The sequence below is a fragment of the Mesocricetus auratus genome, unplaced genomic scaffold (genome assembly GCF_017639785.1).
Source record: "Mesocricetus auratus isolate SY011 unplaced genomic scaffold, BCM_Maur_2.0 Super-Scaffold_4256, whole genome shotgun sequence".
NCBI classification, from domain to species: domain Eukaryota; kingdom Metazoa; phylum Chordata; class Mammalia; order Rodentia; family Cricetidae; genus Mesocricetus; species Mesocricetus auratus.
In genome coordinates, this window is record NW_024429182.1 from 127308587 (window position 1) to 127380675 (window position 72089).

Genomic DNA, 72089 nt, shown 5'->3' on the forward strand with positions numbered 1-72089 from the left:
TAGTCTGTTTCACTATATTTCATAGAAATGTTTCACGGCATGTGATCATTTGTAAAAATTTATAGCATGTTCTGTGAATGCAGCTGTTTTTGTAATAAAGCATTTGGTCCTGTCACACTTGGGGTACCAAAGAGCAATGAGTGACTCCTTGTAAGTACAAGCATTCCATCCCTCCCACATTCCATGGGATGCTCTGCAGAATCCATTGATCCTAGGGAACCCCAGGCCACAATGTCATCATGGCTTACTACAAGTACATTTCATAGTGATTTCCAACAATCTGAAGAGTGACATTATCATAACAACATCTGTACATCTTACTGTAAATACCAACCTTGTACTGAAGGTGGTCAAGACAGAGCTTAAAGCAGTGTGTTAGCTACTATGACTAAAAACTAAGGGAGGCACATGCTTAGAACTCCAAATCCCAAATATATTACTCAGACAATAGAAAAAGTTAGGTAAATATTTTGCTATTCTCTCTCTCTCTCTCTCCCTCTCTCTCTCTCTCTCTCTCTCTCTCTCTCTCTCTCTGTGTGTGTGTGTGTGTGTGTGTGTGTGTGTGTGTGTGTGTGTGTGTTGGGCTTAAAAAGGTTTGGATGCAAGGCCCTGTGTAACCTCCTGAACCTGACTTGAGCTTAAGGCTCAGAAATGAGGCCCAGTGTAACCTCTTGAGCCTGGTTAGAGTTTGGCGACCTGTCTCTTGCCTGTAACCTCCACATAGGTGTGACTCAACAAGGCCAGATATAAGACTGCCCCAGGCAACTAGTAGGGGGGAGAGTCTGAGTTGGGGACACTCACATCCAGCTCAGTCCTGGGAAGAGACTGGCTAGACTGGCCCTTCCCCCTCACTCTATCTGTCAGAGGATCCCATCTGATGTGTGTGTGTGTGTGTGTGTGTGTGTGTGTGTGTGTGAGAGAGAGAGAGACAGAGAGAGAGAGAGAGTTTCTATATGTTCATGTCACTGCTACAACATTGAAAGACATAAAATTAGACATTTTATAATTATCTTATCTTCAAGTAAATAAAGAATGAGAATTGAAAGAAAAATACAAAGAAGGCATATACATATATAGATGATAGATAGATAGATAGATAGATAGATAGATAGATAGATAGATAGATAGATAGATACGTGAAGAGGTATGAGGACTTAGTACTTTCCCGGGATGCTTTAACCAAACACCACAAACTGGATAACATAAGTCTGTTATCTCAGAGATGGAGTCTTGAAACCAATATGTTAGAAAAACGTTCTCTTTGCTTTATTTGGCATTTTTGTGGCAGAAGCTTATTTTATGATGTCCAAACTGTAAGCCCTGTCTCAAGCAAGCTGTATCAGATTTTTGACTTGTAGATCCAAAGCTCAGAACAATCTTTTCTCTGCATGTCTTCATGTCTCATCTCCCCTTCCATTTCATGCAGAAAACATTTTGTTCAAATTTTTGCTTTATATGGTTTAAAAGTCATACAAGATTAATTTATCTCTTTAAGACTCTATTTACACTGCTTATATATGAAATTCTAGGACAATAAAATAAGTCTATGTCTCCAAATAACATCAAGACCTGAGGATAGTAGGAATCAGGACTTCAACATTTTCCTTTTTTAGGACATGATTCTACCAATCACAAATGTTAAATAGATACATAGTATAAAGAGAGTTAATAGATAATATATTGCTAGATGATGGAGATGGAAGACTTAGGACACATTTCATTGCCTATTCACATGATATATTTATAGTTATTTAAAGGACACATTTTGTTGCCTATTCGCATGATACATTTATAATTATTTAAAGTAGTTCTCCCTAGTTGTATATCTAATGTATGTGCATATACTCATGTATCCAGAAAAATTGCAACAAATTAGCTTTAAAAATCCTGTGCTGTTTTCTGGGAGTTGAAATTAAGGATTTGAGTATTCTTTGCAGGTGTACAGTCATTGAGCTTATAAACACCCCTGTTCTGCCACTTACAGCTCAAATAACCAGTAGGCTACATTTCCTCTCTTAGAAGTTTGCAACTGGGGGATGAGCATTCCCCAAGTTGAATGGATCCACCTTGAAGCTGGTTTCAAATACATACAAGCATTCTGATTTATAGTCCAGAACCTGTCAGCCACTCTATATCTCAAATTCCGTTCTCACCTACCTATAGGCTCATTTGCTGTTCTTACTATTTTTTAGTTTATTTCATGTTTAAGATACTTTTCTATCATCCCGCTAAAGGACCATAGCAATAAAATGACTCTTAAGGACCTTCTGCTGTACTCATAGATCAAGTGTCTTGCTCAGCCATCATGAGAGAAGCTTCTTCCTACAGAATATGAGAACAATTACAGAAGCCCACAGCTAGACAGTATGCAGAGAGTGAGAGACCTGGGAGCACACATCCCCAAAGAGGATGTCTCCATCAAATCCTACCCTGAGAGCTCAGAGAAACCTGCAGAAGTGGAGGTGGAAACAGAGTAAGAGGCAGAAGGGATCAAAGCCTTCTAGACACAGCCAGGATGATACACATATGAACTTACAGAGACTAGCAGCAGGCAGTGGGCCTTGCATAGGTCTGTAACATATGGGGTCTTAGAGCTCAGAAGAGAAATGGACATCCCCATCCCTAACCCATAAGCTGGCTCCAATTGATAAAAGAAACATTATTTTCCCCAAGGCTGTCTCACTGGTGAAACAAAACACTCTAAAGGGTAGGCCCCATGCCCAGAAGTAGATAGCTAACACAAACCAAACTCAATGACATTTTTGGGAGTTCTTTGGGTCATAATGTTATGTCAGGGCTTTTTTTGTTAGTTTATGTTTAGTGTTTTGGTGGGACTCCTGTGTGTGTGTGTGTGTGTGTGTGTGTGTGTGTGTGTGTGTCTATATATGGTTCTTATGTTTTTCTTTGGTTCTTTTTTTCTCTCTTTTTTGTACTATTCTGAATTGTTTGTTCTTACTTTATTTCATTTTATTGTCATTCCTTAAATGTCTATTCGTTCTCAAATGAGAGGCAGAAAGGATATAGGTCTGGATTGGAGAGGAGGTAGGAGTAATTGGGAGGAGTTGGGAGGATTTGGGGAAGGGGAAAACACCCTCAGAATATATTGTATGAAAAATGTCTATTTTCAGTAAAAGAAAAAATATAACTTCATTAGATTTAATATATATTAATGAAGTTATATTTTGTATGTTATATTAGTATATGTTAATATGGTCATATATTTAAACAAAAGCAAAGTTACATCATTCCTCCCTTTCCTTTCCTCCCTCCAAACTATCCCATATATATCCTCCATTCTTGCTCTCAAATTCATGGCCTCTTTTTATTTAATTGTTACATAGCTATGGAAAACTTAATTTATCTGTAGGTTACAAAAATTAAATGTGCTAATGGACTTGGGAACATATATAAATGTGGGAAACCCTCATAGATCTTAATTATAATTAGTTTATATTTCATATTTTATTTTGAAACAATTCTTAGAATCATAATGAAGCTGCAAATTTAGCTCATGTGTTTTTCACCAGCCTTAACCTTTCCTACAGCAGCAATTGTGTAACCATCAGACACAGAAGTTGAATATTTTATTGAATTTTTTCACTTTTAGTATAGTTTTCATCTAGTTTTCTGAACTAGATGAAATCTAGTTCAGAATATCATCACATTCATAGATTCGTGTAACAATTGGTAAATCAAAATGAAAGACAATTTTAACCCTGAGAGCTTCCCTCAGATGATAAAATTTTGTCATATTCTCCACACAACACTTAACAGCTAATATGTTCTTCTAACACTGTAGTTCCACATTCTATAGACAGTTACAGAGTCATTCTACCAGGCAAGATGTGCCCACTGATACAATAGTGGCAAGACTGGTCCACAGTAGGGAATTCATACCTGGTATTGAAAATATGGTCTAAATCCATGCCTAGGGTAGTCACAGTCACAAAAGGAGAACTTTATGATGTTATTTTGCTAAATGGCCATGGTGTCAAACTGCCCTCTAAATCTTTATGGCTATATCCATAGATTTTTGCTGCTAACAGCATTGGTCATAGAAGTTTTTTATTGCTATGGAGAGTAGTCAATGCCATGATTCATACTATTAGCAGGATTGAGAATAATAAGTATGAGTGCCAATCCACAGATGTTCTATCTACATCAGCGTCTGCATCTCAAAACCAGGGAACATCATAGAATAAGGGGTAGGATGAATGTAAGAGTCCATTAGTCAGAAAGATTGTACTAAAAAGCTATTATCTGAACATGACATGACTGTTACACCCATAAACTCACAGCAGCTGTAGGTACCTGCCCAAAGCTTGCAAAATACCAAACCAGTTGTCAGTTCTGGCATGGAATGAGGAGAGGGTCTTGAGCACCCAGACAAGCTATTGGTAGTAGATAGCTACTCGGGTACGGAGAGTCATTTTACTTTGCCTGGGATGTCAACTAGCTTGTTGCCCATGCCTAAGTAGATGACTCTACACATTTGTACATGTAAGAAGTTATAATGTGACTCAGTGAAGTATTTCTAAAGAAATATATGATTTTAGGAGGGGATGTGAAAAATAGAAGCCTGGGGAGAGCCGAACTAATTGCTTTGGGGGAAGATACAATTAGGATACATTTTATACAACCATGATATTTTCAAAGGATATTGTTTTAAAATGAAGATAAAATGGAATATGCAGCAGCATACAACCTTAATAGACTAATTTTATTTATTTAACACAATGCCTTTTTGTTCAATTCAATTTATTGGGAGGTTGTTTTTTCTTTTTTTCCATTTTCTGTGTTAAAATATATTTCATTGAATGTCTAGACTGTGGTTTATTGTTTTACTGAGTGGCTAGTATACAAAAGAAAAAAATAGCATGCACTTGGTGACTTTAGACAACCAAAATTTGTTCTTTCACAGTTGCAGATGCCACAAACTCAAAATCAGTACCATTAGGTTTTAAGTTGTAAGCTATGATTCATAGTTGTGCTGCCTTGGACAACACTGTAGGAAATCTGATCCTTGTCTCCTCTACCTCCTGCTGGCTGCCAGGATTTGTTGTCTGGTATCTGCCTTCTCCCCTTCCCCACCTTTGTCTTTAGTTCTTTTTTTTTCCCTATGGATTTTTTCTCAATATATGCTTTTATTTATTTAAATTAGAAACATGAATGCTTCACATGACAGTCCCAGCTCCCTCTCACACCCCTCCTCCCTTGTCCCTCCACCAGCCCCCCAGCCCCCCAGCCCCCCACCCAATCCCCACATCATTCTCCAGGGAGGGTGAGGCCCTCCTTAGGGGGGATCTCCAAAGTCTGTCATTTCATCCAGGGCAGGACCTAGGCACTTCCCCATGTGTCCAGGCTGAGAGAGCATCCTTCTATTTGGAATGGGCTCCCAAAGATCATTCATAAATAATGGTAAATACTGATCTACTACCCAAGGCCCCAGTAATTTCTGTGACCTCCTCCCTGGCACTATATTCATGGAGTCTGGATCAGTCCCCTTTTGGCCTCTCAGGCATCAGTCTGGGATTCAAGAGCTCCCCCTTATCCGTTCAGCTGTCTTTGTGGGTCATCATCATGGTCTTGACCCCTTTGCTCATCACTCCTCCATCTCTGTCACTATGTTCCAGGAGTTCAGTTCAGTGTTTAGCTGTGGGTATCTGTCTCTGCTTTCATCAGTCCCTGGATGAAGGTTCTAGGATGGCATATAGGGTAGTCATCAACCCTATCATCAAGGAGGGGCTATTAGTGTAGTCTCTCCACTATTGCTTGTTTTGCCAGTTGGTGTTATCCCTGTAGATCTCTGGAGATCTCACTAGTGTCAGCTCTCTCCTCAAGCCTATAATGATTCGATCTATTATGGTATTTCTCATCCTGCTCTCCTCTATTCTTACCTCGACTCAACCTTCCTGGTCCTCCATGCCTTCTTCTCCCCTCCTCTTATCCTGCACTCTTTTTCTTGGTTCTCTCTCCCCTCCCCCGATGTTTCCAATCTGCTCAGGAGATCTTGCCTCATTCCACTTCTGTGGTGTATCATGCATCTCTCTTGGGAACCTCCTTGTTTCCCAGACTCACTGGCACTGTGATTGTAGGCTGACACTCCCCTGATCCATATATAAAATCCATATATGAGTGAGTACATACCATGTTTGTCTTTTTGTGTCTGGGTTACCTCACTCAGGATGCTTTCCTCTAGTGTCATCCACTTGCCTGCAAATTTCAAGATTCCAATGATTTTCTCCACTGAGTAGTACTCCATTGTGTAAGTGTACCACATTTTCTCTATCCACTCTTCAGTTGTGGGGCATCTAGGTTGCTTCCAGAATCTAACTATTACATATAATGCTGCTATCAACATAGTAGAATAGACATCCTTGTTGTGTGAATGCCCAAGAGTGGAATTGCTGGGTCTTGTGGTAGACTCAGACCCGTTTTCCTGAGGAATTCCATACTGATTTCCATAGTGGCTATAGGAGTTGGCACTCCCACCAGCAGTGGAGGAGTGTTCCCCTTTCTCCACATCTTCTCCAGGACAAACTGTCATTGGTGTTTTTGATTTTCGCCATTCTGACAGGAGTAAGATGACATCTCGGAGTTGTTTTGATTTGCATTTCCCTAATGGCCAGTGATGTTGAGCACTTTTTCAAGTGTCTCTCAGCCATTTTAGACTCCTCTATTGAGAATTCTTTATTTAGTTCAGTCTCCCACTTTTTAATTGGATCCTTTGGTGTTGTGGAGACTTGCTTCTTGAGTTCATTGTAAATTTTGGCGATCAGTCCTCTGTCAGATGTGGGGGTTTAGTGAATAACTTTTCCCAATCTGTGGGGTGCCTTTTTGTCTTGCTGACTGTGTCCTTTGCCTTACAGAAGCTTCTCAGTTTCAGGAGGTCCCATTTATTAATTGTCGATCTCAGTGTTTGTGCTACTGGTATTATGTTCAGGAAGCAGTCTCCTGTACCAATTCATTCAAGGGTACCTTCCACTTGCTCTTCAAACAGGTTCAGTGTGGCTGGATTTATGTTGAGGTCTTTGATCCATTTAGACTTAAGTTTTGTGCATGGTGATCGACATGGATCTATCTGCAGTCTTCCACCTGCCAATATTCAGTTATACCAGCACCATTTGTTGAAGATGCTATCTTTTTTCCATTGTATAATTTTAGCTTCTTTGTCAAAAATCAGGTTTTAATAGGTTTGTGGATTAATCTCAGAGTTTTCAATTCAATTCCATTGGTCTACCTGCCTATTTTTGTGCCAATACCAAGCTGTTCTCAGGACTATAGCTCTATAATAGAGCTTGAAGTCAGGGATGGTGATGACTCCAGACATTGCTTTGTTGAGCAGGGTTGTCTTGGCTATCCTGAGTTTTTTGTTTTTCCATATAAAGTTGAGAATTGTTCTTTCAAGGTCTGTGAAGAATTGTGCTGGGATTTTGATGGGGATTGCATTCAGTCTGTAGATTGTTTTTGGCAGGATTGCCATTTTTACTACATTGATCCTACCTATCCAAGAACATGGGAAATCTTTCCATTTCCTGGTGTCTTCTTTAAATTCTTTATTTAAAGACTCAAAGTTCTTGCGATACAGGTCTTTCACTTGTTTGGTTAGCATTACCCTCAGGTATTTTATGTTTTTTTGTCAGTTGTAAAGTGTGATGTTTCTGATTTCTTTCTCAGCGCCTTTATTGTCTGAATATAGTAGGGCTACTGATTTTCTTGAATTGATCTTGTATCCTGCCACTTTGCTGAAGGTGTTTATCAGCTGCAAGAGTTCCCTGGTAGAGTTTTTTGGGTCACTTATGTAAACTATCATATCATCTGCAGATAGTGAAAGTTTTACCTCCTCCTTTCCGATTTGTATCCCCTTGATCTCCTTTTGTTGTCTTATTGTTCTAGATAGAACTTCCAGTACAATATTGAAGAGATATGGGGAGAGGGGACATCCTTGCCTTGTTCCTAATCTTAGAGGAATTGTCTTGAGTTTCTCTCCACTCAGTTTGATGTTGGCTGTTGGTTTGCTATATATAGCTTTTATGATGTTTAGGTATCTACCTGTTATCCTGTATATCTCCAAGTCCTTTATCATGAAGGGGTGTTGGATATTATCAAAGGCTTTTTCAGCATCTAGTGAAATGATCATGTGATTTTGTTTATCTGTGTGTTTATATGGTGGATTACATTGATGGATTTTTGTATGTTGTATGTTGGACTTGAAATTTTCTTTGGTCAATGAATCTAATTCTCCTAGTGTATCTTCAACACCTGAGGTTCTTTCTTCCATTTCTTATATTCTGTTGGTTATGCTTGCATCTGTAGTACCTGACCATTTTCCCAGCTTTTCTATTTCCAGCATTCCTTCAGACTGTGTTTTTTTTATTCTTTCTATTTCTTGCACTGTTTGAATTGTTCCTAGCAATTTTTGTTTTGTCTTTTGCTCCATTTCTTGCATTTTTGGACTGTTTTTCTTCTATCTCTTTAAGGGATTTTCTCATATCCTCTTTGAAGGCATCTATAATTTCCATGGAGTTGTTTTTCATGTCATTCTCTTCTAGTTCAATTGTGTTGGGGTATTCCAGTCTTATTGGTGTAGGGTCTCTGGACTCTGGCTTTGTCATATTGGTTTTTCTGTTGCTCCATGTGTTTTTATATAGTCTCTTTCCCATCTATTCTTTAAGTGGGCTCCAGAGGGTGCCTCTTCATCTAATTATGGGTGTGGGACCAGGGTTCCCTTCTGTTGGGTGTCAGCAAGTCCACTGTTCTGGTAGCTCTCCACTTCCTGGTCTCGTGGGTAGAAAAAATGGATTAGGATTCTGGGGTGTTTTGGATCCCACTGGGATGGATGGGAGCCCCAGTAGTATACCCCAGGCACAGGAGTGTGACTTGGAGACAGGCCCTGATAGTCTTTGTCAGGTGAGTGGAGCAGGAGACTAGGATGCTAGGGTGAGTTTGCTCCTGCCTCTGGGATAGAAGCTGCTGGGGCACCAGCAGCTGGTCTAGTCCTAGTTCCCTGGGTGGATCAGGAAACTATGGTACCTTGGCTCGTGCCGCCTTTGTTAGCATGGAAGCCTCAGTGGCATTGCCCAGGCCCAGGCAGGTGGTCCAGAAATGAGCCCTGGTTTACCTGGAGCCATGGGTGGGGCAGGAGACTAGGGAACATTGGCTCCTGCCGCTGGGATGGAAGATGCAGCAGTAGATCCCAAGCACAGGCAACCAGTCTAGTTTCAGTTCTTTTTTTGTTATGCCTGTGTATCAAATCCAACCCTAGCTCACTATCATGATGGACCTGACTATCCCTTGATACTTCAGGATAATATCATATCCCCAACCCCCAATTTAATTATATATGCTCAGATGTTTTTGTAAGTAAGTTAAAATTTAGCGTTTCTAGAGAATGCTTTGATGATTTTCTGTTAGATGAGTTATGATTCTGAACAGATAATCCAAAGGAAAAAATAAATATAGCCAATGAATATGTGAAAAGAAGTATAATGTCATTCAAAAAATACAATGGTAATAAAGTTAGCAACATATAATATTTTACAATATTCCCCACACTAATTACACACTACATTGGGTAGAGTATGGGGTAATTGATATTTACTCTCACCTATGGTTTGGGGTCAATTTAGTGTAATTCAATTTCAAGACGATAAATTTAAAAATGTGTGTCCCTTTCCATGCCTAAGAATTAATCTTAATTTAAAAATATATTACAAAACTATATTTTACATGTTTATAATGGAAGAATACTTGGAAGTTATCCAAAAGAATCATCAATAAGAGCTATGATAAATTAAATTGCATTTATATAATAAACTATTAGCTAAAGGGTCCAAAAGTGAGACTTTTGTTTGTAATACATCAGAATGCATCTCAGGTACATTTTTGTCCACAGAGAAAACAAACATGATACTACGGAATTTGTGGGCTAATTATTTTGAAAGAAAATATATTCAGCTCAGAAATACATTTCAAATGTTTAATGAAAAAAACATTAATAATTACCTTTTCTATAATGGATCTATTCAACCTATTCATCTCCTCTGGGAAACACATTTCAGGACAGGGTATTATTTAGAATGGTTTCTGCAGCTGTGAAGGCTGAGCTTTGCTTGTCTCACATTAAAGACCAAGCATAACTCCAGCTATTGCACAAACTGTAACTCACTAGCATTTATGTCTTCTTCAAAGTTAGTGCAGCCCTGTAATGAACAACCCTGAATGTTCACACCTATCTGTTTCACTTTGCAAACGAAAGAGGGCCTTCTGATTTCATACATTCTACCCAAACCCACCCACCTACCAATGCGAGTTCAATGTTCATCATTGCCAAAGTCATCTAGAACAGTTATTTACATGGTTTTGTATTGAAGAGAATTCTTCCATTAAAAACATTACTAACCAAGAAAAGAAGAATAATAAAATAAAGGTATTTATTCTCTGAGCAACTAGCTATTCATAGTCAATGGAACTACACAAATCGACTAGCAAATCACAGAATAAGAGCAAAACCTGCCAGCTGCAAGGGAGTCAATCAAAGACATGGCCACTCACATGCTCAAACAAATAGATAGAGAGACCCTGCATAGGAAATATCAAACAACCCCTGTATTCATTTGTCCTTAAACAGTTAGAATGCAGCCTTCCACCCTCCAGTCTAAAGTGTACATAGTAACATATCCAAGGAGTAAATTTTGTGAACAAAGGGAAATGTGGTGCAAGAGTTGCTTTATCTCTTTTAGTTAGGGTTACAATTGCTTTAATGGAGCACCATGACAAAAGCAACCTAGGGAGGAGAAGGCCTATTTGCCTTATGGTTCCACACTATAGTAATTACTGAGGAAGTCAGGAAAGGAACTCAAGCAGGGCAGGAACTGGGAAACAGGAATCAATGCAGAGGTCACAGAGGAGAGCTGCTTATTGGCTTGCTCCTCCTGCTTTCCTATAAGACCCAGAACTACCAGATCAGAGATGGCATCATACCCCATAGGCTCTCACCCATTAATCTCTAATTAAGAAAATGTCCCACTGGCTTGCATGCATCCCGGACTTACGGAAGCATTTTCTTAATTGAGGTTCTCTGTCCTCAGATGACTCTAGCTTGTGTCAAGTTGACACAAAACTATCCAGCATACCTCTATATTCATTAAAAAATAATTCATGAGAGTCCTGCTATTGAATCCTTGGAAAGTGCTGCTCAAACTTGTTACTTTCACCATAACTAAAAAAAATGACTAAGAAATACACAGCCCAGGAAAAACTGATTCTCAGTCTCTCTCTCTCCCTCCCTCTCTCTCTCTCTCTCTCTCTCTCTCTCTCTCTCTCTCTCTCTCTCTCTCTCTCTCTCTCTCTCTCTCTCTCTCTCTCTGTCCTTTTTTGTCTGTTGTCTGGAGTTTCCTGTCTAGGTTTGGAGCAACCATGAGTTCTCTCCTTCCATTTCAGCACATGCTTTTTTTGTCTTTGTTTATGTACTTTTAAGCAGTCATACCACTGAAGGATCATGAGTGAAGCTTCCCTGTTATTTCTAGGAGAAACAGTCTCACACAAGATTTCCTGCCTCTCTGACTCTTACAACCTGTATGCTGCCTCTTCTGCGATATTTCTGAGTGTCAGGTTCAGGAACTCTGCTGTGCATGTGTGCACTGGGGCTGTGTGCAACATGGTCATATAGTCTCTACAATTGGACCAGCTGTGGTTCTCTGTATGGGTCTCCATGTGGTACAAAGTGGAGTTTTTTTGATGCTCTGTGAGAGCTACAATTATCTGTGGCTACAAGGATAACTATTTAGGATACAGATAGGGATGATGGTGGTTTAGTGTAGTGGCAGTAGTAGGTTCTACTTTAAGATTCATAACTGCACTGGCCCTGAAGAGAGATGGCTAGGTTTCCAGAACTGGAAATGATTTCCCTCCTGTTGAGAAAGAAAATCTTTTCAAATTATTGTGAGCTGCTTTGGGGGTAACTGAACAGTGCAGGCAATCCAATTATAGTAAAGGAAACATTTGCTAGAGATTTTAAAAAGCAGATTAAAGACTTTGATATGGGTAAACTAGATGATAATAATGATAATATCCACTGAGCAATATGGTGTTCTTCATCTAATTTAATCTTCATAGCACTCCACTTAAGAGATAAAGAAACCAGACCCCTGAGCACCAGAGAGTGGCCTGGGGCTACCCACTAAAGAACATTGTCAGAATGAGAACCATTTATGCCTCGAATCTGAAGCCTTGCCATTCAGTGTCTGTCTTTGGTGATACTGTCTCAAGAAATACCTAAGATGAAAGGTAGACTGGAGAAGAAAGAATTAGATGGAAAGAGAAAAATAGTCAAGTATATCTTGGAAAGCTTGAGAAGAAACTAGTAACTTACACTGGGAGATTTATAATTGGCTCCAATCTATGGTTAAAACAGAAGAAAAGCAAAATATTTAATTTTAAAGAATTTATTTTCTCATATGATAAGAAATTAGTGGCTGATGGAGGCAGAGGCAGACTCCCATGACTAAGCACTGAGATGAACTCAAGAAATCCAGTGACAGAGAAGGAGGACTGATGACCAAAGGGGTTAAGACGGGGCTGGTTTAAACCCCAGAAACAGCTAACCTGACAATGGTTAGCTCTTGAATCCCAGACTGACGGCTAGGAATCCAGCATGGGACTGATCAAGACCCCCTGAATGTGAATGCCAATGAGGAGGCCTAGGTAGTCTATTGAGCCTTGGGTAGTAGATCAGTATTTATCCCGGGTATACAAATGGACTTTGGGCTCCCATCCAACAATGAGAGATGCACTCTCACCCTGGACTCTTGGGGGAGGGTCTAGGCCCTGCCCTGGATGAAATGACAGACTATGTACACCCACCATGGAGGGCCTCACCTCCATGGAGAAATAAGGGGATATTGGGGGAGGGTTAGTGGGAGGGTGAAGGAGGAGGGGAAGGAAAAGGAGAGGGACTGGAATTGACATGTGAAGCAACCTTGTTTCTAGTTTAAATTTAAATTTAAAAATAAAAAATAAAACATATATTTATATAAAAGAAATTAGTGGTTGGTAAAGATTTGACATTTGACAAAGTAGAACAATAAAACATTGACATTTATTCTATTGCACCATAGTACGGACACAGTCAAGTGTCTTTATGAAATATTAGGTGATACTCTGGTGAATTCATCAGGCCAAAACAAGGCTCACATTGGAGACACTGTTTTCTCTTCTGTGAAGAAGGATATATTGCATTAAACTGATTCTGCATTAAGAATGAATATAATAGAATTCATGTGAGTTTACAATGTATGTGTTTAGCTGTTTAAGAAAATATCCTGACATTAGATAATCCCACTTTATCAAACCAAAAGAAAAGAAAGGGGGGGATACACTCAATACCAGCACCAACAACAAATCCAAACAAACAACAATTAACAATCAATGGTCATTAATATCTGTCAATATTGATGGTCTTAACTTGCCTATAAAAAGACACAGGCTAACAGAATGCATACAAAGACAGAATCCATCCTTCTGCTGCATACAAGAAACACAGCTCATTTTCAAAGACAGACATTACCTCTGAGTTAAGGGTTGGGAAAATATTTTCCAAACAAATGGACACAAGAAACAAGTGGGTGTAGCAATTCTAATATCTAAAAGTTAGATTTCAAACTAAAATCAATCAAAAGAAGGTCATTTCATGTTTATCACAAGAAAAATCCATCAAGATGAAGCCTCAATACTGAACATCTATGGCCCAAATACAAAGGCATCCACATTCATTAAAAAAAAATTACTAAAACTCAAATCACACGTAACACTTCACATAGAGTGGGAGACTTCAACACCCCACTCTTACCACTAGACAGGACCACCAGACAGAAACTTAAATATAAACAAAGGAACTAACAGAAGTTATGATCCGATTGGGTTTAACAAACATCTTCAGAACATTTAATCCAGTCACAAAAGAATATACATTCTTATGTCACCTTGTAATGTTAACAAAATGTTTTAGTTTCTAAGAGAAGTAAAAATTATTAGAACTTTAGACTAAAGATAAGAAAAAAAAAGAATATACATTCTTCTTAGAGCCACGTGGAATCTTCTCTAAAATTGACGACATACTTGGCAACATAGCAAATCTCAACAGAAAAAATGGAGTAACCCCCTGTATCTTCTCAGACCACTAAGCTTTAAAGTTAGAATTGCAGAAACTCTAAAACTCATGGAAGCTGAACAATGCTCAGTTGCACCATTCCTGGGTCAAGGAAGAAATAAAAAAAAAAAAAAAAGAAGTTAAAGACTTCCTAGAGTTCAATGAGAAGGAAGACACAGTATACCAAAACTTATAAGAAACATTGAAAGCAGTATTATGAAGAAAGTTCATAGCACTAAGTGATCACATGAAGAAACTGGGGAATAGTCACACTAGAGAATTAGCAGCTCTGGAACAAAAAGAAGCAAACTCACCAGAAAGAATAGACATCGGGAAGTTATCAAATTGAGACCCAAAATCAATGAAGTAGAAACTAGGAAAACAATACAAAGAATCAATGTAACGAAGACTAGATTTTTCAAGAAAATCAATATGATAGACAAACCTTTATACAAAATAACCAAAAGGCAGAGAGCGAACTTGCAAATTAACAAAATCAGAAATGAAAAGGGGGGCATAAAAACTGACACTTAGGAAATCCCAAGAGTCTTCAGGTCATACTTTGAAAACCTGTACTCCACAAAATTCGAAAATTTAAAGGAAATGAACAATTTTCTGAATAGATATCACTTACCAAAATTAAATTAAAAACATAAACAACTTAAATAGAAATACAACCCCTAATGAATTAGAAGTAGTCATCCAATGTCTCTCCCCCCTCCAAAAACCCCAGGGCCAGATGGTTTCAGTGCATAATTCTACCAAAAATTCAAAGAAGAGCTTATATCAATTCTCCTCAAACTGTTCCACAACAGAAGCAGATGGGTCATTGCCAAATCCTTTTAACAATGCTACAATTATCTTGGTACCAAGACACACAAAGACACAACTAAGAAAGAGAACTACAGACCAATATCCCAAATGAACATAGATGCAAAAATTATTCAATAAAATGCTGGCAAATTGAATAAAAAAACACAATCGAAAAATCATACACCATGATTAAGTAGGCTTCATCCCAGGGATGCAGGGTGCACCAATGCAATCAACCATATAAGAAAACTGCAAAAGAAAAACCACATGATCATCTCACTAGATGCTGAAAAAGCCTTTGACAAAATCCAACACCCCTTCATTTTAAAGGTCTTAGAGAGATCAGGGATAGCAGGAACATACCGAAACATAATAAAAGCAATATATAGCAAACCAACTGCCAATATCAAACTAAATGGAGAGAAACTCAATGCAATTCCTCTAAAATCAGGAACAAGACAAGCTGTCCACTCTCTTCAATATTATACTTGAAGTCCTTTCTAGAGCAATAAGACAACAAAAGGAGATCAAGGAGATACAAATTGGAAAAGAAGAAATCAAACTTGCACTATTTGCAGGTGATATGATAGTTTACGTAAGTGACCTGATAAACTCTACCAGGGAAATCCTACAACTGATAAGCACCTTCCACAATGTGGCAGGATAAAAGATTAACTCAAAAAATTCAGTATCCCTATTATACACAGATGATAAATGACCTGAGAAAGAAATCAGCAAAACATCACCCTTTACAACAGCCACAAACAACATAAAATATCTTGGGGTAACTCTAACCAAATAAGTTAGTTAAAGACCAGTATAACAAGAACTTTGAGTCTTTAAAGAAAGAAATTAAAGAAGATAACAGAAAATGAAAAGATCACCCATGCTCTTGGATTGGTAGAACCAAAACAGTAAAACTGGCAATCTTGCCAAAAGAAATCCACAGATTCAATGCAATCCTCATTAAAATAACTGCACAATTCTTCACAGACCTTGAAAGAACAATACTCAAATTTAAATGGAAAAAACAAAAATCCAGGATATTCAAAACTCCTGTACAATAAATGAACTTCTGGAGGCATCACCATCCCTGACTTCAAGCTCCATTATAGAGCTATAGTCCTGAAAGAAAACAACTTGATATTGGCACAAAGATAGACAGGTGAACAAATGGAATTGAATATAAAACCCTGATGTTAACTCACACACCTATGAACTCCTGATTTTCGACAAAGAAGCTAAAACTATACAATGGAAAAAAGAATCTTCAACAAATAGTACTGGCATAACTGCATGCTTGTGTAGAAGACTGCAGATAAATCCATAGCTATCACCATGCACAAAACTTGAATCCAAATGGATCAAAGATCTCAACATAAATCCAGCCATACTGAACCTCTTAGAAGAGAATGTAGGTGGTATCCTTGAACAAATTGGTACATGATACTGCTTTGCTTCCTGAACATAACACCAATAGCATCGATAATCAGTAAATGGGACCACCTGAAACTGAGAAACTTCTGTAAGGCAAAGGATAGAATGGGAAATGAGATTCACCAACCCCACATCTGACAGAGCCCTTATTTCCAAAATATACAAAGAACACAAGAAGCTAGTCACCAAAACACCAATTGAGCCTTGGGCAGCAGATCAGTACCCATCCCAAGTATACACACGGACTTTGGACTCCCATAGAAAAATGTGAGGTGCACTCTGACCCTGAACTCTTGGGGAAGGGTCTAGGCCCTGCCCTATATGAAATGACAGACTATGGACACCCCCATGGAGGACCTCACCCTCCCTGGGGGAATGAGGGGATAGCGGGGGTGGGGTGGGGGAGGGCATGGGAGGAGGGGAGGGAAAGGGAGAGGGACCTGGAACTGACTTGTGAAGCAACCTTGTTTCTTATCTAAATTTAAACTGGAAAATAAAATAAAAAAATGTAGAGTACAAAACTAAATAGAGAATTCTCAAAAGAGGAACCCAAAATGGCTAAATGTCACTTAAGAAAGTACACAACATCCTTAGCTACCAGGGAAATGTGAATCAAAACAACTCTGAGATACCATCTTGTACCTGTAAGAATAGCTAAAATCAAAACCACAATGCTGGAGAGGATATGGAGAAAGGGGAACACTCCTCTACTGCTGGTGGATGTGTAAACTTGCACAGGCACTTCTGAAATTTGTATGGCAGTTCCTCAAGAAATTTGGATTCAGTCTACCTCAATACCCAATAATTCTACTCTTAGGCATACACTCAAAAGATACACATTCATATAACATGGACATCTCTTTAACTATGTTCATAGGAGTATTATTTTTAATAGTCAGAACCTGGAAGCAACCAAGATGTCCCTCAACTGAAGAATGGATAAAGAAAATGTGGTACATCTACACAATGGAGTATTACTCTGCAGAACAAAAACAATGGAATTTTGACATTCACAGGCAAATGGATGGAACTAGAAGAAACCGCTCTGAGTGAGGTAACCCTGTCACAAAATACAAACATGGTATGTACTCATTTGTGTATGGGTTTTAGACATAGAGCAAAGGACAACCAGCCTACAATCCACACCTCCAGAGAAGCTAGGATACAAAAAGGACCCTAAGGATACATGGTCCCCCGGAGAAGGGGAAAGGGACAAGATCTCCTGAGAAAATTAGGAGCATGAGAAAAGGGGAGACAGAGTTAGGAGAAAGAGAAGGGGAGAAGAGGAGGGGTAAGGAAGACATGATGGACCAGGAAGTTTGAGTCAGCGGAAGAATAGAGGCCAGCAAGCAAAAAGATACCTTAATAGAGGGAGCCACTATAGATTGAATGAGAAACCTGGCAGTAGGGAAATGTCCAGAGACATACTCGGTTGACCCAAACTGAGAATCTAAGCAAAAGGGGAGAGGCCTATAATGAGATTGAATGCTGCCTGTGTTATGTGCCTTCCGGTAGCAGAAGCAGAGACCCACAGCTAAGCAGTGAGCCATATTCCTGGAATCTAGTTGTAGAGAGGGATGAGTGTCGAACAAAGGGGTCAAGACTATGTTGGGGAATCCCACAGAAACAGCTGATCTGAACAAGAGGGAACTCATGAAACCCAGTTTGGAAACAAGCATAGAATGGAACCAGGGTCCATATCTGTGAGTATCAGTTAGGAGGCCTAGGGAGTCTATGTGGCCCCTGGTAATAGAGCAGCATTTATACCTAGTGTGCGAATGGATATTGGAAGCCCATTCCCCATAAAGGGATGCCCTCTCAGTCTAGACATATGGAGGAAGGCTTACACCTTGCCCCAAATGATGTGACAGACTTTAATGATCTCCCATAGAAGGCCTCACCTTTCTATGGAGCAGAAGAGATGGGATTGGGATCGGTGGTAGACATTGGAGGGAGACAACTGGGATTGATATATAAAATAGGATTATTTCTAATTTAAATTTTAAAAAAAGGGAAAAAAAGAAAATGTCCTGACATCCATGTTCCTGCACATTTTTTATTATTTCTCCCACTTTATTCTTCTTACAGAATTAACAGTAAGCAGAGTGAGTGAGACAGTTGGAATCCCCAGCAACTCTGAATTAAGAAGGTAAGGATTTTCATTTATAAAGGGTCCATTCTATTCAGTGTCTTGGGTCAGTTCTGGGATAGTGTGCAGTATTGATCTCCCTAGTGTGGAATGCATCCTAGTTGAAGGTTAGCCAGACTGGCTCACAATAGTGTTGCTTCGGTAAGTCGACTTCCTCTTCCATAAGGAAACTGTTTAATTTGTAAAGCTTTGATGGTTGAACTGGTTCTGACCTTTGGTGAACACTTCAAAGGGAAAATTTAGCTGCCTGGAAAAGGACGCTGGCTAAATCCACTGATTTGGGACACACATGTTAGAGTCTGTTGAACTCATATTGACTGTTTGCACTGTGTGGCTTTTGGGAACCAATTGCCTTTAAGCCCTCTAATTGGAGGAATGTACTAATATGAAGAGTTTGGGGAGTATCATTCTTATTAGACTTTGAATTCAGAAGGAGATGTGAGAAGTTGAGCCTAAAGATTATGACTGTATTTTGCCCTTATTTGTGTTTTTCCCACTTTTCACTTTATTGAAAAGAGATTCTTCTCTAACACAATATATCCTGATTATAGTTTAGTTTCCCCTCCTTCTACACCTCCCAGTTCCTTTTTATCTCCCCTGCTCTCTGAATCCATTTCCCATCTGTCTCCCTTAGAAAAGAACAGGCTTCTAAGAGATAACCAGCAAACATGATGAAGCAAAAACTATCATATCAAAGTTGGGTAAGGAAACCCAGTATGAGAAAAAGAGTCCCAAGAGCAGGCCAAGGAGACAGAGACCTTCTCACTGTTAGGAGTCTCATGAAAACACTAAGCTAAAAGCTATAATATATACAAGGAGGACCTGGTACAGACTCTTTAGGTCTTGTGCTTGGTGCTTCAGTCTCTGTGAGATCATTTGTGTCTTGGTGGGTTGATGCAGTGGGCCCAGTTCTCCTGGTATCCTCCATCCCTTCTGGCTCTTACAATCTTTCTTCCTTCTCTTTCATGCATTCCCTAAGCTCTGATGGAGACATCCCATTTAAACTCTCTATGTAATATCTGGCTGTGTGTCTCTGTGTTCTGATCTGTCCCTGGAGGAAGTTTCTCTGATGATGACTCGATAAGGCATTGTCTTATCTAGATAAGGATAGCAGAATATCATTAGGAGTCAATTTATTCTGTTTTATTTTATTTTTTTACCTTTGGTGTTTGATTTTACCCTAGGTCTCTAGGCTATCAAATATTTGGTTCTTGGTGTTGAGCACGGGTTCCATCTCATGGAGTAGGCTTAAGCCAAATCAGATACCGGTTGGCTACTGCCACAAGGTCTTTGCCACCATTGCCCTGTCATATTTTGCATTCAGGACAGATTATAGGTTGAAGATTTTGTGGATAGATTAGTGTCCACCTTTGTCTTTTGGGAGCCTACAGAGTACTAACACACATAAAACAGTTCCAATGATCTCTTGTCATTTACTAACTTGATTTTAGAGGGGTTTAGGCCCACAATAAAAGTGAGCAGAATGTATATTGTGCTCCAGTATGCCACATGCCCAACACTTTCTAACTTCTGTCAGTATTGACATCACATCTTGCACCACAGTGGCACATTTATTACAATTGAACTACTGCTGACATACCACTATCACCCCTGCCTGAAGTATGTAACAGGTTTTGTAGTTAGTAGTGTACTTCCTATGGGTTTGGACAAATCTACAATGAATATAATCACAACAGTACATGAATAACTATTTTATTGTCTCAGGCATGTTCTGTACTCTAGCTGATCATCCTGTGCTCCTCCTGCCAGGAGACATTGATCATTTCTCAACCTGGAATACCACTGTTTGTGCATTTATCAGATTAGATTTTTATTATCAAAGAATTTGAGATTCCTCCACATCTGTTCATGGTTTGATAACTCATTTATTTTTACTATCGAACAGTTCATGTGTGCCACCATTTGCCTCCACAAGAGCACCTTGGCTATAATCAACTCATAATAATTATGAATAAAGTTGTTATAAACATTCAGATAAAACTCTTTGCGTGAACATATGTTTTCCTTTCATTTGAGTTTATTTCAATAAGCATGACTCCCAGATTATAAGGTAAGATTATGATTAATTATATAAGAAACCGCTAAAAAAATCTTGAATTGTGACCATACAATGTTTCATTTCTGCTAAAAAAAACGAAAGAGGGTGACTGTTGCTTTCTAATCTCCTCAGCATTTAGAGATGGCTTGGTTTGGATATAAATCCTTCTCATAGGTGAAAAGAGAAATGACATCTCTTTTAATTTGTATTTGAAATTGTGTAGTGTTCTATGCTGTGGAGCATATATCAGCTATCACCTGTGTATCTTCGTTGGTGCAACAACTCAGCATATCTATTCCATGTTTCAATTGGTGTTTTGGATTACTGCAAAAATTTAAGAGCTCTTTGTGTATTTCAAGCAATTGTCCTTTATCAAATAGCTTTCCTAATAGTTATGTCCAGTCTATGATTTGTCTTCTTATTTCATTGAAATACCCAAATTATCAAATATTTCTTTCTTGTATCCTTGCTGACATATTATTTCTAGAATAGTCACCTCCATGCCCAGCTCAAGTAAAGTTTTTTTCTCACATTTCTGTAGCTTATATTTGTGCTCTGTTTTTAGGTGATTCTTATGAGAGGTATAAGGTCTGGGTCTGGATTTATTTTATTTTCATACTCTTTTGGTGTTTAAGTGTCCAGTCGTTCTAGCACTGGTCATTGAAAAGACTCCCTCTGTCACATTGTCTGTTCCTTTTTCAAAGACCACTTATCTATTTGTAGGACTATTTCTGGACTCTCTCTACTATTCCACCCACTCATTTTTCCCCAGTAGGACACTAGCTTTAATACTGGTGTTTTATAATATGTCGTGAAGTTAGACAGTGTCAATCATCCAGTATTGCTTTTACATTCCTATTGAGTCATTTATTTTGGTTACTTGCTATCTCCATATGAACTTTGGAATAAGCAAATTTTAGAAAGAAATATATTTTTTAATTATTTGTTTTTTAACAATTTCATACAGTATTTAATATCTTTTGATCATGTGACTTCCTGCTTTCTTGTCTCCTCAATGAACACCTTCTTCTTCTCAAATATTCCTCCTTATACATTCAAATATTTCATTAGTTTCATTATGGTTGCTAATGTAAGTATGTGGGGCTGAATATTCACCACAACACATAAATTTTCCTGTGGCTAGAACACTGAAAAGAGAAATGTCCCTCTTTTCCAGAAACTATGAACTGACAATAATCACCTCAGGGATGCCTTGAGTCTTGTAAGTTTCTTCAATATTCAGGATAGAATGTTGGGGGCCCCAATGTAGTGTGGGGTTCTTGGAGGTAATTATTGTTTAAATGGTTCAAATGTTTAATGGACTTTCCATCGTCTGAAGACAGCATTTCCCAGCACAAAATCCCTGACTATGATTCTTAAACTCCTTCCACCCCCTCTTCGGGGATTTTTACTTACCCAGGAGGCAATGATAGAGATGCTTCATTTAGGGTTGAGCAGTGAATAGTCATTTGTTCTGAACATTCTGAACAATAGTGAACCCAGAAACCTGCCAAATGTTGATGGGGGTTGTATAGTATATACAGATCTAAGTGGGCAGAACCTACATCTTTGACAAAAATGACTCTAAATATCCCTGAACGTAGGTTCTCTCTCACCATTAAAAGAGAGAGAGGAGTGAAGAGAAAATTGGCAAAGAATGGGCTGGCAAAACCAGCAGAGACAGCTGATCCGAACAGGGGAGAGCTCTTGGACCCCAGACCAACAGCTGGGAGGCCAGCATGGGACCGATCCAGACCCCCTGAATGTGAGAGGAGGCCTGGGCTACCTATGGGGTCCTGAGCAGTGGATCGGTGTTTATCCCTCGAATACTAACAGACATCGTGTGTCCATAACACAAAGAGGATTGCTCTCTCTGCCTGGACTCTTAGGGAAGTGCCTGGACCCTACCCTGAATGAAATGATAAACTCTAGATATCCCCTATGCGGAAGGAATTAGCAATAGGGTAGGAGGATGGGGGGATGGTATGAGGGGGTGCGGGAGGAGGGGAGGGAGAGGGAACTGGGATTGACATGTAAATCAAGCTATTTAAAATTTAAAAAATGTTAAAAATGTTCTTACTTGAATCTTAGTAATGAAAATGCAAGCTGAAAGTGAGCTTAATATGTATAGCCTATCTATCTAAGAACACCACATTGTAGGAACACTGTAGAGTAGATAGTTTAGCTGACTGAAGCTGCAGCTTCCTGCCATGATTCACTACTGTCAGAGAATCTCATGACATACATTATTAGCCCAGTAACAAAACCCAATTCAGTGTTTGAAGCAAGATTTCCATAGAAAGCATATCCTTTTATGTATAATGGTAAGGTTACAAAAAAACAAGAGCTATATTTATTCTTTGATAGCTTTCATCAAAGTTTTGAATTTTCAATCAGAAAAAAATGTTGTACATATGGGTGATGGAAAAAAAGTTTCAGGGGTTTAAGAACATTGGTTTCTCTCTCAGAGAACCAAATTTTAATTGTTTGAACTCACATAGCAACTCCAAACATCTGTAAGTTTAGTTTCAGAGGAGTTGACATTCTCTGGTGGCCTCCACAGGCACCAGGCACATGTTTGGGGATCACATACATTTGTAGACAAAACACTAAGACAGATAAACTTTTAAAAGTATTGACATATCTTGATAGATTTATAGCAATTTTATTATATTGTTCAAACCAAAATGAAACTATGTTTGAAATTCTATTTTTATTTCTTCACTGTTGATACACAGAAAAAATTTAAATTTTTGGTATATAAATATTGCCTTCTGCAATGTTGCTAAATCTTATAGATTCTAGGTGTGTGTGTGTGTGTATGTGTGTGTGTGTGTGTGTGTGTGTGTGTGTGTACATGCTCAGTTTCAGATTTTCTACATTTATGATAATACTAGCTATGGACAAAGACAGGTGTTTTCCTTCCTTCTCACTGGTTTTGTGTATCTAGTGATTAGATTTTTGACCGTTTTTAATTCTCTGGTTTGTTGATAATTGGTTGCATAATTGACTTTCAAATGTTTAATCAGCCTACATACTTGGGAGAAATAATTATAATGAACAGCTCTAAACAATTATGCATTATTAGATTAAACTTGCTTATATTTTGTTGACAAACTTATGTTCATTGCCACAAAATATGAAAACTTGCAATATTCTTTGTTCATATATTCTTTGGGTGCTTTCTGATAAGAAGTTTATATTTTAATTTAGTTACTTAACAAATATAGTTTTCGAGTAATTTGGTTCATATCAACCAATTCTAAATTTTTAACCTAAGTTCACTCAATATTTTTATTATTTTTAATGTCTTTAGAATCTTTAGTGGCATATCCTTTTATTTTTGGTATCAATAATTTGTCTGTATGTCTATCATTATCATCCAGCTCAAAGCTTATTGATTTTACTAATCTTTCCAAAGAGGAAGCTTGTAGCTTACTGGATTTTCTGTTTTTCTCAAAATATTTCATTGGTTTCTTCATTTTCTTCTGATTATCATAGATTTGCTTAGGGATATTACTGCAACATAAGAAATACAAAGATTACCTACTTACTTTTAGGTAATCATGTAATAATTCAATACATGGAAATAATATGCATTTGAGTAACGTTAAATACATTTATCTTATCATACATTTATCAGTTCTTTCTGGTAAAAACTCAAAAACTATTCATGTAGAAACTTAATTCATACAGTATAGCATTGCTGTCTGTAGTCACCTTGTGGTGTCAGACAGAACACCATAAATCTTGTTCCTTTATCACAACAACTAAGGAGATACTGATCAACCGGTTCTTAGGCCTCACATCTGCATCTCTCTCCTCAGTCTCTGATAATCACTGTTTCTGTTTCTACAGATATGATCATTCATTTATATTTTGGACTCCAAATACGAGTAAAATCATGTGATTCTTCATTTATCTTTCCTGCTTATTTTACTTAACATAATATCCATGTGGCTTCAAAGGACAAGGTTTTGTTCACTTCTGACTGAATAGTAAGCTACACTATCTGATTCCCTCAACTGCTGGAATACTCTTCATTGTTCCTGTTTCTTGAACATTTAGAGTAGGTCTGCATGCACAGGAGAATTTCTTATTGTCACAGTGAGGTTATTCTTTTTGATATTTTCCTAACAGTGAGATTTCTACATCATATGGAAACTGTGTTTTTATTCTTTTGAGGTCTGCCTTCAGTGTTCTACCCAATGGAGCCAGTAATTTATAATGCAAAAATGGTGGGCAAGTAGTAATTTTCCTATGCATCATTGCTAGCAATTGATTTCTTTGTTCTTTTGATAATGGCTGGTTAGCTCATTAGGGCTTTGATATGCATGTATTTGATTGTTACTAAGCATTGTCTCCTTTTCATACATTTGCCTATTTAACTGTAGTGCCACTTTTTTGTATATGTAGATTTTTGAGTTTCTTACATAAAAAGTTCCTGTCAGGTATATGGTTTGCATATCTCTTATTACATTCAGTAAGTTGTATCTGCATGTCATTTTCAGTTTTTTTCCCTGTGGTTTCTTTGTCTACTTACCTACATTGGAACTTAAGCTATTGTTCCTCATTCTTACAATAAGCACTGAGTGTTATTTCTCCACAAATCATGAATTCATTGCCTCCAACAATTTTGATTGTTGTATTTTTATTTACCCTGCTTTGAACTATATTAAAATGTTTTCCAGATTTATTGGTATATAACTTTAAACTAGTGCATGTATTCATGTTGTAAACAATAATGTTTTGGTGTGTGTATGTTGTGAAATGATTACCTCTATAAAGCTAATTGCATGCTTACTACTACCCATAGTTTTATTTTGTGTTTGAGTGTAGCTGGATACTGAAGATCTTCTTTCTTCATGAAGTTTAAGATGCATACTTCATTGTCTTTAACCACAGAAACAATTTGTAAGTAAATTGTCTATTATTTCTTTTATAACTGGAAGTGCACTCCCTTTGAATTTCTCTCCTTTTCTTCCATGGTACAGACACCTCTACCAACTACAGACAACCTTTTATCTACTCTGTTTCTTTGAGTATGATTTTGTATGGAGTACTTAGAAAACCTGCTTCTTATGACCTGAGACTTTTTCTTTTGCCCATATGATAAATAGAAACACATGCACTTCCCTCTTCCTTTTTAATGCTGCCTTCTGTGTGTAGTAAGAGCAGAAACTGTTCAATTTCTAGTTTTAAGCTGTTTAGGACAATTTTTATGACTCATCTTGGTGACTATATTGAGACAAATATGTACTTAGTGGTATTATATGAAATAAAATATAATGCTGATTATGTAAGCTGATTTCTCTGATACATTTAATAAATTTTGGTCTCTGGAGAGTGATTAATTTATGTAAAAATTTAAAATTCTCCATATTTAATAATGGATTTACTCATCTTTCCTTGTGTCTCAATTGCTTTTTTGCTTTAGGTATTGTAATGTCCTAAAATTTTTAGGCAAATACAATCTGAGGACTATTATCTTCCTATCATACCAGACCTTTTCCCTCTATCCCCAAATTTCTCTTAAATTTGTTTTGTCTTAAATTTGTATAAACACTGGCTTCCTGTTCTAATTAGTTTTAGCTACTGTATCTTCCTCCATCCTTTAACTTCAGCCTGTTTTATTATTATGGATCTTGTAAGTCACATATAAATCAATGTTGCTTTTACCATTCTGAAAATATATAACTTTTAATTGGTATACTTAGACCATTGGCATTAGCTTTATAATTTATACTTCAGGATCAGTGAACCTGACACAAATTGTGACAGTCTTGTGTTGGTAGAATTATTTCTCTACCTTTGCTGTCAATTTTGCATGTGAACCAAATTTCTGAAGCGAGTCATAGCATTCTCCTCCTTCAAGTCTTGAATGTTTTCCATAGCTATTATCATATTAAACTGTACTTGAGAAGGTGTCATGAAATGTGTTTCACACCATGGTCCAAAGCATCATGCACCTTCTTCATCTCCACAGTCCTGAGAAGACTGAAGTGCAAGCATCCTCTTGAAAACTCATTCACAGGCTGTCGAGATGGTGCAGTGTGTAATGGGAATTGCTGCCAAACTGATGACCTGAATTTGATCCCTGGAAGGACAGAGTACAACTTGTAGGAGTCAGTTCTCCTTGAATTACATAAACACACACAACCCCCCCCCCACACACACGAGAGAGAGAGAGAGAGAGAGAGAGAGAGATTTTTTCTCCCACCCACATGAAACTAGATGTGTCTCCGTTTTTCTCAACTGCTAAATGTCACTGCATACTTTAAATATATTCTTCCCCACCCCTGCAAGCTGACTTTACCAATTCTTTGTGTGTGATGTGTTATTAGAATGCTCTTGACTCTGTCAGAACTATGAGTTCATAATCTATGTTTACTTATTTTCTCATTTTTCTTCCTACAGGAAATATCAGCTACACAAATGATATGAGTTTCATTTTTATCTTCATTGATTCAAATAGTGTCTGACTATACCTAAGTTCTCAATGTTAATTTTCCTTTTTATAATTAAACTCTTATCATTAGTTTCCATTTATCACTACAACAAAATTGTAAAACAATAAGAAAGTTCTGAATCAAGAAGCTGGGATTTTTGCTGATCTCTTCATGAGAATGAGGATTGTAGTATGTGTAATGGGACAGAAATGAAAGGTCTTTGCTACATGGCATCTATAAGAATGAAAAAAAAATAGAACCTAAGGTAAAACTTAGATTATTGGCAGATATTAGTTTCAAATCAGCCCTTTAGATAACAGATGTAACTCATTAAATTTGACTATGATAGCAAAACCCTCTAAAATGAATCAAACATGAGCACCCTAAGGCTATAATCTAGGTTGGTGTATATGTGGTTCATTTTTTTCTCCAACCACAGAATCTTTAAAATACCTGTGGTGTTTTATGCTGACCAGTGGTGTACACGCACTTTCTCTTGTAGATGTGGAGACCTTTTCAGCTTGGAGCGATGGGCCATATATTTGCTGGCCTCTCTGCAGCAGAATATGTGGAGTCACAGGATGGGTAAGTCTCAAGGTCACAGGACAAATCAGTCTTCCGTTTCCTTTCTCTCCTTAATGTTATTTCTCCCAGAAGAAAATGAAAAGCTTTAATAAAATAATTACTAATTAAAAATTTGGGTTTTTTGTATTTAATTTCTATGACCAGAAAGAGATTAATGCAGATAGTATAGGCCTAAACAAAAGATATTTAGAGATATTTTGGAAGTCTCCCTTAGACAGAAAATTCAATATAACTAAAGTATCCGGGATGGTTGTGTTTTACAGTAATAAGTAATACAATAAAATCTGACCTTGAATTTACACGGTGCCATTCCTCTCCAGATTGCAGAATTCCCTTATGAAAATGATCCCAAATATTAGTGATGCGCTGGGGAGGACTTATGCTAGGGGACTCATGTTCAAAGTAGGTCAGGACAACTAATGATTATTCATACCAAGATGCTATATGAATTGGCATAGGGCTCTTTCACTCCTATGCTCCCCCGCAGCCTTTGTCTCAATGCACTTAATTCCTTGGTGTTCAAAAATATCATATGCTAGGCAGATCACTCTGTTAACAAATCTATAAGCTGGGTGTGGTGACACACACTGTTAATGTCAGCACCTAAGAGACAAAAGTAAATAAGGATCTGTGAGTGTGAGAGCAACTTGATCTACATAGAAAGTTCCAGAATAGCAGGCCTACACTGTGAGACCCCGTATAAAAAATAAGTATATAATACATATGACCCATGTAATGTTTCTAGCAAGATAAAATAAATAAATGGGATATGCCTATCTGTTATCTAAAAGATACTCTTCATTTGTGATATTATATTGAGACAGAATAAAAGTAAAGATTTTTTTCTCTGAGCCACTAAGCACAAGCAAGTTTTTGTTTTTGAAACTCTTGCTTAATTCTCCCTGGCCTTCATTCCAACTAGAGGAGCATATTAATTACTCTCATTCACTGTAAGTTTAGACCTATTAATAAATAATAAATCTAATTTTCTCTAGAGCATGTAATAACTTTTAAGTCTTTCCAAGAAGAAGATTCCCATTGTCCTCTCATCTGGAGAAACTAAACCATTGGCTCCGACGGATGATGCTACTCTAATGAGCACATCATGTCTGCTGACTTGTTAGAGCTCCTCAACAATCCCTCACATTCATCAGGAAGGAGAATGCTCACCCCAGGCATGGGTGCTAGAAACCTGGTTCCTGTGGAGAATTGTGGAGGAATTTTGCATGCTATGTACTTCTCTTCAATTTCATCTCACTTCTTTAGTTTGAGGTCAAGTCCTAAGTCAATTAAATTACTTCTTTAAAGCCTCAGAATCCAAAGGATTTTTTTCTCAAGATTCAAGAGACTGCTGACCTTAGAATAGCTAAGTAGAAATGAAGTTGTGTTAACAATAATGAATTGAGAACTGAAGAGGGGAATGAGTGAGTTTTGTAGCTGAACAATCAGCATTTGAGAAGCAAAAAAAAAGAATAGTTACTTTACATTCTCATTTCATTATGCTTTATAAATATCATTAAGCATAGTTTTGTTACAATGAAGTATCTGTCATATTTAAGTCAACCAAGTGCCAGTAGAAATCTGACTATCAAAGAATTTAAGGGAGGTAGATATTGTGCTTGGCTGAAAAAAAATGGAACAGAAAGTTGGATGCCTAGGGTTATATCTTAAAAAAGGGTAGAAATAGTAAATATTATCAGAGCACACTGTACAAAAAATGGAATGAAGTTGTTGAAGCTGTTTTATCGTATCAGATCTTGACCACTGGAGTGTATTCCCAATGAGTAAGGATGTAGAATACTTTTTATTTGCTTTGTTTAAACTTCTAAAATAGTGTCAAAATTCCAGGATTCCTTGGTGAAATGACAGCTCAAACTTTGACCAGAGGTCAAATATCATGGCAGAATCTTAATACTTCCTTTAAATTCCTCTTAGTGGGAAAACATTGTGTGTGATTTTGTATATGGGAGTTGCTGTTTCTACGGATGCTAACAGGTTTATAGTGAGGTTGTCAAAAAAGAAATTCCTCATTAATCAACTGTAGCCCATTTATTCCTTCTGAGGATACATGAGACAATACTACATTTCTATCACTTGGACTTAGAATTAGCGGAAGTTGGCTCCTACTCTGATTTTGTGCAGGAAGAAGCTGCCAGCTTCCTTCCTGTTGCTGTCACAAGGCTCTCCTCTCTCACTTCACCCTTAGGATATGTCTACCAAAAAGATTTGTTTCTGACATTTATTTGCATACTCAGAAATTAACTGCATGTTCATAGATATTATGTTTATAAAGTATGAAATTCAGAATATACAGAAAATTGCAAAGACTAAACAATCTTCTTTTTATACTTAGCTGCCATCTAGAGTCTACCATATCTATATTCAAGTGTTGTTGCCTTCGTCTTTGGTAACTTTTGAAGAACTTTCAGTGCATTTGCAAGCATAAATGTATATGAGAGCATATCCTCCTTTGTGTATATTTGTGTATGTGTGATTATTATTTCCAAACATTATACAGTTTTCAATAATATAAGTGTATAATTACAAACATTTATTTTGAAGATTTTCCCTGTGTCTTTACTTTAGATAGCTGTCTAATTCTTTTCAAAGTTGACAAAACATTGCTTTGTATAATTTCATTATTTAAAAATGATTGTATTTGTTCTACTTAATGTTTTCTTGCCCTAAATTCAATTTTTAGATTCTAATTTTGTTTATCTTTTTATAGAACATATCCTATATATCATGTCAGTTCTTGATTATATTCTTAAAATCATGCTTACTGAGCATAAACTTTGTTTTATAGAATGTGTTGTTCATTGCCTACCTAATGTAGCCATTTCTTATTTCTTCGTTTATTTCCAGAAATAGAAAAGTCTAGCTACTCTGAGCAGGGGTCAGCTAGTGAGTGGGTCTCTATAAAAGAATATCTTTCAGGAGAATTCTGAGAGTGAGAGACTTCTACAAAGAAGGAAGGATTCACAGGGGTGTATGAGGATTAACTACATGATGAATCTCCCCAGTGCAGAAGCTCAGAAGGCAGACATGGGCAAAGAAGTGAACAGCTGTCTTAACCTTAGCACATACACAGGACACTTACCTAGAGAATTCTTACAGTGTGTTAAATGCATACCTTTAGTAGCCATGTTGAAATCCCTGTCATACAACTAAGATCTATGCATGAAAGATTAAGTAAATATCCTCTGAATACTTGCTGAATGTAAACACCATACCTGTATACATACATGTTTTATCTCTGTAGTTGTGTTAAAAATTGGGGCTGAAGAGACAGCTCAGCAGTTAGACACTTGTTATTACTCTTTTGAAGGAGCAAGGTTTAGTATTCAGCACAAACTGGTATCACACAACCATGCATAACTCTAGTTCCACGGTATCTGATGGTCTCCTCTTACCTCTGAGAGTATGAAGGACATATGTAGTCCTCATACATACATGTAAAAGTACCCATACTCATAAAACAAAACAAATAAATCAAAAAATAAAATAAAATACTTAATGTTTTAGTTAGGGTTTCTCTTGCTGAGAATACATATGACCATGCCAATCTTATAAAGGAAATATCTAATTAGGTAACTTACCATTTCCAAAGTTTTGTCCGTTAACATCACAGAGGGACATGGTGGGACATGGAAGCATGCAGGTAAACATGATGTTTGAGAAGGAGCTTAGAGTGGAGAACAAGCTACATTTTGATCTGAGGGGGGCAGGGCCTGAACGGTCTCACCCAGTGTAGTTTGAGCATCGGAGACCTCAAAGCCCACGCTTACAGTGACACATTTCCTTCAACAAGGCCACCACTCCTCATAGTGCTAATCCCTTTGGGGGCCATTCTCATTCCACCCATCACACTTGGCTAGTTATGCTAAATTCTGATCATCAGTGAACAACACTTTTATTTAGTCTCAGTAGCCAAATATAAAAAAGCATCATTAGCAATATACTAAAGACTCTGATAACAGACTCTACAATATACAAACATATTTTGGATGACATAAAGCATTATAACATAAAACGTTATTTTTCTATGATAGTCCTTATTTTTTGGCAAAAAATGCTTATGTTATTTATGAAAGTAACTAGCCAGAAAAATACCTTAATGGTATGTGGTTTTGTAACTTCATGTTTTGCAATATTTATGCATCAATATGGGTAATACACAGTGCATTTATAGGATTCATTTAGTATTTTAAAGAAATGGCTTCTTGTTTTTATCCTCAAGAAAGGTAAATGTGATTTCAGCCAGAGTACATCTGATATTTGTCTCCTCACTGTGCAGAGTCTCTGAAAAATATTGAATAGTGGTTTGGATGAGAAATTGTGGCTAGGTGCTGTCCAGCAAACAGCAAAAAGCAAGGAGAGCTGGCATGACAAACTCTAGCCATGTCTCTGGGAGAAGAATGATTCAGACTGCACAACAATTAGCACAGATCATGAAAGGCAAGGGTCTAAGGGTTATGGGAGGAGAGGGGAGAGAGAGAGGGAGGCCCAGCTGCGATGAGGCTGGTGGGGGTAGTAATGGGTCAGAAAGGAGAAAACAGATCTTGAACGTTGCCTGTGAACTGTTTCTAACTGGAAGTGGCCACTGAAGTGGATGTGGTCACTGAACATGCCATGTTGCAATAATAACTCATTCTGAGTAGGAGACACATCTTGATGTGGAAACAAACCTAAAATGAGAATTATACTTGGTTAATAAATCCTAAATCCTTGACTACTACTGTTTGAAATGCTGAATCTATTGCAAAAAAAAAAATAAGCTAAGGGGCAAGCAAGAAAATCTGTGACGAATTTAATGGAATAAATTACACAATTATCATTAAAATAAAAGTCAGAATGAATTCCATTGAGAAAGATCTGCTATTCAGAAGTGGAGTGGAAGCCTCCTCACCACAGTGTGATGTCCCAGGAAAGGGCACACAGAAAATGCTTCGTGAAACCTATAGAGAAATCTGAGGTAAGTTTTCGGAAGGAAGAAGCATTTATTTTGTGTTTCTAACATGCTCATGAAATGAACCCATTGAGGAAAAAATTAAAAATCATGTAAACATTCTATTGCAGTTAATTACATAGTAGTACTCTGAAATTAACTATTAAAATCCAATCATAAATATGTATACTACTGTAATTAGACACTGAAAAGGAATTGTTATTTTTCACTGGTGGCCTTCAAAGTTAACCTCTGTGATCCTTTTGGGTGCTGGGTTTATGACAGTGCAATTTGTATCTGCTATGTAGTCTGAGCTGGGTTTTCTGTTCTTCTTTTCCTTACAGCACATTTTGCAGCTGACGGCTCCATGAACAGTTGGGTGAAGGATAATTTGGTTGCCCTCCAGCACTTGAATGCCTAGTATTGCACAATCAGGGAATTGGTGTCACATTAAGGCAATTCTTATAATATAATCAAAGTTCTCATGTTGTGCTCTCCTCTAGATGAAACAAACTAATGAAATGTATTGACCCTCCACACACTTCTGAAGCAGAATGACTAAGAGGTAGTGAGGCGACATGAAACACATTGACATTGATTGTGAAGTCTGTGTTTCCCAGTCACATTGGTGGCTGATTAAAGTGTCACATTGACAATATAGCCCCTTTTGAACAGGAAATTAATGCCAGCTTGATGGCAAAGAGAATATTCTTCCACAAGAAAGCTCACTTCATCTTTAATTCTTCTTAGGGAGAGAAAAAAAAATAAAACAGGTTACATCTCTGTGCTAACACAGCTACTCATAGTTTTGTTAAGATGTAGTATCCAGGAGTGCAAATGCAGTCATTGTTTAAGAAGTAGGAGGTCTGGGTCCTTGAATCTTTATCTGTCTTATGAATAACACTTAAAAATACAGAGACCAAGGCATGAAGAAAAGGCTCAGAGGTCGAGAGTGCTTGCTGCTCCTCCAGAGGATCAGAATTCTGTTCCTAACACCCATATTAGGTTGGCCACAATTGCCTCTAACTCCAGTTTTAGGGTGTTTCTGCATCCAAAGGCATGTGCACACATGCACGTGTGTACACAAACTCACATGTGCGTGCATGTGTGCACATGCACATACACACAAATATATTTTAAAGAGAGAGGAAGAATAGCTTGGCATGGTGGTTTGTACCTGTATTTCTAGCACTTAGAAGTCTGAGGTAAGAGGAGTGCTGTACACATAAGACCAGCCTGGGCTCCAGAGGGCAGCTGATCCCACTCACGGCTATGATATGAGACCCTGTTTCAAACAACAATGGTGATGACAACAAAATCTACTAAATAAACAAATAAAGAGGAAAAATAATTTTTAAAAATCAATCCTAATTTATTTAGTGAGAATTTAAACACCCAATAAGTGAAACATAACAGATGTTTAGTTTATTCATTTCAGGTAGGGATGATAAAAATATTTTAATAACTCATAAATTATAAATACTTAATATACCCATTAACAAAACTTGTCTTTGTAGAAACTGCCATTTGCCTCTACTCTGGATTTACAAGAAACACTGGTTAATCATACAAGATTGATCATACAAGATCATACAAGATTCCTTCAGTCTTAATTCTCTAACATCTATTCCTCTGGTTGTGGGAAGGCATTATTTATTTCCAAGCTTCGAGTTTCTCATTCATTAATTTCCTTTCCAACTTCATTCAAAAGGCAATACGCAGGCATCATAGCTGTATAGGACTGTTGGTTTCTTCCTTCCTGTGAAGACTTGCATACAATATCTGGCACCATGAAAACTCTTCTTTAGTGGAGGAGGCTTCAGGTCAGATCAAATAATAAAAGGACCATAGACAGGAGAAGTGAATCTAGAGAGGAAAATAGCAAAATAGAGGTGGGTATGAATTGATAAATATAAAAATGGGAATAGTTTTGTGACTGGGAAGAGGGAGGATGGAAAATGGGGAGCATGATACAAAGGGGAAAATCAATACTGAATGACAAGGAGTCACAAAGGACAAATAACAGCAAGGTTGTTTGACTAAATGCTCAAGAGATCATATATTTCATTTAAAATTATTTAAACTCATCTATGCATTTACACACATGTAACTTAGAAAGTAAGTTATGCACTGTAAGAACCATAGACTAAAAAAATCCTGGTATCAGCCAAGAGAAACATACTTTTTTTATTTGTTTTTTTCGAGATAGGGTTTCTCTGTATTGTTTTGGAGCCTGTCCTGGAACTCGCTCGGTAGACCAGGCTTGGTCTCGAACTCACAGAGATCCACCTGCCTCTGCCTCCCAAGTGCTGGGATTAAAGGCATGCGCCACCACCGCCTGGCTTGAGAAACATACTTTTATATATTTTGTAATGATACTCCAAGTGACTCACTAAGTAATATCAATATAGGTATTACAATTGGTTGCCTCTCAGGGGTTGAGAATGAGACTCTTTATTCAAGACAGTTCAGCAAGGGGCAGATCTTCAACCCCCGGCTGATGACAGGGAGGCTAGTATGGGACTGATCCAGACCCCCTGAATGCAGTTTTCAGCAAGGAGGTCTGGCCAATATATGGGTATTTATCCCTGGCATACAAATGGACTTTTGGTGGCCCTCCCACAATGAGGGAGGCTCTCTCAGCCTGGACTCTTGGAGAAGGGCCTAGGCCTTGCCCTGAACGAAATGACAGACTCTGGATATCCCCATGGAGGGTCTCAACCTCCCTAGGGAATGGAGTGGGGATTGGTGGTGGGCTGGAGGAGGTGGGGGAGGAGGGTAGGTAGAGGGAGCTGGGAATGACAGGCGAAGCAAGCTTGTTGCTAATTTAAAAAAAAGAATTAAAAAGAAGACAGTTCAGACTTAGAACACACGACTCAGATGATCAGTGTGGATATTACATGAAAGCCTCCTTCCTGAGTTCTAGTTTTAATGGTTCCAGAAAATACCATACTGACTGCCAAGTAGGTAAGAAGATAATACCTCTATTCAGCCACATTTATAAACCAAAATATAAAATTCATGATATCTGTAATGAGATCCACGATGCTCTATAATGTGCTATGCAGCCTAAACTGTACTTGAATGTGCTGTCATCCTACCTCTGCTTCCTAAGACAGTGCTAGAATATACAGTGGAGCCACATGCCTGTCTGACATTCATCTTTTTGTAGATATTTTTGATTAAAAAGTATATATATTTCAGTTTTTGAGATGAGGTTTTCCTGTGTAGCCTTGGCTATCCTTAAACTCTCTCTGTAGATAAGGCTGGGCTGGAACTCACAGAGATCTGCCTGCCTCTAACTCCCGAGTGCTGGGATTAAAGGTATGTGCTTATTATAATATGTTTGGCTGATATCCCTGGGATACATGTTCTTTCCCGAAGGGAAACAGAGGAGAATTGGATCTGGGGCAGAGGGATGTGGGTGGGTGCAAGAAGGTCTGGAAGGAGAAAAGGGAAGGGAAACTGCAGTTGGGATGGACTATATGAGAGACAAATAAATAAAAATGAAAAATAGGTTGCTTCCAAGTTCTGGCTATTACAAATAAAGCTGCTATGAACATAGTGGAACAGACATCTTTGTTGTATGAATGGGCATCTTTTGGATATATGCCTAAGAGTGGAGTTGCTGGGTCTTGTGGTAGGTTTATTCCCATTTTTCTGAGGAATCTCCATACTGATTTGAAGAGTGGATAGAGAAAATGTGGTACATCTACACAATGGAGTACTATTCAGCAGAAAAAAATAATGGAATCATGAGATTCGCAGGCAAATGGATGACACTAGAAGAAACCATCCTGAGTGAGGTAACCCAGTCACAAAAAGAGAAACATGGCATGTACTCTCTCATATATGGATTTTAGACATAGATCTGGGGAGTGTCAGCCTACAATCCTATGGCCAGAGAGTCTGAGAAACAGAAACTTCATTTAGTGGCTGATCGAACAAGAGGCAGACTCCCTTGGTTAAGTACTGAGCTGAACTCAAGAAAGCCAGTAACAGAGAGGGAGGACTGATGATCAAAGGGATTAAGACTGGGCTGGTTTAACCCCCAGAAACAGCTGACCAGACAAAGGTTAACTCTTGAATCCCAGGCATCAGCCTGGGAATCCAGCATGGGACTGATCAAGACCCCCTGAATCTGGGTGTCAGTGAGGAGGCCTAGGGAATCTATTGAGCCTTGGGCAGCAGATCAGTACCCATCCCAAGTATACACACGGACTTTGGACTCCCATCCAACAATGTGAGGTGCACTCTCACCCTGAACTCTTGGGGAAGGGTCTAGGCCCTGCCCTGGATGAAATGACAGACTATGGACACCCCCATGGAGGGCTTCACCCTCCCTGGGGGAATGAGGGGATAACGGGGGGGTTGGGGGGGAGGGCACGGGAGGAGGGGAGGGAATGGGAGAGGGACCTGGAACTGACTTGTGAAGCAACCTCGTTTCTTATCTAAATTTAAACTGGAAAATGAAAAAAGAAAAATGAAAAATAAAGTATTTTAACATAGTAACACATGTACAATATATGTTAGGAATGCCTAACCAAAATTTTTAGTTGATGGAACCTGTATTTCAAAATATGGTGAATAAAAATCTAATAAATAAATATGCATTGTTAGGTAAACCAAGACTTTGAGTGAAGGAGGAATAAAACACTCTGAGCAGCAGCTGTACCACTTGAATTTGCGAGGTTTGACAGTGGGTAGGACAGAGGACTTTAAAACATCAACAGACGTGTGAATTTGTCAACTTTGATATGATTTAAATATTCCGAAGTTACTTGATGTTACAGAATGTGTTGGCTTTACGGACGCTGTAACGATACACGACACACAATTACTGAAAATAAGGCTAAGTATTTTATATAGAAAATTACTCACAAGATACCAAACCCCGAGAAGCCCAGCAGATCTCAGCTAGCGACTGGACCGGAAGCCGAACTCCAGGAAAAGAGAGCGAGACTTCCTGTGCGCTGTCTTTTATGCCTTCCCCAGTAACGCCCCCTAGCCATGCCCAAAAGTGGGCTTGGCTAGTGACGTAGTTCTGCCTACATACGTATACGTCTTTATGTCCAGCCGTATACGTCTTTAGTCCTGCCTAAAGTGGGTGTGGTTAGCGGTGTGGTAAACCGCCCTTTTATTACCTCATCTGTATGCGCCTCTAGTAAGTCACATGTTTCATGGCGGCATAGACTTCCTCCTACAATTCCCCTTTTAGTCTAAAAAAGGACAACTAACTTGTGTCCATGAACAAAATGTATCAAACATCTATTCTATCTAAACCTAAACTTATCTTAAAGAAACACCCAAATATGAACACCTCCTTCCAATCCCAACTCTAAAATAATTGAAAACTAACACTAACAGGTGTAAACTTATAATATCAATAGTAGGGAGAGGGGGCGTGGAATTCTCAAAACTACTTCCTGCTGAGATGGGACGATGATAATCTCATGGGGACCTGTGAAAAGAAAATGTTAGTATAACAAAATCTGAGTAGATCAGACAGTCTCAGTATGGCAGGAGATGCTTGATTGAAGTTCCTGACTGGGGTTCTAGTGTTGATTGAAGCTCTTATCTTGAAGCTCTGGTCAGATTGTAGAAGATGTGCTATTTCAGTTTCTTGATCCGGAGTTGTGTAGAGTGATGTAGTTTCAAGCCAGTTTCAGGATAGTGCTTGTCAGGTGGAGTCAATGATGTGGGGCAATTCAGATGCCTCCAGTCGAATCAGGTGAAGTCAAGGAAGTGGATCCTCATTCTCTTTCGGAAGCAGTTGAAGATTGCTGTCAGGAAATCCCTTGTTCTCTGGAAAACTCAAACATTACTGTTAACAAAGAAATATTTTAACTTTCATATGTAAGCATACAGAAGAGGTGACAATAGGGAAGATGGAAAACCTGGAGGAAATTAGACTTTTCAGAAAAAGAAATCCATAGATAACAGTCCCTCATTTTTTATTTCTTCTGTCTTATATCAATGGCTCTTTGATATAATACAGAAATTCTGAATTGTATTTAAATAATATGCTTGGGTTTAGAGTAGGAGAGCCAATCCAACTCCAAAGCCAGCTTCAGTTAAATGAATGGGAACTGAGGTATGTGAAGAAATAAAGATAAAAGGGTACTATGAAAAAACAATATAGAGAGATTTAGACTTTGATACCACACAGTGAGATACTGTTTATTTGATGGTCCTCAGGGTAGCTATTCATTCTTCTACAGGAATCCATATGTCCAGTATTCTTTGCTGAGTTTACCTGTGAAGACAAAAACAAAGCACTTCTCTTTCCTTTTAGGAGGTCACTTTACCCATTGTGGACTATGAATTTGTAGATGGGCTGTTATCTTCCTCCTCCTGAGATGTTTTCTGTTCTGATCGAATTTTAATTAATTTTGATGGAACCCAAACCTTTTCTTCTCCTGTGGAAACAAAAGCATAACCCCTTCCCCAACGTAACACATATCCTGGTTTCCAGACTGAGGTCATAACATCCTTAAAATACACCGGTTGGTTCAGTTCAGAAGTCTTCTCTGTAGTCCAGTGTCTTTCTGCTGCAGTTTGTCCTTTTTCATCAGCATTAAGAAAATTCAACGTTAGTAAAGCATTGTGTAACCTGTGTCTAGGTGTCTTTGTTTTCCCTGGCTGTTTATGAAGCATCTCTTTTAAGGTTCGGTTAGACCTTTCATTTATTGCTTGTCCTGTGGGATTGTAAGGTATACCAGTTACATGTTTTATATTATAATATTTGAAGAATTGTTCCAATTTACTGGAGACATATGCTGGACCATTGTCAGTTTTTATTGTTTTAGGTATACCCATAACAGCCATTACCTCTAAGAGGTGTGTAATAACAGAGTCAGCTTTTTCAGAGCTGAGGGCAGTAGCCCATTGGAAGCCTGAGTACGTGTCTATAGTATGGTGTACATATTTCAAACTGCCAAATTCTGGGAAGTGAAATACATCCATTTGCAAGAGTTCATTTCTGTGAATACCTTTAGGATTACAACCTGCTGGTAATGGAGTTTGATTGTACAATGAGCAACTGGGACAATTTCTTACTATTTCTTTGGCTTGTTGCCAGGTGATAGAAAAATCCTTCTTTAAACCTTTGCTGTTAACATGGTGTTTCTTATGAAATTCTGAAGCTTCCAACACATTACCTACTAATAAACGATCAATTTCATCATTGCCTTGTGCCAGAGGACCTGGCAGACCTGTATGGGATCTGATGTGTGTTATATATATAGGATGAGTCCTGTTTCTGATGATTTCCTGCAATTGTAAAAACAATGAGGTTAATTCTGTATTATCAGGAACAAATTCTGCAGTCTCAATGTGCAGGACAACTCTTTCTGCATACTGAGAATCCGTGACTATATTGAGAGGCTCTGTAAAGTCTTTAAGTACCATGAGAATGGCATATAACTCTGCCTTTTGTACAGAGTTGTAAGGGCTTTGAACTACTTTACTTATATTTCCTGATTTATACCCTGCTTTACCTGATTTGTTTGCATCCGTGTAGAAGGTAAGAACTCCAGAAATAGGTGTTTGTCTCACGATACGTGGAAGAATCCAAATTGTTTTCTTTATGAATTTGATTCTCTCTGTTTTGGGATAGTTATTACTAATACTTCCCAAAAAGTCACTGCAAGCTATTTGCCAATACTCATTATCCTTCCATAAGGAGGAAATTTCCTCATTCGTTAAAGGTACAATAATTTCAGCTGGGTCTTTCCCAGTCAGTTGACGAAGCCTTAATTTACCTTTTAATATCAAATCAGATATCTTTTCTATATATGTTTTCAATTTTTTATTTTGTTTATGTGGCAGAAATACCCATTCTAGAATGATGTCGTCCCTCTGCATTAATATTCCTGAGGGGTATTCTCTAGATGGTAAAATAACCAGAATACAGTCCAGATTTGGATCCACACGGTCCACATGTGCTTCTAATATTCTCTTTTCTACCCATTCTAATTCTTTTTCAGCCTCAGCTGATAGTACTCGTGGGCTGTTTAGGTCTTTATCTCCTTTTAAAGCCATTTTCAGGTGTTTTAAATCATGCCCTTCTACACCAATAATCGTCTGTAATTGAGAGATTTCTCCTAATAGTTTTTGAAGATCATTAAGAGTCCGGTAGCAATCTCTTCTGATCTGTACTTTCTGTGGTCTAATTTTCTGAGCATCTATTTTATAACCTAAATAGTTAATAGAATCTCCTCTTTGTATTTTTTCTGGGGCAATTTGTAATCCCCAGCGAGGCAAAATTTCCTTTACTGCCTCAAACATCTTTTCCAAAGTATCCTTATTTGAATCAGACAATAATATGTCATCCATATAATGATATATTAACGAATGTGGAAATTTTTTACGAATTATTTCTAGAGGTTTATTCACAAAATATGGACACAAAGTTGGACTGTTTAACATACCTTGAGGTAGTACCTTCCACTGGAATCTCTGTACCGGACGGGAATTATTATAGGTAGGTACTGTGAAGGCAAACTTTTCTCTGTCGTTTTCTTGTAACGGTATGGTGAAGAAACAATCTTTTAAGTCTATAACTATAATTGGCCAATCCTTAGGAATTAGAGAAGGTAACGGCATCCCAGGTTGTAGAGACCCCATAGGCTGAATTACCTTGTTGATGGCTCTAAGATCAGTAACCATTCTCCACTTACCAGACTTCTTCTTGACAACAAAAACAGGCGAATTCCACGCACTAGTTGATTCCTCAATATGTCCAGCATCTAGCTGTTCCTGAACTAACTTCTCCAAAGCCTCTAACTTCTCAGATGTCATAGGCCATTGACCCACCCAGACGGGTTCATCTGTCAGCCATTTTAATGGTAGAGCTTTTGGTTGCTCTGTAGGTTTGGCACTAGCATCTTGCTTCTGTACAGCCTGTACATTTGGCATCTGTTTTCTGTACTGTCTCACTATATTCTTACTACCACTAAGAGCTTGTCTATAACTCCTAGCTGATACAGGAGGAATTTTAATCTGCGTATTCCATTGCTGGAGTAGATCACGACCCCAGAGGTTTATAGCAATATCTGCAACATATGGCTTTAACCTTCCTCTCTGTCCTTCTGGCCCAATAAAGTCAATCCATCTAACGCTCTGTTTAACTTCAGATAGGGTTCCGATCCCTAAGAATTGAACATTAACCTCTTTTAAAGCCCAGTTTTGTGGCCAGGACTGCTGATTAAGGATAGTGACGTCACTTCCGGTGTCCAGTAATCCGTAAATCACCCTATTATTTACCTTAACCGGAAGTTTGGGTCTATGATATTGTATAGAAGTTTGCCAAAATATATGTTTTGTATCTCCTCCTGATGTAATTGATTCATCCTCTGGAGCTAATGTATTATCCAGTGCCGTATTATTTACAATGGGCAGTGGATCTTCTAATTGTCCTGGGAGAGGCTGTCCTCCACTGTCACTGGGAATGACCGGATAATCTTCCTTTTCTAATTGTCCTGGGAGAGGCTGTCCTCCATTGTCACTGGGAATGACCGGATAATCTTCCTTTTCGGGGCTCCATGGAGCCCCGGAAGCCCGTTTCCCTGCTGCAAAGATCTACCTTGTCTGTCTATTGTGGAAAAGCATTCATCAGTCCAATGGCGCCCCTTCCCACACCTCCTGCATAGACCAGGAGGCTTAGGCCTTCTGATTGATGCATTCCTGGTAAAAGCATTATTTCTAGGAATGCGTTGTCTACAGTTCCTACTAAGATGTCCTATTCTACCACAGTTAAAGCATGTTGGATCTTTACGCCTATTTAAATTCTTTGAGATTGCCTTCCCTACCCATGCCTCTATATCATCACAGGTAGGGTATTTGGCATCCTGGTGCCTCCTCAAGCCTGTAGAAATAGCTTCACCTACCCAAGCTCCTGTATCCTGACTTTTACATTCCAGGTTCGCTGTATGCAGAACCCATTCCTCCAATGGCGCTGATCTTATTTTTAATGGCCAAATTACCTGCCTGCATTGAGGATTCGCGTTCTCATACGCCAAAGATTCTATAAGGAGACGCCTGGATTCTGGGTTCGCTACCTGTACCTCTACTGCTCTGGATAATCTCTCTAAAAATTCAGTGAACCTTTCCCTTGGGCCCTGTAATACCTTGGTATAGGGTTGCATTATCTCTCCTGTTTCACATACCTTATCCAAGGCATTTAAAGCAGCTGTACGGCACAAAGACAACATGTGCTCGTCATATGCAGATTGAACCTGCGTGTCAGCGTAAGGACCCTCCCCAAGAATCTTGTCTTGGGGTACTTCCTGACCGTTCTGTAATTCCTGAATTTCTATTGCTTTTGCTTCTTGCCTCCATAAAGCTCTCCATTGAATTTGGCAAGAATTTTCGAGTACTGCAGAGGCTAATTGGGCCCAGTCTTTTGGGGTTACTTTATTTACAGTAGCCCATGAGGTTAGGAGCTCTCTGACAAAGGGAGAATGAAGACCATACATGACAATGGCCTCCTTAATATTTTTTAGATCCTTCATCTGTATAGGTTCCCAGTGATAAGCAATGGGACCATTTGATTGTTTTTTCGTTGCTGGTTTTTCTGATACAGATACTGGAAAAACCATAGGGGAACGCATAGCAACCTTAGGGAAATCATTCCAGCATTTGAGAAGCTTTGGGAAACTCCTGTCCTGACCTGTTGCCTGTATTACTGATTCTGAAGTATCAGATTGAGCGTCTTCTAAGTCCTGCAGTCTATTCATCATTGTTTCTCTGAGCTCTTGAAGTTCTTGGGACAAATGATTTTCTAAGGATGTCATGGAATCTTTCATTTTTTTACATTCATCATTTACATGTGATTCCAAATTTCTAATATTCTCATCCTTAGCAAGTACCTCAATAGCATGTAAACTGCCTTCAACAAATGATATTCTATCAGTTAGTTTACCATTGCTCTCAGACATGGAACAATTCTTTTCTGCTAGCATTTCAATTTTATGTTCCAGTCTTTGTAATTTGCTAGTGAAATCATCAAACATGGAACCGTGTTTGTCGTTAAATGTTTCCACATTATGTTCCAATTTTTCAATTCTATCTATGGAACACATTTTTCCTGAAAATAATTCAATTTTGTGTTCCGTCTCTTTAAACCTGTTCGTCAGACCTACATTATCATTTTTAATATCCTGAATATTTTCTACCAACCCTTTCTTACTCTCCTGCAATGAATTTTGCATTTCCTGAATCCTTTGTATTAAGATTTCAAAACTATCCTGCGATGACTGCATGACCTGTATAAGTTTATTCCTATTTTTGAGCCATTTCATTAACAAAATTATATTGATTATGAAGCTAATAATCACCATCATGGGTAGGAAGCACCTTTCAGGTAGGTCCTCAACCCTTTCTAAAATCCCATCCATACAAAAACCAAGAAAATTCTTAACATCCTGCATCATAGTGTTAGCTGTTGACATTGTATAAAGCAGTTAAGTTTGTTACCAATGGAGTAACTCAGGCCGAAATCAACAGGCTGCCAGCGAAAGAGCACGTGGCCGGAGTCAGTTGGCCGCCAGTAAAACAGCACGTGGCCGCTTGAGAAACCTTGGAATACCTAACCTTACCGGCAGGTAGAAGGTGCTGGTTCCTGGCGGCAGGAATCGTGCCTTGCCGAGCGAAGTAGTGAGGAACTTAGCGAAAGGAGAGTCCACGTGTGCCTGGTCGGGCCGAGAGAAACCCTGGGTCCCGATTCCAATCCCGCTCCGACACCAAACTGTTGGCTTTACGGACGCTGTAACGATACGCGACACACAATTACGGAAAGTGAAGCTAAGTATTTTATGTTGAAAATTACTCACAAGATACCAAACCCCGAGAAGCCCAGCAGATCTCAGCTAGCGACTGGACTGGAAGCCGAACTCCAGGAAAAGAGAGCGAGACTTCCTGTGCGCTGTCTTTTATGCCTTCCCCAGTAACGCCCCTAGCCATGCCCAAAAGTGGGCTTGGCTAGTGACGTAGTTCTGCCTACATACGTATACGTCTTTATGTCCAGCCGTATACGTCTTTAGTCCTGCCTAAAGTGGGTGTGGTTAGCGGTGTGGTAAACCGCCCTTTTATTACCTCATCTGTATGCGCCTCTAGTAAGTCACATGTTTCATGGCGGCATAGACTTCCTCCTACAAGAATGCCCTGGGGTAAATGATTAAATTTGATTCTTCAAAGGAAGGCAAAGCCAGGTGTCAAAGTGTTCTTCTTGTTACATTTACCTTCAGAGTGTAAAGAATTACTGATGAATCTGAGGCAAAGAACAATGCTAATTAATTAAAAATTATGCCGATGTCTGTTTCAAGCCATTGTTGAGTTAACATTTTTATGAGATACATCTGGGACCTTAGCCTGACCATTGACCAGTTACTATTTATGGTTGAAGCACTTATTGCTTAAAATTTTCCTCATGGACAGCACCATGTGGAGTATTATCCAGAAGTCCAGGTAAGTTGCTCAGACCCATGGCCCCGCTCACAAGCCTCTCAGCCACCCCATCCATGGACAGGTCTGGCACCTGTACCATGTATAACTTTACCTGGAACTCCAGGTAGCTATCTCAGACCTATTTCTACCTGCCTGAGAGTCACCATATCCAATTCCATGTCCACCATTGACTCTGGGTGGAACCAAGTCCACTATTTTGTATGGGTCATCAAACACACTCCCTTTGCCTTCTGCCTGTCAGAGCCACCTGCCTCTCTATCCACTGCATTTTACAAAAAAACACAAGTCAAACCCAAAAATCCAGGTAGGGGCCCCAGACCCATTCCACCTACCTGCCAGACTGTAAGCCTCCTTGCACACTACGTCACTCCATTTATTATAGACTGCTACCCATAACTCCAAGGAGTGATCCCCCAAACCGATTCACTTTCACATTGACCAATACACACATTGCATGCCTCTGAACCTATCAAATCTCACCTGAGAAAATGTGGAGTCTTGGGCTACGCTCACAAAAAACACTACCCTTTCCTACTGTGAATTCAGGCCTTGATACCCAAGGATCACATGCAGAACACAGCAAGCCCTCTGAGGATGGGCAAAGGGAGTTTTCTAACCCTAGGAGTTTTATTCATAGGGTCAGAAGTTGCATCTTTCCCTACCCAAGCTGAGACCATTTCTAACATCTTATTTACACACCAACACTGAGTGCCCAAAAAGTGATGATCTAGTACCATTCAGCTAGTCTACAACCTAACAATTTGGAGAACTAGCAAACAAGGATCCAAATAACCACTCAATAAATGCAGTACCAGTTGCTCACAACAACTAAAACTTAGCAAAGGCTTAATTCTACTTGCCTGGGTCCCATTGCAAAACCAAAAATAAGATGAATAATTAAGACATTGTGTCTTCTTAAGAAATTAGTACCCCAGTTGTGCTATTCTCTGACTAAAACAACTTACTGGACAATGGTTACTAACTTGAAATTATAAATATGTTCACAGAACACAAAGAAGATATTAATAAATGCTCCCAGTGGGGACTGTGAAAACACAAACCACAGTTGAATGAAATAATAAAAACAATTCAAGACATGGAAATTGAAGTTAAAAAGAGATGGAATCTCTGAAGTAAAGCAAGCATGAGATAAAACTCAAAATAAAAATGCCATAAAATTAAACAAAATTCCCAAATGAACATTCACCAAAAGTATTAGATCAGGTGAAAAGCAAAAATATCTGGTCTCAAAGGCAAGGTAGATGAAATGGATCATTTAGTCAAAGAAAATTTTAGATCCCCAAAACAAAACAAAAATGCAAACAAACACTGCAAGAGTAAATCATCCAGGAAATCAAATATACAAAAAAAAAACCCAATCTACAAAGAATATGTATAAAAGAAGAAGAAAACGTCCAGATCAAAGGCTAAGATTTTTCCCAGAAATATTTTCTACATAACCTTGGTAAAACACACACACACACACACACACACACACACACACACACACACACACACACGCACACAATCCAAGGAAAGGATAGCCTATTATGTTTTAAGAAGCCAGCAGAACACCAACCAGACAGGACAAGAAATGGAAAGCCCCAAGTCACATGATAATTGCAGCACTAAATTTAAATAACCAAGAAAAGATGTTGAAAACATTAAGAGTGAAAGATCAGTTACATATAAAAGAAGACCCATCAGGAAAACACCTGACTTTCCAATGGACACTTTGAAAGACAGAAGGAGCTTGACTGATATTCTTTAAGTAATAAAAGACTACTGATGTCAGTCCAAACTTCTGTACCCAGCAAAACAAGCAGGTAAATATGAAGGAGAAGAAAAACATTTCATTGATAAAAACAGATTTCAAGGAAGCCAGCTTTACAGAATACAGAAGAAATATTTAACCCCCCAAAAATTCTGAAACACACCCAAGAGGGATGCAAGTATCAAAAATCTCAGAATTGTAACCAAAGAGCTCTAAAATACACTACCACCAGAACAAAATAACATGAATTAGTGAATACTATTCCCAAAATTAATGGTCTCAAGTGTTCCATAAGATATATAAACCAAGAGATAATATTAGAAAACATATTTTTTACTGTCTCTAAGAAACATACCTCATCATCAGTGCTTTCTTTCTATATCTGACAAAATGTGTTTCAAACCTACACTATTCAGAATTCAAAAGGAAAGATATTCCATAGTTGTTAAGGAAAAAGTTACACTTGGTCGGGTGGTGGTGGCACATGTCTTTAATCCCAGCACTCTGGAGGCAGAGGCAGGAGGATCTCTGTGAGTTCAAGACCAGCCTAGTCTAAAAGAGCTAGTTCCAGGACAGCCTCCAAAGCCACAGAGAAACCCTGTCTCAAAAAACAAAACAAAACAAAAGGTACACTAAAAGGATATTACAAGTCTAAACATTTATACATAAACACACAGAGAGATCCAATAAAGGAAACATTATTAGATAGAAAATCAAAGATTGACCATAGCACAGTGACAGTGTATGACTTACATACTCTATTCTCACCAATAGATTTGTCATTCAGACAAAACTAAGTAAGGAAACTAAGAAGTTAAATGACATCACAAATCAAATGGAAATGGTGAATATTTACAAAACATTCCGCCCAAACACTAAATAATACACCTTCTTTTCAGCAGCCCAGGAAACATTTTTTGTAATGTCAATGAAATATTAGGACAAAACAGGTCCCAACAAATTTATGAAAACTGAAATGACATTTGCATTCTATCTGACCACAAAGTTATAAAAATGGTTTATCTACAACACTAGAAATAATAGAAATTACACAAACCTCTGGTGGCTAAACAACACATCCCCAAATGAAAACTGAGACAGGAGAGAATTCAAGAAGGAAACTAAGCAATTCCTAGAATTGAATGAAAATGAAAATACACCATACCAAAATTTACAGGACACAATGAAGGCAGCCTTAACAGGAAATGTTTTTTTATTTTTGGTTTTCGAGACAGGGTTTCTCTGTATTGTCTTGGAGGCTGTCCTGGAACTTGCTTTGTAGACCAGGCTGGCCTCGAACTCACAGAGATCCACCTGCCTCTGCTTCCGGAGTGCTGGGATTAAAGGCGTGTGCCACCAACGCCCGGCCTTAATAGGAAAATTTATAGCACTAAGTGCATACACCAGAAACACTGGGCAAATCTAACATTAATAAATTAATGTTGAATGTGAAGTCCTTGGAAAAACAAGAACACAACAAAAAAGAGAAGATAGAAAGAAATAATAAAAGTCAAGTATGAAATTAAGGAAATAGAAACAAAAAACATAAGAAGATTCAGTGAAATGATGGGTTGCTTCTTTGCAAAGAGAAAGAATATTGACAAATGCTTAGCCAAATTATCCAAAAGAAAAAGAGAGAAGGCCAGGTGTTGGTGGCGCACAACTTTAATTCCAGCACTCAGGAGGCAGAGGCAGGCTGATCTCTGAGTTCAAGAGCAAGTTTTAGGACAGGCTCCAAAACAATACAGAGAAATATTTTCTACATGACCATGGTTAAAAAAATACACACACATCCAAGGAAAGGATTGCCTATGAAATTACAAGAAGCCTGCAGAACACCAACCAGAAAGGACAAGAAAAGGAAAGCCCCAAGTCTTGAAAAACCAAAGAGAGAGACAGAGAGAGAGAGAGAGAGAGAGAGAGAGAGAGAGAGAGAGAGAGAGAGAGAGAGAGAGAGAGAGAGAGAGAGAGAGGAGAGGGAAGAGTCAAGTTAATAAATTCAGACATGAAAAGGAAACCTTTGCAAGAGAAACTAAGGACATTCTAAGACACATAAGGACAAACTTTAAAAACCATATGCCACTAAACTGAAAAATTAAACCAAATGGATACATTTATACATAGGTTGTACACCAAAATAATTCAGATAAATCCATAACAACCAATAAGTTAGAAGTAGTAAATAAAAATACTCCACTGAAAAGAAAAGAAAAAAAGACAGGAATATAACACAGAATTTTACAAAGAGCTTAAAATAATAACTAAGAACACTCTTCAATTTATTCTACAACATAGAAAGGATGGAACAATATTTAAATCTTTGGGAATCCAATACACCTTGATACCAAAACCAGACAAACATCAAACACAAAAGGAATTCATAGATTTTTTAAATAAAATATTTGCAAACAAAATTCAAGAACAAATAAAAATTATTATTTACCATGTTCAAGTTGGCTTCCTGATGGGGATGCAGGGAGAGATTGTTCAACATACATATGCAAATCAGTAGATATAATCCATTACGTAGTAAGAATCCAAGACAGAAGCTGCATGATCATCTCACTAGATGCAGGAAAGGGGTTTGGAAAACTCTAACATAATTACATGATAAAATCCCCAGAGACTGTAGTAATACAATGGGTGTATCTCAACATAACAAAGCTGATGTTTAACAAGACCATGAGCAACATTATCTAAACAGAGAACAAGTCAAAACACCTCCATTAAGATCAAGCACAAGGAAAAGTTGTTTCTTCTTTCTGTTCTTGTTAAATAAAATGCTTGAAGTCTTAACTGGACCAATAAGTCAAATGACAAAGTCTAAGGGAACCCAAATAGGAAAAAAATCAAATTACTCTTATTTGTGGTACTATGACTCTACCATGACTCTACCTAACAAAGACTCCTTCGGAACCATCCTTCAGCTAACAAATACATTCATAAAAGAATTAGCATACAAACTGAATGCATAAAAGTCAGTATCTTTTCAAAATACAGATTACAAAACACAGAAACAGAAATTAGGGAAACAATTCCCTTCTCAGTAATATCAAATACATATCTTGGAATAAATCTAATCAAGAAAGTGAAAGTTCATATAATAAAAACTTTAAAACAATGAAGAAAACATCAGAAGATGGAAGATTTACCATGTTCATGCATTGGTAAGTTAATGTTTTGAAAACGGCCATCATAGGAAAAATGACAAACAAACACAAACAAAAAAATAATGATTGATTAAGGGGACCACATGAAACCAAAAAGCATTTAATATAGCAAAGAACAGGGAACAAAGGGGCTGCGTAACGAATGAAAAAATACATCTGCTTGTTAAACATCTAACCAAGGGTTAATATCTGTATTTTTCAAAGTCAAAAACTAAACAACCAAATAATAAATGGGACATGAAACAAAACAAAGTTTTGAAAGATGAAATACAATGGACATGGTGGCACATGCCTTGTATCCCAGCATGGAGGGAGGCAGAAACAAGCAAATTGCTGTGAGTTTATGGCCAGCTTGGGCTATGAAGTGAGTTCTGGGCCAGTCAAGGCTACACAGAGAAACCCCGTATGGAAAAACCAATCAAACAAACAAAGGAACAAAAAATGAAATATAAATGTATAAGAAACTCTTTAAATTTATTTCAATAGTTTAGTTGTAGGTAAACTTCAAGTTAAGACTATTTTGAGATGTTATGTTATCCCAGCAGGAGCAGGCAAATAAAACAAACAAAAACAAACTATAGCAGATGCTGGCACAGATATAATTATTTACTGATGATGAAAGTCATAACTGGTTTAACCACTATAAATCAGGGGGACATAATCTGGAAAATACCTGGAAACAGGTCTGCCACACAACTTAGATACCCAACTCATCAGTGAGAAACGTGGTCTTTCATGCCCATTGCTTCTTTATTAACAATGGTTAGGTAATTAGAGCAGCTTGGATGTGCATCTGGTAAAGAGTTAACATCAAAAATCTGGAAATTTATAAAGTTGCTCGATTTTTACAAAAAAATGAAGTTATGAAGTTTACATGTAAATGGATGAACTAGAAAACATCATTCTGAGTGAGGTAACACAGACACAGAAAGACAAATCTCACATGATGTTTTCTTTTGTGGATGTTAGCTTTGAACCTTTGGATATCGTGCTTCTTTTGGAATATCCTTAGAGGCCATAAGATTAGTAGGAGACATGGGAGTGGCTTTCAGGATAAGACAGACTAAAAGGGTTAAAAGAGAATCAAGGAACATGAATGGTTGAATTGTGATGGTGGAAAGAGAGGGTTGGAGGGAAGGTTATCTAACACTAAAGGCCTTTTAAAAAGCGACACAGTAAACCCTGTAAAAACAAATAACTATATTAATATCAGTTCACTGATGTAATAGTACCACAAATATTATGGGCTTAACCAATAACTTTTTTATTGAGGCTCAATCCAGGAGATAGAAGTCATATCTGGCACCAGTAGCAGGGCAAGTACCTGTGGTTGGATATAGGTTGTGTAGAAGAACTTAAAACTATTACTCAGCTAAGTGGACATAGTATTAAAAGAACTCCTAATGATTTATTGCTATAAAAATTGGTCAGTGTATTTCTTGACTCTCATCAGGGATCCTTCTCCTTGTATTAAAACTACAGCAGAGACATTTAACCTGTCAATGTGTGAAGCATAAGAGATGGTGGAGTCTTCTATCTTAAATGGTATACTTACCATGCCATCCCAACACACCTCAAGGATCTTAGACTGAGAGGGACGGAGAATGCTTTTGAGACACTGATTGTGTGTAACTTCAAAGAACCTGTGTTTCTAGCTACCTTATCACAGCTGCACATGTGAACTCACATAGATTGTAATACCACATGTAAGCCTTCATTAAGTGCAAACCAGACAAACATACCAGCATGGAAAGGCAGAGGTCACACTGAATACACTCTGAAGAACTATTGGCCTTTGTTTACCAAGGAAAATGTTTTTTTAATGATGTGATTCCTACTAGGTTCAGGCTGTATCCTCAAGTGTTACTGGACAGCACTAATTGAACTAAAGAACAAAAAATCTCAAAGTTTTGTGGGCAGGGAAAGGAGAGTAAAAGGTGGATAGAAGAGGAGTTAGAGGAGATGAGTGAGACAAAAATACTTTCGTTCATCACTCCTCCATCTCTGTCACTAGGATGCAGGAGTGCAGTTCAGTGTTTAGCTGTGGGTATCTATCTCTGCTTCCATCAGTCACTGGATGACATATAAGGTAGTCATCAACCTTACCAACAAGGATGGGCAAATTTTTTGGTTTGTTTCTTTTTATTATTTTAATTTTAAATCGCTTGCTTCACATGTCAATTCCAGTTCCCTCTCCCTCCCCTCCTCCCGCACCCACCCACCATCCCCCCCAGCCTCACACCCTATCCCCACTTCCTTCCACATAGGTGATATCTAGAGTCTGTCATTTCACTCAGGGCAGGGTCCAGGCACTCCCCTAAGAGTCCAGGCTGAGAGAGCATCCCTCTTTGTGTTATGGACACATGAAGTCCGTTTGTATGCCAGGGATAAACACTGATACACTGCCCAGGGCCCCATACGTTGCCCAGGCCTCTTCAATGACCCCCACATTCAGGGGGTCTGGATCGGTCCCATGCTGGCCTCCCAGCTGTCGGTCTGGTGTCCAAGAGCTCTCTCCTGTTCACATCAGCTGTCTCTGCTGGTTTTGCCAGCCCATTCTTTGCCAATTTTCTCATCGCTCCTCTCTCTGTGTCACTGGGTTCCTTGGGTTCAGTTCAGTGTTTAACTGTGGATGTTTGCCTCTGGTTCCATCAGTCACTGGATGAAGGCTCCAGGATGGTTATAGACATCACGTTCATTATCAGGAATGGGCATTCGAGGTGGTCTCTCCACTATTGCTTAGCTTGCTAGTTGGTGTCATCACTTTAGATCACTAGAGGTCTCACTGTTGCCTGGTTTGTCTCTTAACCTATGATTCCCTCTTCCCCCCATTCTACCCCCACTCAATCTTCCTGCTCCCCCATGACCTACTCTCTCTTCCTCTTCTCCCCCTCTCTTCTTCCCAGCTCCCACTCTCCCCCACGCCTTGCCATGTTCCCAAACTGTTCAGAAGATCTTGCCTCATTCCTCTTCTCTGGGGTACCATGCATATCACTCTCCTGTTTCCCAGACTCTCTGTCAGTGGAAGTGCAGACTGGGCACTATCCTGATCCATGTCTAAAATCCATATATGAGTGAGTACATACCATGTTTGTCTTTTTGTGACTAGGTTACCTCACTCAGGATGGTTTCTTCTAGTGCCATCCATTTACATGCGAATTTCAAGATTCCATTGTTTTTTTTTCTGCTGAGTAGTACTCCATTGTGTAAATGTACCACATTTTCTCTATCCACTCTTCAGTTGAGGGGCATCTAGGTTGCTAAAGAGGGGCAATTAATGTACTCTCTCCACTATTGCTTAGTTTGCCAGTGGGTGTTATCCTTGTAGATCTCTGGAGATCTCACTAGTGTCAGCTCTCTCCTCAAGCTTATACTGACTCAATTTATTATGGTATCTCTCATCCTGCTCTCCTCTATTCTTACCTCAACTCAACCTTCTTGTTCCACCATACCTTCTTCTCAAGTACTCTCTTTTTTTTCTGGCTTCCTCTCCCCTCCCCTGATGTTCCCAATCTGCTCAGGAGATCTTACCTCGTAAAGGGGTAAAGACCATGATGGTGAAACCCACAAAGACAGCTGACTGGGTAAGGGGGAGCTCTTGAATCCCAGACTGATGCCTGAGAGGCCCACAGGGGACTGATCCAGACTCCATGAATGTAGTGCCAGGGAGGAAGCCACAGAAATCACTGGGGCCTTGGGTAGTAGATCAGTGTTTATCAGGGTTTATGAATGATCTTTGGGAGCCCATTCCAAATAGAAGGGTGCTCTCTCAGCCTGGACACATGGGGAAGGGCCTAGGTCCTGCCCTGGATGAAATGACAGACTTTGGAGATCTCCCTAAGGAGGGACTCACCCTCCCTGAGGAATGATGTGGGGTTTGGGGGCACCTGGGGGGGCTGGTGGAGGGACAAGAGAAGAGGGGTGGGAGAGGGAGCTGGGATTGACATTTGAAGCATTCATATTTCTAATTTAAATAAAATAATATTTGCTAAATGAAAAAATACTTTGTTTACCTCTCACAGATTTCTAATTTATTCCCAAACATTAGTTATAATAGGTTTATTACTTCATATATATGTATAAACCCATATACATGCTCTTTGAGTTACTAGGAGTTACATCCATTCATTCACTCTAAATAGAAAGGAGTTATTAAGTGATATGTAAAATTTAGCAAGCTTAATAGCTTAGGACACAATACCCAGTATCATATCTTGTTTCACTTAGCTATCCTGTGATGATCTGGGATTTGGAGCTCTGCTCACAGTGACTGCCAAGGTTCTCTGATCTCTGTACTATGGTTCCAAAGAAATTCAAAATTAATAATACATTTTTACCATAAACATATTGCTTTCACACTAATATAAAGTAGAAAAATCATGAGCTAAACTACCAAAAACAGGGTCTACCTGTAGAATCTTTCTGACAATTGTATTTTGGAAATGGGAATGTTCTAACACTCTTACTTATAGTTAATATATTCTATTTGAAAAACATTTGTAGTTAGTATGCATAGTGATAGTTTTCTTTATGGCATTTTATTCATATATTCTGTAACTTGTTTCCATTCATTCTCCCCACTACTGCCCTCTCCAAGTCTTCTGTCTGTCACTTGCTGGTCAGTCTTTTCACTCCAAATGTTTCTACATTCTAATTAAATGTTTTATATCACATGAATTCCATCATCTTTTGCTCAGATTAAGCTTTCTTGTCTCTCATGTCGTCTCCTCCTCTCCCCTTCTCCCCTTCTCTTTCCCCGAACTCCCTCTCCCCTCCCCCCATGCTCCCAATCAGCTCAAGAGATCTTGTTCCTTTCCCCTTCTCCAGGGGACCATGTAAGTCTCTCTTAGGGTCTCCTTATTCCCTAGCTTCTTTGGCATTGTGGATAGTAGGCTGGTAATTCTTTGCTCTTTGTCTGAAATCCATAAAAGATCGAGTCATGGGAAGAATAGAGGAAAGCAAGAAAAAAAATACCATAAAAGAGGGAGCCATTATAGGTTTAACAAGAGATCTGGCACTAGGGAAATGTCCAGAGATCTACAAGATTGACCCCAACTACCAATCTAAGCAATAGTGGAGAGGCTACCTTTAATGCCCTTCTCTGATAATGAGATTGATGACTACCTAATATGCCATCCTAGAGCCTTCATCCAGTACCTGATGAAAGCAGAAGCAGACATCCACAGCTAAACACTGAGGTGAACTCTGGAATCCAGTTGCAGAGAGGGAGGAGTGATGAGTAAAGGGGTCAAGACCAGGCTGGAGAAACCCACAGAAACAGCTGACCTGAATAAAAAGGGGAGCTCTTGGATCCCAGACTGATAGCTGGGATACCAGTATAGGACTGTCCCAGACCCCTGAACATGGATGTCAGTTTGGAGGTCTGATTTATCTATGGGGCCTGTAATAGTGGATCAGTATTTATCCCTAGCACACGAATGAACTAAGGATCCCACTCCCCTTAGAGGGATACTGTCTCAGCCTAGACACATGGGGGAAGGCCTAGGCCCTGCTCCAAATGATGAGACAGACATTGAAGATACTCCATGGAATCCCTCATCCTCCCTGGGTAACAAAAAGGGGATGGATTAGGGAGTTTGTGAGTGGCAGAGGCAGAGGGCAGGGAAAGGGAACTGAAATTGACATAAAAACAATATTGTTTCCAATTTAAATAAAAAATAAATATTAAAACAGCCTAGTTCAAGATGGTGTGAACAGGCTCTAAAACATTGTTTTAATCTCTTTAAAATGAAAATGAATACATATACTATCCTGATACAAAAAGCTCTAGGTCAAAGTAAACTTGATTGTATCTTTAGACATACAGAAGTCAGATCACTGGCCATGGGTTTGTAATTTAAAAGACAATATTTGATTGTTGGAAGAAACTGATGTGGGTTCCTTAGATTGTGGGGGTCAAAAGTTTGAAATGGAAAGGACAAAGTGGATATCTCCACTATGCACCCGGTCCTTACTGCTACACTTGATGATGCACCAGCGTCGGTTGTTTCTTTGTCATGAGGTTACTCAAAATTCCTACTTCTTGCTGTTTAGAAACTTGAAATACAATGCTGATAATCATCGAGCCCCAGCATGTGACCCTCCCTCTTGGCATGTACCTGTTGGTTGTCCCCCAACTTCACCACGGCCTCTAGCAACACGTTTTATTTGTTTTAGATTTCGTTTATTTGAGACATGCTTTTTCAGTTTATGACTCACAGACCATACTGTTTCTGTTTATGTGCCTAGCTTATTTCACTTAATGTTTTACCCTTGAGGTTCAACTCTGCTGCTGTATACTACACAATTTTACTGCTTGAATAGTATTCCATGGTGTGTATGTACCACATCTTTAGCCTATCCTCTGATGGATCTTGTGGTTGGTTTGGAAATTCAGTTATTGTGAATGGTGGATTACTCAACAAATGTGGGGGTATAGAAGAATCATTTTCAGACTGATTTCATTACCTTTAGAATTATAATCAACAGTGAGACTGCAGGATGACATGGCTGTCCTGTTTTTAATACTGGATGAAACTCTATACTGTTTCCACAGTGACTGTATTAATTTGCATCTCTATCGGCTGTATGTAAGAATCCCATTTCTTCATACCCATGAGTTTTTATCAATTGTAAAACAGACATTTAAATCAGGGTAAACTGTTATCTCATTATGCTCTCTTTATTTAGACTTTGGTTTTGTTTTCCAATTATTGTCTATTTTGTGCTTAATTTTTTTTAGTTTTTATCAAAAAAAGATTTCCTGTCTTACTTTGATTTGTCTACACATGCATTCATCACATGCACATGTGCAAATACATATACACAGGCATAACAACATGTGCATATACATGCATGTGTGTACATGCAAATATATACATATATATCAACTTAAATCTAGATTCCATATGAGAAAAATGTGATATTTCTTTTTCTGAGAATAGCTTACTTTGTGTTAACATAACTATTTCCAGTTTCACCTGTTGTTCTGTAAAAGGTATGATTTCATTTTTCTTTGTTGTTAAATCAAGTTTGATAGTATATGTGTGTCACATTTTCCTTATTCACTCATTTGTTAATGGACATCTAGGCTGGTTCCATTTTGTTGCTATTGTGAGTATTGCAGGGAAAAACATGGCTGTGTAAATTTCATTTTGATATATTTACTTAAAGTTCTTCAGTTATACATTCAAGGATGTTATAGCTGTGCTATAAGGCAGTTCTAATTCTATCTATCTATATGTCTGTCTGTCAGTCTATCTATCTATCTATCATCTATTTAATTTTAGTTTTTTTTTTTATGACAGTGTTTCTCTGTGTAGCTCTAGATGTCCTGGAACTCACTATGTAAAACAGCCTGATCTTGAACTCAGAGATCCACCTGCCTCTGTGTCCCAAATGCTGCCATTAAAGGTGTGTGCCACTACTGCCTGGTAGTACTTCTATTCTTACGTTTGTTCTTGTTTTTGTGAACCCTCCATAGTGATTTTTATAATGATTGCATTCCCTTAGGTATGAATAAAGGTTGTACTACTTTCACACACACACACAGACACACACACACACACACACACACACACACACACACACACACACACACACACACACACACCTTTGCCTGTACTTGATGTTTGGTTTCTTAACAATAGCCGTTCTAACCTGGATGCCATGAAATCTTAAAGAAGCATTCATTTTCATCTCACAGAAGGGCTAAATAGGCTGGAGACTTTTTCAAATATACATTGGCCATGTTTATTGAAAACTGTCTTCAGTAAATTATTTCACTTATTTATTGTATGACTTGTATTTTTAGAGCCTCATTTTTTGCTGATTTTCATATACTCAAAACTTGAGACCCCTTCCTGATGAATACTAGAAAAATAAGTTTTCATATTTTGTGGGCTCTGGTTTCACTCTGGCGGTATTCCTATAGCAATAGGATGCTTTCTATTCCAAATTATCTCCTTTCTAGATTTATGGCATTAATTTCTTCCAATTTTGGAGTCTTTTTAAAATACTCTTGCCTATATGCTGTGTTTGTCCCATAGCTTTTTTTTCAAAATTTAAGTTGTCCATTAAAATGCTTGACTCAGTTGGAATTGACCTTTGAGCAGAATGTGTGATGCAGACCTAGTTTCCTTCTTTTACATGTGGATATCCTGCTTCTCAGAATCACTTGCTATAGAAGCTGTCACTTTCTAATGTATGTCTTTGCTAACTTCATTAAAGACTAGATGCCAGTACACATACAAATTTAACTCTTAGTCTCCTATTCTACTCTACTGGTCTATATGGCTATGTTTGTGTCAACATCAAACTGTATTTTTACTATGACTCTGAGTACAATTAGTGATCATGTACTGTAATATTTCTAATATTGCTTTTCTGGTAGGATTACTTTGGCAGTTTGGAACTATTTTGTGCAACCATTTCAATTTTAACATTTATTTTTCTATTTCTATGAAAAATACCATTGAAGTTTTTATTAACTTTTAATTTTTTATTGAAAAAAAGATTCTTCTCTAATTCTTACATTCTGACCACAGTTTCCCATCTTTCTACTACTCTTAGTCTCTTCCCCACCTGTCTTTTCCCTCATAACCACTCCCACTCAGTTTCCTCTTCAGGAAAGTACAGGCCTCCATGAGACAACAGCCATCCATGAAAAAAGGATACAATAAGACAAGGCAACCATTCAAGTTTTGTTGTGGAATACAGAGACTTTGTAGATCACTTTCTGTATTATGGTCACTTTATATATTAATTATGCTAATCCAAGAACACAGGAGGTCTTTTAAACATCCAGTGACTTCCTGTTTCAGTGTCTTAAATATTAAATTGTGAAGGTCCTCCTCCTTTCATATTAGGTTTATTCCTGCATATTTTAGAAATCTATTGTTAATAGCATATCTTCTCCCATCCCTCAAGTTCATTATTGATGTGTAAAAGAGTTACTGATCATTTTGTGATTTGCAAAAAAATGTTTAGTCATTTGAAAATCAGATATTTATACTTCTTCCTTTCTTATATGCATTCCTCTCATTTCATTCTCTTGTCCTTTGCTGTATCTAAGAATCTGAAGGTTGTGTTAAATAATGGAGCAATGTCTTGTTTCATTTTAGGGAAATGTTTTCAGTTTTTCATCATTTGATGTGATGTTGAATATGTTTCTTTTTGTTGAGCAATGCTCCTTCTTTACATCATCATGAATAAATATTAAACTTTTTCCACTCTGTTCTGCATCTATTGAGATTAACAAGTGATTTCTCTTCATGAGTCAACATGCTAGATAATCTGTATTTATTTGATTATGTTAGATAACTTTCTAACCCTAGGATGAAACAAGTGCTCTCTCTCTCTCTCTCTCTCTCTCTCTCTCTCTCTCTCTCTCTCTCTCTCTCTCTCTCTCTCTCTCTGTCTCTCTCTCTCTCTGTCTCTCTCTCTCTGTCTCTCTGTCTCTCTCTCTCTGTCTCTCTGTCTCTCTAATATTTTTTATTATTGAGAGTTTTTACATCCATACTGATGAGGATAATGTCTATGGTTTACTTTCTTGAGTATTCTAAACAGGTTTTGGTATCTGTGTGAAAATGAATTCTTTGAATGAGGTTAATAGTGTGGTTTCCTTTTTTACTTTATTTATGGGCAGTTTGAGGAATATTAGAATTAGTTTGTCTTTAACATTTTTGTAGAATTCAGTAGTAATCACCAGCCTAGATTTTTTATGGAAGAGTGGGCAGGGGAGAAGGGCAGGAGACATTAATACTGCTTCTATCTCACTTCTTGCTATAACCTCATCTTAGTTACTTTTCAGATCCTGTGATAAAATACACAAAAGAAAGTAGAGTCTCCAGTTTTCCCTTTAGCTGCCAGAACAATATAGACTTCACCAGTGTTAAGTTATACCAGCTTAATCTCCCTCACTGTACCTATGCATTAAAATGAATTGAGCTTTCCAATCCTACAGTATAAGAAAATAACTTCAATCTTCATGCATACTGTAGTTTATAAAAGTCTACCAATTAGAAAAAATTGAATTAGTCCATGCAAAACTCTCAGTCTGCTATCTGAATTTCTTCATTGACTTTGTACACAGTAATTGTATCTGATAATGTTGCAGAGACTCATGACATGTGTTCTTTGTAAAACAGACAAATGTCAAAACGGTTGTCACAGAAGTTAGCTTTAAAGGGGCCAAAGGATAGCAGAATCTTGGTTTTAAAAGGCTCACTTCCAAATTTAAGGAAGCATCATCATCATCATCACATACTCATTTTAGATTTCCTAACTAGGGATGAAGTAAAAGAGGCATCCTTGCTGTCATTATTATAGCTAAATAGTCCCTTATATAACAACTGTGAAATAACATTTCCTTCTATGATAGTCTTCTTTGGAGAGCAGAAGCCAGACCCCTATTGTATCAAGGAATAGTCACAGGTAGTTTTTCATTCTGTAGCCTATTGCTTTCATTGCAACTAAAGAAAATACAAGTGAATAGAGAAAATATTTGTGAAATATTCATCTAGCAGATACTACTAACCTATGTATCTTCAGTCTTATTAATAGATGTAGGTGGTTGAGCTTTGCTCTGTGGCTTCTTCTTATTTTTAACATTCACCTTAGTGTGGCTACCTCATCCAAATGAGCATCACCAAAGCAATGACCTGGTTTTCTGCAAAGGGCTGGCTAACACCACCCAGTAAGACCTTGTAAGCTGTTTGCAAATAAACACATCTTTTGTAGTTCTCCTTAATGGAGTCTGGATGATGAATTTACATCTATATATCAGAAACATTGTCTTCTGCCCTGCATTGCTAATGTCAGAAAATTGCATCTATATAATTCATCAAAGTATGTGTATAGAAGTACTCCTTTATTATCTTTTCTCTTGCAAACTGTATAATTCCCCTTCATTCCACATCAGGGCAGACCTTTAATCTTGTCTGACTACATTCTACAGGGCTTTCTACATTAAAGGGTCCAAACAGATGCCACCCTGGCAACAGGAATTGGAGCAATCAGAGACAGGAGGCTACTATGGTTGGAGCTGGAAAAAAACTAGATAGAAGGCATTATTTATGAGAATACAGCCTTAGCAAAGTGATCCAAATGTTTATTTGGCAGAAAGTAAATATTGATCATATTTCTATATCTCCTTATTTTCCTATCATTTTTTCTCTGTAATACTGATGAACAAATAACATTTCCTTTCAAACATGTTCTTAGCATGCATTCTTTTTTCTTTAATTAATAAATTTGAAGAATTTCATGAATGAGTATTGTATTTAATTTGCATGCCCTTTTCTTTTCCCTACAACTATTTACATGTCCTCCAACGCTGCATCAGGATGAGGATCTCTTATTCTACAATAATTTTTATTATTAAACACACACACACACAACCACGTACTCATCCATACATATTGTTCTTATATACATGCATTTAAGGCTGATCACCTGGGATTGGATAACTTATCAGGGTTACTCTTACTGGAAAAGAATAATTTTCCCTCTCAGCAGCCTTTGATACCGGTACTCTTTATTTAGACATTGGATCCCATGTGAATTTTTCCCCCATGGACTACTGCATGCCAGTTGCTGGTGTCTTTATGCAGCTCTTCTTTGGACAACCATATTGTAGAGATTTCACTGGTGTAGATTCCCTGTCATGCCTAGAAGATACTGTGTAGCAGAAGATTTTGGGGATTCTACAATGTTTCCACTCCATCATTTGAAATGTTACATGAGGCTTGCATGTATTTATTGTGTTCTAGGTGTGCCATTTGGGGCTAGTAACACCACATTTACTGATTCTCTGAGTTTCACCAGAGTTTAATTTCTGTAGTCATCTCTGCAGGCAAGAAGCTTCCTTGATGAGGGGTGATAGCTAGAGTTGTCTGTGGGTAGAAGAGTAAATGCGTAGAACACAGTCAGAAATTACATTGGTTTGGGAAATGGCACTGATGTCTCCAGTCACTGGTAGTCAACTATGTTTGTAATGTCAGATATAAATCCCATCCTACTGCATATGGCAATTACAACCTCAGAGTTATCTTAACAGGCTAGTTGGTGAGGTTGTTTACAGTTATGTAAACTTTTTCTTCCTGGACACTTTAAATAGAAACTTCTGAAATTATGAGTGCTAATTCACAGAAACAGGCTTCCAAGTCAGTTCTAGGTTAATTCCTGTGATGGAAGTGTGTGGTAACTTCTGCAAAAGGGCCTTACTTTCAAGTGATGAGAGGCAGCTATAGGCCAGGGCAAGAGACTGAGAGAATTTCAAATCTGATACTATAAGTAGTATGGTCTTTTCTAGTTTTGTTTAAATAACAGCTTTGGAAATGGTTTGCACTCTTATAGGATTTCTGATCGTAAATCCTTGCTCTCTTAATGCCTTTTCTATTTCTCTCTTACATTTTGCCTCTTGGATATATAGTAAAGAGGCAGAGCTGAAATACTTCCTGTTACTATCAGCAAATATATAATGAACAATTTCATGAGACTGAGAAATAACTTAAGAGCAAAATAAATATTTTTGGATGTAACAACAATACACAGACTTCAAAACTAGTTCTAATATACTTGCTAAGAACCCAATCTATGAATTAGATTTATTAAGGACAAATTTATGACAGCAACAAATATTTGCATCATGCATGATACAGAAAGTATATTGGGTTATTCATGTCTTCATGTCATAAGAGATTACACTCAAGAAAAATAGAGATTCTAAGACAATGGCTAAGCACACATACTTTTAGCTCCAATAAGGAAATAAATAAAGTATCCAAATTATATTGAATAAAATATGGCATCTATAAGAGACATAATTTGTGTTTATCCATAAAAAATCCTTCTGTCTTCCCCACACACATATTTATGTACATGCAAATACATGTGTGTGGTTTCTTACAGTCTCTAGATTCCCCCTGGCTTTTCAACTAGGTTTCCCCTGGTTTGTTCATCATCTCCTCTAATGACTTTCAGTAACTAGAGGATCAGTCTTCCTGAATTTACCAGTACTTATTTACTTACTTAGTTAATTTGTTAGTTAGCTGTTTCTCCTCCAAATTCTTCTTTCATAGCTGTCCTTCTAAAGCATCTTCCACATTTGGACAAATCTGAATTCCTTTGGCAAATCTCTCCTCATGATTCAGTCTGGAACTCTCTCTTAGTCCTGATAAAACCTGGGAATTATAGGAAGAAACACTGTATATTCTCCATGTCTGCTCTTGTATTCCTAAAATTGGTCCTCTCCTTAGATTAAATTTAAAGGAATTGGTAACTCTATTCCATAGATGAAAGACAGCTCTTGCTATGGTTAGTTCCCAAGTTTCTTGAGCATGAACACTTAGAATTAAGCGGTTATAAAAGAAATTATCAGACAGCCATTGCTGATTTCACAGAAAACACAGAAAATGTGCTTAATTTGATCCATTTTTAACTGGTAAGAGGAGACAGAGAATTCAGGTTAGTAATAACTCACTGAATGTCTGTTACTCTAGTTGAATTGAATTACATTTTAATCAAACTCACAGCCATGTTGAGCCTTATACTAACATGACCAATTTAATGAAAATAAACGCGAACAAAAAAATTGAAATGGGATAGTGTAGGCAAGAGTGAAGCAGTATCTCTGACTCTCTTAAGCTGGCCAATCTTCCTTTTCCAAGAGAAACAACCTGTCCTTTCTTGCCTTTCTGGAAATATCTAGGTGGGAGCTATGAAGGGGACAATTGCACCCCTCAGGTCTTAACTAAATGGGCTTTTACTGATTCTAACACTATAGCAAGGCAAGAACTGAAATTTATTTGGCATAACAAAATTTTAAGTCTTTCAAGTTCTATTAATATCCTGAGTAACAAGGGTGAAAATCAATTCTGCAGATGATGTATAAGAATACAAGAAAAATAATGTAAGAAGTAGTCAAATTTTTATATATTCTTATATTGAGTAGAGTGACTAAGAGACGATGTCTTTCATTTGCTTGTTCACTTGGAAATATAAGTGACATTGAATGGAGGTGAAATATCAGCAGGTTTATAGAGACCTGCATATCCTTTTTGTGTAACCATGTCTTTACAAGAAATCTAAGATCATTTTCTTATCCTAAGCTTTAAGAAAAACATATGTGAGGTGGGTGACAACATCCTTATAGTGGCTATTTCTTACAGGCTAAAAATAATAGTGGCTAATATGGCCATGAAACTAGATTCCCTGAATTCAATGCCACTGATGGAAACTTGGGGTTACAGAGGTCAGTGAAAGCACTTAATCACCAGAGACAAGATGTATGTGGTGACCATAAGGGACAACAAAGTCATAATAGTAATCAAAGGTATTTGACCCACAGAGATCTTTGGCCTTGACTAATTGATCAAACCCTTCCTATAAATTAAATAGATGGGTTTCCTACTCATCTCTCTCTTAAAGTATGTAGGTGGAAAACTCATGTTTGTATGAATCACTACAATAAAGGGACATGGCCTGTCATCAAATTCTTCAAACAAGCCAGTTCACAGATTCAGTGATGACTTGCCTAAATATGAAGAGATGGAATTAAGTTTACTATAGGGGTGATACCATTATACAAACAACAATAAAATTATGCAGTGACTTTCCTACTGCTCTATAGTGTAGCCTGAAACAATTTCCATGGCATGACACATTAAAAAAATAAAAATAACCAGGAGTTTTTGGAATTTCTGGGCTTTAGATCTGTACTGTCACTAATCACATAGATGCAAAACATCCCTTTGTTCTTCCAATCACTATAGAGTTTCACTGAGGCTATATGTTCATCTCACAGGTATCAGTTGTATCATGGGTTCACCCTGTGCTGAATGCACAGTTAGAATACACACCCTTATGACCTAGATATTCCCTGTCTATGTAGTGAAGGTCAGTATAATGTAAAAGATAAAATGTTGTGTATAAAGTGTTTTCAACTATTAATCTATTAAATAGTGTCAAAGAAGCACATTTCTGAATGGTTTAAAACATTCCTACCGTGTCCAAGAGCTTGAAACATGTATGATAGGGATTCTCCTCCTACCTCCTCCAAAACACAGTGCTTCTGTCAAAACCACAATCTATGATTTAGAGAAACACTTGTTCTCAGAGCATAGCTGAGGACCAAGGGGCAATGAGGCATGGGGGGGGGTTGTTGGACATTGTCAGCAGTTGGAGGTTGGGCATTGTCTTCAGCAAGAATACAGAAGTTCTTTTTTACTTAAAATTTATTTTTCATTTCATAAAACAACTCCAGTTCCCCTTCCTTCCCTTTCTCTCACCCTCCTCACCTCCCTCTCATTCCCACCCCTATCCACTCCTGGCCTTGGTAAGGTCTTCCTTGGGAAGTCAACAAAGTCTGTCATACTAAGTTGAGGCGGGACTACCTCTCCCTCCTGTATCAAGGCTGAGCAAGGTATCCTACCTTAGGGAATGGGCCCCAACGAACCAGTTTATGTATCTGGGACAGGTCCTGGTGCCACTGCCAGCCCCCCAACAGAATAAGCCATATAAATGTCACCCCCATTCAGATGTTTCTTTATTATCAGGTTGTTACCTTGAAAGCAACTGTCTGATGGGGTGTTGAAGTACCCTTTCCATGCCAATAGATGGCGTCTCCTCAAAGTATGGATCAGTGATGTTACATTGCACACACATAGCCCTATAATTTTGATTTGTATAACATGGTGGTTTTGTCCCAGGGAAGACATTTGGATTTGGCATTCAGGGAACATAGCTCTGATCATTCTTATAGCCACTGTAGTTTTTGTTTCTTACATCTATACTTTGCTGGTTTAGAAGCCTTGGTTTCTGAAAGGAGTCATAATTTCATCAGATTATATGGTATAGATGTTGTATTAAGTGGGAAGGTAAATACTCCTCTACATACTTTGTGTCCTATCACAAGGAAATCACTAAGGAAAGAATAGGGCATCATTGTAAGCTACCACAGCTGATTCATCATTCAATGAGTCGTCTTGTTTCTGTACCTTGGTAATGTGTCTAGTGTGTAAGGGATCCTTAGGATTACTCTTACTATTTTTATATTCTCTGATTAAAAACCAGTGTGGAGACAAACTACTGTACACATGCAGGACTGAATAGACACGGAACCAGTTCCTTCATACATAAAGATTCATTGCTCCCACTAGACAAGGAGCCACAACTACCTACTTTGCTGAAAGCAGAGAAAATATTGAAGAGATAGTAAAGTCAGCATGTCCTAAATATCAACCATGGAGATATGACCATGGATGAAATGAAGATTATGTAAAATTTCAATCTAGACTAAATATCAACCATGGAGATATGACCATGGATGAAATGAAGATTATGTAAAATTTCAATCTAGACTTAATTATGATTATATTTGTACACACATTAACTCATTTCCTTTCCTCTACTCTATCAACATTACAGGGCAACAAATGGGGAACATGACTCAGACTGAAAGGGAGTATGTATAACCCCAAAATGGACAGCATGAAGTTTGCATCTCAAATTCTTAACTAGAAAATTGTTATTATTTGAAAGACTGAAGAATAGACCCATGAAGGTAGAGTATGCTCTTCTATTGTATTCAGTTGGGTGTTATCATTTTTTTAGACACAAGTGACTATGGATGCCAGATTACACAAGGTATACAATGAGATTTTTTTTCTGTCTACTTAGCTAAAATATAGCAGTAGTCCTCAGAATTTCTGTTTTATTCTGGAAAATGAGCTTCCAGGAACATTTCCACAAGAAGTTTGAGTGCAGAAATGAGCCAGGAGCCCATATGCTTAATAGTTTTGTGCAGAACCCAGGCTCTCCTGCCCTTTGTATGGATCCCAGAAATCTGTTTTACTTTGGTTTTGCATTGCTGTGATATAACACTCACCAAAGGCAGGAAACACGGGGAAGGAACTTAAAGAGAGACAGTGGAGGAAATCTGCTAACTTACTACAGCTTACTACTCAGTTAAGTTTTGTATATAGCACAGGACCACCTACTCAAGAGTGGCAATGTCTCACCATCAAACATTAATCAATGAAATACCTCAGCAAACATATCCACAGGTCAGTCTGATAGAAGCAGTTCCTCAGTTGAAGTTCCCTATTCCCAGGTGACACCAGTTTGTATTAAGTTAACACAATCTGTTCACCCACTTTAATTGAGAGGCATAATAGCTGAATACACAGCTAACTCTGATTTCAGCAAAGTTACCTTCTTTCTGCTCTGAGTCTTGAGTCAAGTATGTATGTTGCTTTTTAGTCACTGGGTAGCTGAAGTTAGGTACAGTGAGGAGCCAAGGTAGATTCTGATTCCAGCTTGTCTTTGCCTTGCCCTCATGCACCTATCTTTTCTGCCTGCCCTATTGACCTCAACAGCTATTAGCTCCACCATCACTCTCAAAGGCTTCCACAACCAGTGTCACCAGGCATTACTAGCTAATATCATATGTCTTTCATTGAGTGTGATTCAGCTTTGTGATCAAACCTGAATGTACAGAGACTGAGTTCAGCTCATTTATCATTTCTTATTCAAGGGTTGGCTTCCAGAACAGATGCTGTGTTAACAGCAGGTGAAATTAGAATTCACAGAGCCTTGTTTTCAGAATAGACTTGAAAGGGAGCTACAAGGTGAAAGTCGAGATTCCTTTCCTTTACTGATGGCCCAGGTCTTGAACTGCAAGGAAAAACTCATATTTTAGGTTTGTATTTTCTGAATTGTATCTATTGAGAGATGATTGAAAATTTTCTATATTTGTACATGTGTTTGTGTACCTGTGTGCTCAGGTATATGGGTGTGTGTGCATAGACTAGCATGTTTGCATGCACAAAGTGGAGGATAAAGTACAACATCCAGTGTCATCTCTAGAAGCCAACTGTAAAATTTTATTCTTAAGCTATAGCAGTCATTGACCTCTAGCTCAGCAACAATATTAGATTTTCTGGAAAGCAAGTCCCATGGATCCTTCTATCTGTACTTCTCCTGCAGTGTAATTATAAGCACATGCCACCATGTGTGGTCTTTTTACATGTGCTCAGGGTATTGGCATCAACTATTTAGGCTTATAAGACAAGTGTTCTACTAAATACTTTATAACCCTGGGACTGATTCTTGAAATATGATAGAAGATAGAAAACCATGATAGATGATGGATCTAACAACAGCAAAGAACACCTGTATGATGCTCATCCAAAGACTTGAGACTCTTACATTTTTCTTTGTTTTTGTTTGTTTGTTTTACATTACTTTTCTTTAATACTGATTTTCACATCCTTGGTTTCTATCACCAGAGGCTTCAGCATCTGTAATGTTAGGATTTCCCTTGGCTGGCAATGGACTTGAATGTGGAAACCATGAATAGCTGGATTGAGTCCTTCTTCAGTGGTGTTACTCTGATTTGCCTATAAGAAAATACTATTTTCCACATAGTCAACTGTACACATTTTCTCTGTTGCTTTCATCACATGCATAGCCTTATTTTGGCTTTGTTGCACTGATATGACTAAGCCATGTAGCAAACACAACACTTTAAAAGCTGAAGAGAATCAATCTGTCCTGAGCCCAGGCATAAAATACTTGAAAGTGAAAAAAATTTAAAAGGATAAGAGCTTTTCAATCAATTTGATAAAAAATTTAAGTTAATTAAAGGAAGCCTGTATTTTCCTAGGAGGCGGCACTGATCTTTATTATTAATGCACACCAGCGTTCCATAGCTGTGCGTAATGATGGCCTGTAACACGAGAAGCAGTCTCTTCTGGAGTCTAATTTGTTATAAAATCTTCCCTAGTATTCTTAAAGTGTGGCCTCTGTCACTGCCTCCCTCCCTCTCCTGGGCTAGTTCTGAACTCTGAGACAATGTCTCCCCTTCTGATTTCACCTGTGAATTAATCTGCAAGATTGTTTTTAGCTTTACGGTGGTTTCTAAACCTCCCACAAATCACTTATAGGATTTTTACTTTGCTTTCATTTTCTTCATTTTTTCTATTAAGAGAAACTATTGTGAAAACCTCATACACAGGCACTCTTCCCTTCTGTAAAGCAGCCTTAATAGAGAGAGCAAAGAGAAAGGAGATTAAAGAATGCCACAATGTAATCCAAACACCACAGTTTGAGAAGACTGAAGTATTTTCTCCAGATAGGAGTACCAAGTTTAATTGAGTCATTCATTCCCACCTTTATGCATGGGGATAAATACACATGAAGTACCTTCTATTAGACCCAGGGGAGATATAGATGCTTAAGAAAACAATGCAGCTGAAGGGACTAATGTGTTTAATATTCTATACTTGGTGCCATAGATTAATTGTTGATAAAGGAAATTTAAATAACTGACTCATCCCTTTCAAAGTGTTAACGGTTGTATATGAACAAACAAAACAGAACCCAATACAGAAGCTTTGTCAAGACTGTGTGGGTAAAATATATCAGATTTGAGAGTTCATGCAAACAAAGCAAGTTTGGAGGAAACTCCATGAAGGAGATTCTTAGATCAAAAAGGATGGTTAAAATTATGGAGCCCTAACACCATTGTATCATGCAGCTATTTGAAAGGATGAGCTAGATGCCCAAGGATCCATGATTAAAGATCAACTGATCCAGTATGGAAAGCTGAGCTGTAGGAATCTTTGTGGGTAATAGTTCACCTGTAGTGGAAACAAAAAACTGAGCAATCTAATAAAGTTAACAGTGCCGGCTGATCCTAGGGAAACATGAGACACAGACACGGGTTCAGGAGAGATAGCTACTCTACCAAAGCCACAGTGTAAAGGAGTAGGAAGAACAGGAGAAGAGAGGGGACAGGGTGGGACGGGCATACATTCTGTTGTAACCTGAAGAACAACAGTCATCAATAGTAATATTTTTACTAGGAAAACACCTATGAAGCTGCCTCCAGCACAGCACCAATAAAGAACAAACTGGGTTCCCCCAAGACTGAAAGTCTCCTCACCTGATTTATAAAGAATTCTGGAGACAATCGAGAGTTACTAGGGAGAAAAGAAGCCAGGGACCAGAGGCAGGTGATATCACCTCAGTAACAGGTCCTTACCCAGGAGTGCAGGTAGAATGTTTAAAATTCTGGACAGGCAAAGTCCTCATTTTCTCCAGCAGAGGAGACAAAGAAATGAAAGAACATTTGCGTTGATTTTATGTTCAACTGAATTAACAGAGGTGAAGAGAAAGGAAATTGAACAACCAAAGTGTCCACAGTCCAGATAAGTGGAGAGAAAAGGGTGCAATGGAGACCGAATGAAAATTACCTGCAGAGGTCTCACCCATGTTATTCAAGTGGAAAGTGTGAGCCCTCTTCAGCCTGTGTGAGGTAGAGCCTAAGCTAACAGACCTGCTTCTGCAAAAAAATGGTCCTGTTAGGGGAAATCTACTGAGAAAGGAGGAAATAACCAGAACCATCAGTTTTCCTCTAACCAGCTTAATGGGAATTTATTCCTTAGGCTTTGGCTCTTAAGAGAGACTGAAACAATCCACACAAACCAACAAATTCTTGCTAAAAGCTGGCAGTACACAGACACCGACTACACTTCCCACATGTTAGTTCCTAAAGAATGGTGGAAAGACACATACAGACTCACAGCAACTCACAGATGGTTACAGGAAGACAAAGCACGGATGACATCATAACCCAAGACAGTTTTAAAAGGAAAAAATGGTTTTCTCAAGCCAAGTTTCTAGTGTACATTGCAGGTGGCCAATCCCAGGCCGACAACTATATATTCCAGTTGATCACTGGGCAGATCAAATCCCTTAAATCTTTCAGTTTTCATTGATCCTGGATCTCTGAATGTACGAGTTTTATACAAGTTGATCTGTTGTATTTAGTATCACGGATGAGAGACTGATCATGGGGTTCAAGGAGTTGTGAAAGATGGCAGCAAATATATCCCCCATTTGACTGGCTGTTTCACTCTAAGGAAAAGTCCCAGGATCTATGAAAAAAAGAAACAAAGAATTTTACAAGAAATTCAGCCTTCCACACCAGGGTGTCTTTCACTTGCAAATGTATATGTTCCAGTTTGGCGTACATATTTTATTCAATTCCCAAGGTGAAACTTAAAATTTTCTTTAAGCTATTTCAACCACCTGAAAGTCCTACACCTGTATAATTCCTCTGAGTCAAAGTAAGTTGTGGTACACTGAAATTCAGTTTACCTGTTGATTAATAAAATAATCTGTTTATGTTTATTTATTTTGAAGAAGGGACATGCATGGGGATGTCAGAGGAAAACTTGTATGAGTGAGATCACTATTTCTACCAAGTGGATTTTTGGAATCAAAGTGTGGTCATCAAGCTTAGTAGCAGATACCTTTATGGGCTCACCCATCTCCATGGCACTCAATGGACAATATCCTTCTCACTTGTCCAGAATATCACAGTAGCTTCAACATAAGCCTCCCCTGTGGGAAGCAGGAATTGGATAACATACAGTTCTTTGTAACAGTCACATCTATTGATCAGGCAGTGCAAATCATCTTGTCCTGGCAGTGAGGAGACTAGATTGTGCTCTTGAGCTTTCTCTTTAGGATAAGCTCTCATGTCCAGTGGGATTTTGCAAATACATCTGAAGCTCTCATGTCCAGTGGGATTTTGCAAATACATCTGAAGAAGGTCAGGAAAGCTGAAACAATTTCATAGCTGGCAAAGGCACAGGATAAGAAGATTTTTCACTGATTTAAACATCACAGCTTGGGATCTTGAAACAGTGTTTCCTCAGACTATATGCATTAGATCTGTGTAACCACACTCAGTTCTAGGTTCAAAGACACAACCTTCAAACTCCTTTCTATACATGCATCTCCTCAGTGCTGGCATGAGGGGGATGTGCAATATCATCACTCTGCTTCTTTTGTCTCATTTTAATGATTGTTCTGTGATGTGTCTCAATCAGCAACGTAGAGTAAAAAAAGGCAACATCTCCCTGTCTTTGGACTATTCCCATGTTAAAGCTGACACTGCATTATGAGGAAAACTCAAGAAGATATAGCCCAAGATTGGTTTCAGTTTTTACTTCAGAAGCATTTCTATCAATAGGCGCCAATGTGTTGGTTCATATGTACTGAAAGAGTTACTCAAG

The 72089-nt window shown here is 38.2% G+C and overlaps 1 long non-coding RNA gene across 1 annotated transcript; it reads left to right on the forward strand.

Annotated features, from left to right (window-relative positions):
• The first annotated feature begins 18487 nt into the window (after window positions 1-18487).
• Window positions 18488-30209, forward strand: LOC121133614. The gene is made up of 3 exons (XR_005870510.1): window positions 18488-18548; window positions 25447-25521; window positions 27559-30209. It is a non-coding gene; the product is annotated as an uncharacterized LOC121133614 (long non-coding RNA).
• Window positions 30210-72089: the final 41880 nt, after the last annotated feature.